Source organism: Mauremys reevesii, linkage group 9 (assembly GCF_016161935.1).
Source record: "Mauremys reevesii isolate NIE-2019 linkage group 9, ASM1616193v1, whole genome shotgun sequence".
In the NCBI taxonomy this organism is placed as follows: domain Eukaryota; kingdom Metazoa; phylum Chordata; order Testudines; family Geoemydidae; genus Mauremys; species Mauremys reevesii.
In genome coordinates, this window is record NC_052631.1 from 22194296 (window position 1) to 22255550 (window position 61255).

Sequence of the window (61255 nt, forward strand, 5' to 3'; positions counted from 1 at the left end):
ATAAAATACTTAGGCACTGCAATATAGACAACCCCTTAAGGGAAAATCTGTATGACAACATCCAAATGGATTCATTTGGTTTGATTTTCTTATAACTGATTGTATCAAAGAAAAATGTGCAAACATCCCAGCCATTTAACTGATGCAAAATATTAATTTACAAACACAAGACTTCAATAGATAAATAACTCATTTATAAACACCCTTTACCTGTATAGGTTCATTAGCTCCCAAACCACTCAAACTCACTGGTTGCTAAAAATTAAAAATACAAAAGTTGGTGGGAAGATAAGTGATTGACTAGCAAAGAAAGGAGCAGATCCTGCAAATACTTATTATCAGGCTTAGTGCTTACTACTTTGAGTGGTACAATGGGACTATTCATGATAGTGTTTTTCAGAATTTGACCCTAAATATTAGTTTCTGTGCAACTTGAGTGCACTTTGTACCAGGATATTCTGTGGTTAAGCAGACAACATCAGAATGAGAGTTGTTAGTTGAAGTGTTTCTATAAAGAGCCACTGAAGAATCTTACTGAACCATTTCAGTCAGCAATCATCATCATGAAGGACTGAAATGTTAAACCATAGTGACAAGATTAGCAGATCTGAAAAAGGCCACATTTCAAATTTGCATGCTCAGACATAGGTGCTAGAAGTAGGGGTGCTGCAGCACCCCTGGCTTGAAGTGGTTTCCATCCTATACAGGGTTTACAGTTTGGTTCAATGGCTCTTAGTACCCCCACTATGCAAATTGTTCCAGCACCTCTGTGCTCAGATTTTCCAGTTTCCAAAAGTCTCCTGAACCTGTCTGTTAACTGTGGTGTCATTGGTTATTTCCACTCAGCAAGAATTGAATCTTTTTTTAAGAACTGAAACTTCTGATGAGATGTGAGGGTCTCTTACCTGCTAGCATCTTCAGGGATGACAGACTCAGTCTTCACTTATAAATCAGTGTGAGACATGACAGACAACTAAACTGTACGTAATTAAGGGAACTCCCGTAGGCTATGTTCAAAAATACCACCTTGTCTTTCCAGCACTGATCTGAAGAGGTGAGTTTCATTCTTTTTAATCTAGACCAGTGGTCCCCAACCTTTTTGTGGCCAGTAGCACATTCATGTTTTCAGAAGAGCGTGGCGGGCGCCAACAATTTTTCAAGGCTTATTTTGTATTTGTACATTAAATAATACAAAAAACATATTTAATATTACATAATATATGAATCCATAAGATAAAAAGGGTCATTTAACATGTAAAAGGTATTAATTACATTATTTGGCAATTGCTCTTTCACCGTACCATGTGAATTTGCTCTTTTTTATCTACCTGTAAGAAAAATTAAGGAGTTTTTACAAAATAAATATCAGTTTTCATCTTATTTTTCTTAAAAAAGTAAAACATTGTTGAACTGCTGGTCCAAATATATTTATTATTCTTACTTCAACATAGAATGAAGCCTGCAGCCCCAGAGTTCTCTGTCCCTGGCAGGCACGGGGCCGCGATTTCTCTCCGGCATAAGCCGTGGCCCCATGCCTGCCGGGGACTGACAACACCGGCGCCTGCAGCCCCAGAGTTCTCTGTCCCCAGCAGGCGCGAGGCCCCGGCTTCTCTCCCCTGCTGGGCACTAGGCGGGCCCCACGCCTGCCGGGGACAGAGAACACCGGCACCTGCAGCCCTGGAGTTCTCTGTCCCCGGCAGAGGTGGGGCTGCGGTTTCTCTCCGGCTTAAGCCGTGGCCCCGCACCTGCCGGGGACCAAGAACACTGGTGCCCACAGACTGCAGCCCCGGAGTTCTCTGTCCCCGGCAGGCGCGGGGCCGCGGCTTTGAAGCCGGAGAGAAGCCGCAACCTGCTGGCCCCGGAGTTCTCTGTCCCTGGCAAGTGCAGGGCTGCAGCTTCTCTCCCCTGCTGGGCACTAGGCGGGCACACGTAAATGCCCTGGCGGGCGTCATGGTGCCCACGGGCACTGCGTTGGGGACCACTGCTCTAGACTATCATCCTCTTCAGTACAGAATCTTAAACTGTACTACCCTGGCTTTAAAACATTCCCTAATATAAGCTCCACATTTTGGGATGGAATGCTGTGCCCAGTATTGTACTCCTATGCCATCTTCAGACCAGTGTTTTGGTTTTTCTAACTTTTCAGTAAAATATATAAGCTACAGGATACATGCTCTGAATTAATTCTGGAGACTACACGCAGCCAGGCAGAATGATTCGTGGACATACTTGCATGTTTCTTCATCACCTCTCTGAGGCCCAGATCCTGCAAAGACTTACTTATACATGCGCTTAATCTTATGCACCGTGAGTAGAATCCAGTTGAAATCAATGAGACTACTCATGGCTGCATAAAGTTAAGCACATACACAAGTCGTTGCAGAACTGCTGCAAAGACAGCTCTTAGGCTGTATGCACTTTCAGCGTGAATCAGCTTGATTTCCATCTAACAGTGGTTTTGGAAGGTTTCTGCCTTTATCTTTGTCAAACGTCCTTTTTTACTTATCTATCACAGGAAAAACCACAATCAAACGGAAGATTGGGTTACATTTTTAGATAACATTATTTCTGATAAAGTGAAGGAAGTAGTCTTTGCACACTCTACTTTGCTACTCTGTGATAACAGCATTATCAGTAATAATTAATTATTATTCAGAGTTGACTCACACTAATTTGGCATTCAGTATAATGAGGAGGGAAGAATCTTCTGTCCAGTGGGCCCTGATCATCACTTCTTCCTGACAGAGATCCACCTGAAAGTCAGCCGAGGAAGAACTCACCTGGTTTCTAGGGCATTGGGAAAGCAGCGACCACGTATGACTGTGCCCTGGGAACAGAATAGATGAAGGCAGACACAAAGTTGAAATTGGTTTCCATGGCCCTTCAGAATAAGCAGCAGAGTCTATGACTGTGTAGGTTAGCAGAAACATTTACAGACTTGCGGGGTCTTTGCAGACTTGAAGCTACAGAGTCTTTGGGTTGGATACAGTCTTTAGTAGTAATATTGTTCTGTAACAAATGCATATACATATTTGTGCTCCCCTGACTGCATTTGGTTTCCATTGCTCAAAGCTGGTACTAAAATAGAACCTATTTTCATAGGAGCTGTGGTGCTACTATTAAGTTTTGCTTTTAATAGATTGAACAAATTGAATGGAGAAAGAACAGCAGAACTTAGTTTTACACTATGCTGGTTTTTAAAGCTGGCTCAGTTGGCACAATTTTGCTTCGAGTAGAAGTGGGGCATAACTAAATTTCTGAAGCACCTAGGGAAACTCAAACATCTTTCTAAAAATATATGCACCAAATTACACCCCTTTCAATTGGTGGTAAAGCTAAGCTAGTTCAAGCTCCTTGTTTTTTAAAAAAAATGGGTCTTATGAACAGTTCTGGGCATTGGTGTTAGTAATGTAGATGGTGCCTTTCTCTGTAATGCTTTGTATCCAAATCTCTTAAAGAGTTAGGTGTGGTAGAGTAGTTATTGTGTAAGCACATAAAACAGCTGTTTATGGATCAGCTCCTGCTGCTATTGAAGGTAATGGGACTCTTTCCATTTCCATTCCTGGGAGCTGGATCAGGCCCTGTGTGCTTATTCGTAGCCTTGGACATTATAAAACTGGTTTTAATAAGAACATGAATAGTTACTAGGGCACTAAGGTTATCCCCTCGTCTTTTCAAGTAGTACCATGCGAGATTGGACAGCCAAAGCAAGGCAAAAGTGACCCCAGACACCACCTCTAATAATGCATCGCTGTCTTATCCCTAATATCACACTGTAGTGCCTACACTGGATACAAGAGAAAGCCACAGCATGGGTTTCCGTGAAATCACCTGAATACTGTATTTAGCAATAATCAGTAAATATTTTAATGATGAGCTTCCTACGCAGCCAGAACAATATGTGCTAAAATACAATCTGAACTTCCCCTTTTATAAAGATCTTGTTTCTCTCACTTCCAGACTATCCCAGGAATTGGACATAAGTACTACCTGCAGTTCACTACAGAAGACTACAAAAGCAGCGTAAGTTTGTAATGTAAGATGGTCCTTCCTACACAAAGTACAATACTTACCCCTAAAAACACAGGTCATTTCAATGCTTTTTTGAGTGGATCCTTCATAGGGTTTATTTTGCTCAAAGCCTGAGGAGGATAATCCTGACCTGGAGCTATATTGTCCCATCAAGCTTTTAAGTCAAACTTCCTACTGATGTCAAAATCAATGGCACAGTATGGCCCTCATTATCCAAATGTATCTCCTGTGGTGTCCATACTCCAAAATCTGAATAAGCACTTGATGAATATGTTGAAATTATAACCCTCACTGCACTTACACTCTACTGGGGATTTATCATTACTGATTTCACCATATGCATCTGGGCTTCCATTACAGGCAGATCTACCACATACAGAATGATTTTTAAAATGAATCTCTATAGCTCTTCTCTGAATAAAGTCCATATTTATTATACATGAAAACTTGTCCAAGAGCCCTCTCTTATCAGTTAATCTCCTGTCCTGAGAGAGACTATCCCAAAGTATCTTTAAGTGAACCATGGACAGCTCTGCTCCCCTGTACTAGAAGACCACCTCTGTTAAGCAACTTAATTTTTGTCTGTTGCTCAGGACGGGTCTGATTGTTATTTTTTCTGAACACTGTATACTTCAAGAGATGCAAAAGCAATAACTCACAAATCATAGGTGTTTGCCCCAATCCTCCTAGCCCTATACAAATCCTATATAGTTTCACATAACGTGCCTCGTATATATGCTGTGCTTCCAAGATTAACACAATGGAGTTTTTTTGTTTTGTTTTTAAAACATAGTGCATGCACACAAAGACATGGAGTGAAATATAATCGCTTTGATATTTATGTTTTTAGCAAAACGTTGGGACCTGCCTTGCTACAGTGCTCTACCTGAAGAGGAAACCTCGACCTTATGTTAATATAAACTGCACATATACCAAAGATCAGAAGCAAACCCGAGAAGATGACTACAGCTTTTACAAAAAATTGAGGCAACAAACCAAACCAATCACTGGAAATGATATTCCTGGTACATTCCCTTTCAGTCATTATTTTAAATTTTGTGCTAAGCAGTTTTTGTAACCACTACAAAACCAAGCAAATATGCACAAACGTCTTTTAAAGATGTTTATTTTGACAATAGCAGCTTTAAAACAAAGAGCTTTAAAAAAGGGGCCAACATTCCTGAAGATTCCTGAAAAAATGTTCTGGGCTTTGCAGGATGAAGACAACATGATGGACTAGAGATATCTGTATGATTAGAGGACAAATAATTCTGTGCAAAATTCTGCAATGAAAGACCCACTCTTTAACTGTTTTTAGGGAAATCATACGGTATTAACAAGTGTCTTTTAGGCCACTGGTGTTCCCTCAACTGAGAGGAGGCACATAGGGGACTGACTAGCAGAATATTTGTATATTGGAAATAGAGTGATAATGTGCCTCAGTCATTCATCCACTCTGGATAGGCTTATAATAACTCTGTCATCATGGAGATTGGGTTTCCCATTTCACTCTTCATTGTGGGGACCCAGTGGATAGTGTTGCTTGCTAAACTCAATTCCATCAGGTCAGCCCATGCTTTGTATTTCTGTAACTACAATAAGCTTATTATCAGTTCATTACCCTCCCCATTCAATATTGCAACATAGACTTTGAGGAAACAGTAATCCAATGTCAGTGCAAAAGTGGTTTCTTGTGTATCTGATGTAAAAGCAGAATTATTTTTACATCACTGTCTTCTGCTTCCCCTTTCAGACAGCTATGGACATATTGAACCAGCCTTGGAGCCCGCATGGGCTTTGGCAGTTGCTGGCAGCAGTTACCTAATGTGGGAAAAGTCAACAGAGAACTTAAGCTATTTCATGGCACAAGTCAAGAATGTGAAGCAGTGGGTAAGTGAAGCTGAAATTAAATCTGCATTATCAGGTTAACACATCATCTCACAATAAGCAACACACAATAAGACAGCAATCAGCAGCTCATAGTCACTGTCAAATATCCTATTCATACAAGATCTCAGTATCCGAAGTGCAAGTATTTCAATCAACAATGACTTATTTTGTCTAAGAATTTATGCAAAAAATGTTAGTACAAAAAAAAGTGAGAGCCAAATCCTGCTTGCCTCACTTACGCAAGTACCTCCACTGATTTCCGTAGGACTAAACATGAGAGTGAAGATTTGACCCCATGTTACTGTAATATACTGACTTTATACCAGGGCCAGGTTTGCAGAAGAAAAGTTTGATATTCAAACTATGGGAAGATGAAAGATCCTTTTCTCAGTGGCACCCTCCAGTAGTTGATGAGGTAGGATTCTTGAACCTGGGGTAAGTCTTCATTGCCCAGTTAACTCAGGTGAACAGCATCCAGCTCTGAGCATTTTGGATTCACCTAGCCCAGGTGTGATCAGCCAAACTGCAAAGCCATATCCAAGTTACTGTGTCCTCACTGGAGCTGCGCTCCCCGTATATATCACTAGGAGTTCTTGGGGCACATCCCATGGTTCTTTGTGCTGAAGTAAGCTGAGCTGCCGTGGTTCTTTCCCAGTGAACTGTGGGAGAAACTGTCATTCCTTCCGGTTACATGGGAGAAATCGTGGGCGTGCACTGGAGGACTATCAGCATTGGAGTGATTTAGCTGATGTCATCATTTCAAAGTGAGGTTCCTAGCTCAAGCAAAAGCAGCATCTGAGCTTTAACCGACAGCCCCAGCAGGGCCAGCTAGCTCATGCTGAAAACACACCATTACACTTGGGTGAGAGGGCTTTGGGTGTGGATGGAGGGGAGTTAGAGGCAAACCCCACGTTAACTCTGTAGTGAAGACATACCCTTCGGCATCTATGGCCATATTTAGCCATTTCAATAAGTGGTATTTGGTGCCTACAGCTCCAGAGGTGATCCTGGCAATTACAGAACAGTAAGCCTAACAGTAAGCTTAACTCCAGTACCAGGCAAATTGGTTGATACTATAGTAAAGAACAGAATTATCAGACACGTTTATTGGGGAGGAGTCAACACAGCTTTTGTAAAGGGAAATCATGCCTCACCAATCTATTAGGATTCTTTGAGAGTGTCAGTAAACATGTGGACAAGAGTGACCCAGTGGATACAGTGTACTTGGACTTTCAGAAAGCCTTTGAGAAGGTCCCTCACAAAAGGCTCTTAAGGTAAGCAGTCACGGGATAAGAGGAAAGGTCCTCTCACACACTGGTAACTGGTTAAAAGTCAGGAAACGAAGGGTAGGAATAAATGGTCAGTTTTCAGAATGGGGAGAGGTAAATAGTAGTGTCCCCCAGAGATCTGAACTGGGTCCAGTGCTGTTCAACATATTCAAAAATGATGTAGAAAAAGGGGAAATAGTGAGGTAGCAAAATTTGCAGAACATACAAAATTACTCATGATAGTTAAATCCAGAGCAGACTGTGAAGAGTTACAAAAGGATCTCACAAGATGGGATCTAAATTAGCTTTTACCATGCAAGAAACAGATCTTGGAATTGTGGATAGTTTTCTGAAAAATCCGCTGAATGTGCAGCAGCAGGCAAAAAAGCTAACCAAATGTTCGGAACCATTAGGAAAAGGATAGATAATAAAACAGAAAATATCATAATGCCATTATATAAATCCATGGTATGCCCACACCTTGAATACTGCATACAGTTCTGATTGCCTCATCTCAAAAGAGATACAGAGAAGGGCAACATAATTATTAAGTGTATGGAATCAAAAAGCTACAGCACGTACTAAATATCCAACTGGCCTTACTAATGGTGCCAGGAAGAATTGCTTCTGAACATTAGTCTAATTTTGATTGACCCTCTTCATTGTCTTTTGTGTGCATCCAGATAACTAAAGATGATTCGATTGACTTTGACTACTTGGTTATACTACATGAAATTCCAACACAGGTACAAAAACACATATTGTCTGAAATCTCTTTTCATCAACAAAAAAAGACAATGTAGAGATAACCTTGATTTTGTCTGCTCTCCAGGAAATGATTTCATGCCACCTCCGTGTCATTTGGACTCCTGGACATCCCCTCAAAGTGAAGTACTTCTGCTTGTCAGAGAATCAGCGGTCAGAATCTGGAGAAGGGTCTGGAACAGAATCTGGGTCTACTAATGGAATTTTCAATGAGGAAGAAGCAAATTTTTAAAAAGATTAATGTTGGCTTTTATATAAAGAGTTGAAATGGAAAAAAAATCTTGCATTAATAGTTCCAATCGGTATTGTGATAACTCTTCTACACAAATTGTATTGCAATGAATTTGAAGCCTTTTAACTAGTCATCTTTCACCAAAAATAAATCTCTGTAGAATTTCTTATATGAAAGAAATCACACATTCTCTATATTTACCTAAAAATGTTCCTATAAAATATATACACACACCCTTGATTTTATGTCACTAAGTTACTTAGCTGTAACTCAGAATGTGAACAAAGTTAATATATGGGATAAAAGTCTTGAGAAAAGTATTAATTTTCCATCTCCATAAGAAAAATATTTGTCTACTAATTTTTTTAAATTTTTGAACAGAAATATATGTTAGCTTTTAACTTATATCAACAGTAAAATAAATACCATTACATTTGGAGGAAATTGTGTTTTATTTTTGCATGACACTGCTGATTCATTCCTTATCCTCAGCAACTCCAAGCAATCTCCATTGTGGGCATTGGTTCCAAAGCCATGGCCATTACAGGCTGCAGACCAGCCTAGGCAGCACTTCTGGAAAGAGCAACAGGCAAGGCAGAGAAAACATTCTCTATCACAAACTAAAATAAACATAAGCTAAGAAGAAAAACCTGGTGTATTCCACTGTTCTGTGACCACAACATTTTTAGTGCACAAGCTACTCGACACAACATTGTGCTCCATTAGCTAAGCTTTCATTTAAAAAAAAAATGTTTCTAGCCCTCATGGCTATGAAGGCAACTGTGAAAATATGGACAGAGCAAAAATTGATGTAGTGTTATCTTCCTCAGCGTTCAGACAGCCTGGAACAATTTGCTAGGAAAAGTACACATTTGTCAGAAGAAAAATGTGGACAAAGACCCGGGATGGTCGTTCCTAGTCTATTTTTGTTTACAGTATGCACAGAGTTCCTGTTATTACCTTGAACAAACATGGATAGAACAGAACAAGCTTTGTATAGATGTAGCCCCACAGCAAGGCTCCAGCAAAACACAGCTGTTTTCAAGTTACCCAGCTAGTACTCCCAGACTCTCTTTCCTACTGCTGCCTTTTTGCCTGATCCGAAACATATTAAAGTCCTTTTGTAAGAACATAGTTTTTTCACTCAAAATTCCTTGCCCTAAGCTATGTGTTCTAGGTTTAGGGCAAGTGGAGTGTCCTCCCACCTCCCACTCTTAAATCTACGCCAATCTAGCTGGGATTGTCGTAAGAGCAAGGAAAACAGCATTTTTACTTATAACAAGTTAAGGGAATGCCTTGCAGTAGGTGAAATACTATGGTCTACATTATTGGCTAAATTCTCCCAGTCAAATGTTTTAATCAGAGTCATCAAGCTCAGGCTGTATGGAGATGGGGGTAAATTAAATAATAGTATTTCAATAAGTAAGCCCAGATTCAACAAAGTATTTGTTTTCAAAGCTTTGCTACTTTGTTAGAATGTTTTGGTCCTTTCTGTTCTTTCTCCCTGAGAGGACAGCTGCCTCACAAACCTATGAACAGCTGAAATTCACCCACCTGATGCAATGGACTATTCATTTACTGAAAGTGTACGTGCACTGCCTCTTTTTCCATAAAAATTGAGATTGGTGACAGATACAAAGCTAGAAGTGACCCCTAAAAATTCCTTGAACAAACTAATGGTTACTATTCAAACAGAAAACAACAGAGCTGTCTGAATGGTTACCTAAACTCCTTACACAGAGCGTGTTACCATGTTACGGATCCAACAAAACCTGTGCAAGACACCATCCTTGTTAGGTAACCTCTTGTCTTAAAAGAAACTTCTCCCACCAAACAACCCAGAAATGTATAGGGTCTGATTCTCATTCACTCATGTAGGTTTATATTGGTGTAAGTCCACTGACTAACATGGAATTTCTCCAATTAACACTAGTGTGAGATCAGAATTAGGACCTAAATTTTGAGTTATTCTAAGGCCACTTATACTGAGCAACCAGCTTTTGTCAGCTTTTGTCAGTCCCTTCAATAAGCACATAACACTGTATCCCTGTAGAAAGATTTTTAGCCTAAATTCTAAATTCAGGAAACACTTGTGACCTTTAGATAGATAAATCTGTGTCTATGTAAGCTATTTGTTAAAAAAAAAGTGATCCTCTGATAAGAGGCCAAAATGAGGGCCACAAATATATGGGGGAAAAGTGACAATCACCCAGTGTTTACTTTCTCAGCTAACCCCCCTCATAAAAGTAATAAGGGTATATCTGTTTGTGGCAAAGGAAGTTCCTGCTAGAACATTTATTTTACTTGATTAAAAAAGAATAAGCAATGTGTGGGGCATTTTTAAAGGCCAAATCCAGTTGATCTTGTTCACAGGTGTACTCCAGGTGAGGATAGCTACATACATGAGCAGGGCAAGCAGGATTTGATCCTATGAGGTTCAGTGTGCATGGAGATAGATGCATCTATTTTGTGTCTATGTGCACCTGGCAAATCCTTGAAATTGTATTTGTTTACAATAGTTATTTTAAAATAACCATCTTCGCTATCTTTTTGTGAATGCTGATGCAAAGCACGTCACCACGGTTCTGTTCTGTGTCTGGACAACTAGAACAAGGTGCCGGGAACGTTGTCCCAAAACGCTTTCTTGATTTTGAGCTTTACACACCATCCCCAACCCATGGCCTGTTAACTGAAAAACTGCAGAGAACTGCAGAAAAAAGTATAGCAGGAGTTGGAGCGGTCAGGGACAAACAAATGTGCATGTGAAAATCAAAGTTATTCTTTTGGCTAGGTAATAAAAACTCTAATTAAAACACATGAACAATATCCTCTCTTGCCGAATTATAATAGCCTGGCTTTTACTCTGTGCAACCACCCGATGGGAACTAATTAATTGATTCTGAGGATCACTGTTGATGCCATTTTCAATGGTGGTGTGGCAGGGCAGGGGTAAAACCCCTTTAAAGCCCTGCCAAAATGCTGGCTACAGCCTGTTCTCTGGCTGGTAGGCCAGGGGTAGAGAGATGCAGGGAGCCCAGCTGCAAGCCCTAACGAGGGCTGGCTCAGACGAACCTGCCGGGCTAAGCCGTGACAGCTGGTCTGAGGCAGGAGAAGGCTGTAAAAGCCTTGGGCAAACCTCAGTGGGGAGGCTAGCCTGGGAGGAGACAGGAGAGCAGTATCTCTGTCTCCTTGCCAGTAAGGAAGCCTCAAGAGCCAGGAGACCCTGGGGAGGGTCTGTGGGGCACTAACTGTTGGGGGATCTGGGCACTGCACAAGCACTGTAAATAAAGACATTGGGGTGATTCAACAAAAGAGGGAGTGAACACTCTTTATTAAACCAGCCTAAACACAGGGTGCAGGCACAAAAGTGGGAGAGCCTGCGACCACCCTGTGACAGGTGGATAAAACGACCTTGAATTTGAGATTTGGGGAAGAATTAGCACTGCTTGTATTTGTTTGTGTCTGTTAGGCAGTCACAAAAAGATCCCATTGGAAAGGGGGCAAGCAAATGAAATAGTAGCTAAATCCATAATACATTTCAGTTTATGAAGGTTATTCACTTTAATTCTATTTAAGGCTGGTACAATCCTAAATCCTGGGCAATTTTTTTCAAATTCACTCTAGTGGGCTCATCTGTCCTGAGCAGTGCTGCTGAGCAGCAAATTGCATTGGCAGATACATTTGGATGGTGGATTATTTATGACTTTGGAAAATCTTAGAATTTTGTTTTGGAATCAGAGTAAAATAAATATCTATGTTCACTTCCTGAAATCACATATTGCTAATGAGTGACTTGCAGAAGCAAAGGGATTGGTTTTGGGAAGAGCCTTCAAGGGCAAATTTCATTCTGTTGGATAAGAATTCATCCACCTGATGCCCATCAAGCTGTGTAAATTTAGTCCTCTGAACTGGGATCCTTGAGGATTCAAAATAGGGCACAATAGTCACAGTATCGTATTTTCCGAAGTAACAAAATAAAATAATTACTACATCATCATTTTAATACAAGTGCTTTAAAACAAAAAATTCAGACAAATTATTATTATAATTTAACATAGATTTTTTTTGCTAAAGAATGGAATATGTATGTGACCTTTTCAGCCGTGATCGCCGGTAACTTCTGAATGTATCATAAAGGAAGGAGCTTTTAATAAAGATTAGGTCCTGATACAGTCTGAATTCGTCTGTTCACCCTGGATGTGTTGAGTCACTGAGGTTACAGAGCTTTGCAGGAGAAAGAGTTTGTCGAAGATTGTGAAAGCTGCTAATTAACACTCAGGAGGAGGCAAGTCAGCTCTTGGCCTTGCCCTTTTTCACGGGAAGCTGTCCTGTTGCTTCTAAGTATTTGTGAATTAGGTCCTCTTGAACACTAGGTAAACATGGCTGGTATCTACTGTATTCCATTGTATATTCACCCTTTCCCTGAAGGGGGAAAAAAAAATCAAAGTTAGGGACACTGTAAACACACACATACATGGCAGCTAGATTGCACAGTGCTCTGCAAAGCAGTATGCAGTAATAACTGCCAGTAAAGCAAGCAGAGCCACACAATGAAGCATACTGTAATGTCAGACCAGATTTATTTCACATACAATATATTTTTCTTGGAAAGGAGCCGAGACAGATAGTTTTATAACAACCAACTGACCATCACTGGGTTATAATTTTGCTTCCTCTTTTTTTGGAAAAGAATGATGCTGCTGTTAATAATGACCCACTCAACGCCTCACAGGTAGACGTATCTACATGTAACAGAGAATGTTGAGCTGCTATTTGTGAGTGATTTATGTACAGAAAATATCTCACTTGGTAAAAAGTAACTCTAGAAATTAAGTCAACATACAGTCTTAAAAATTCATATTGTTAAAGATGGAGATCTTGCTTGCTGAAGTGCTGCTTTCAAAGATCTTCATTACTTGCACAGAAATTTGAAATGGGCAACACAAATTCGACTTGGAAAGTAGCTTCTATGCCCAAGCTTTTTTATTCTGATAGACACTAAGAAGAGTGTTAAATTCATGCATTACATTATCACTTAAGATTAGGGAAGAATTTTTTTTCCCCCAAAGCATGTGAAAATCATTAGTCTGCAATGACAAAGCAAATATTTAGGAGGTATCAGAACTCAGATTCTCATTTTCATTGTAACAATAATTATTTGTCTTTTGTAGAAGACATAAGTGAAAGCCCACCCATCTATAAACACAGTTTACAGACTGTAAAATATGGAGGTGTCCTTCTGTCTAACGTATCTTTCTGCATCCCACCAAACATGGATTTATACAGCAACACCTGCTGGTGGCAATGACGCCAGCTGTGTAGACAATGTAGGTTTCTGCAAAACATACCAGTGCTCTGGGGTTCAAAATAGGCAGAATTCTCAATTCTCACTTGCCCTGCCCTGACAACTGTCTCCCACCCTTTCCCCATATTCCCTCCTCCCAATACCCTGCATCCTGGGCATAGAGTGGAATTGCCCAAGGAGCAATACTTTATTTTAAAAAAACATTTTTAGACCACGCTTAAGCACTTCCAGAATAAGGATGGATTTATGCACATGCATAAATCCCATTGACTTCAATGGAATAGGGATTTTCTTGAACCAGGGCCATACAGAACTTCATTGGGAGAAAAAATGGCAGAATTCTCCAAATTTCAGTCCTGCCAATACTGTTCCATTAACTGTTTATTCCGAGTACTCTTCATTCTTTTCTAAAAGAAAAAAGTGCCCTAGAGAGATTAGGCTCCTCAAGCAGATTGTATGAAATATGTTGCTTTGATTCCTTCAGTACTCTATGGTACCCCCACTTGACTCTCTTCCTCAAAGGAGACAATACCTGTACATTTTCTGTATATTCTAATCAGCTGAAAACTATGGGCCAGAGTCTCAGGTGGTATAAATTACCATAGCTCCACTGACTTCAAAATAACTCTTCTTGTTGTTACATCAGCTGAAGATCTGGCCTTTTATTTCAACCATCCAGCAACACCAACATTTTTTGCTTACAAGAGAGAAATTTCCATCTCCTAGAACTCCAAGAATTTGCAGCTTGAATATCAGCCAATTTGTAAACATTTAAAGTTTCTAAAATCATTAATTATTATTGTTAAAAGAACATAATGCTACAGGAAGTTTACATGCAATGAAACTCTGGCAAGAACATAGGCGCCTTGGACGATAACCATATTAAGTACAAACATATCATACAAGAATCTAGCCTTTCACTCTCCTTTCTAAACTTCACAACAGGCATTGCTTCTAAGAGTTACTGCTACTATTAATTACTGGCATACAATTGCCAGCAGGTTGTATTGTTTTCTGTGGAAACTGCCATGGACCCAGACAGACCAATGGGCACAGGCCTTTCTAAATTTGGTTACTCTGGGGAGGTCTCCCCTTTTAGAAGACCTGGCCTCAGTTGAATCTGGAGCCCATCTCCAGAATGGTGTCAAGTTAGATGATGATATGCCACAGTATACATGATGTGTAACACTTACTGGACCTTCACAGTGAACTGGACACCCAAGGGAACTGGCTGTTTGTATGGCTAAGCCATTCCCCTTATAGCCCGATGCAAGGCAGTGCAATTTGCTTCCATCTCCGTACCTTTTTCCATGAACGAAACTCCCCCCAATTCTATTTTTCTATGCCCCTACCTGTCCTAATTCAAACTACTACTTAAAAGTCCTTCTTCTGTGTTGCCCCAACAGTAATTAAAAAACCCAACTATAACATCAAAATGTACGTGTTCAACTTGAGAACAGCAACTCCTCACTTAACGTCCTCCCGCTTAACGTTGTTTCAAAGTGATGTCGCTGCTCAATTAGGGAACATGCTCATTTAAAGTTATAAGGGAGCATTGCACAATGTCGTTTGGCTGCCTGCTCTGTCCACTGCTTGTAAGGTTCTGTGGAAAAGCAGTGACTTTACAAGAGAGCATTGCACAAGTTCCTCTTCTCTGCCTCCTACCCCTCCCTCCCAGGATTTTACAATTGTACTATGAGAATTAATGTATGATTTGATTTTATCCTGCCAGCCACCCTTTTTGAATAGCAGAAAGGAATGACAGACCAAAACAATCCTTATGACTGATTATGGTCACCCTTTTGTTTTAGGATAAGTTATAATGTCTACTATGGTTTCCTATATGTACTGCAAATTAGGCACTCTAGTTAAATATACATTTCTTTGGTTTAAGGTTTTAGTAAGTAAGAGACAGGATCTTGTATTGTGTCTATTTTAAGGAGATTAGAGGAATGTTGAGGGCCTGAAGCCCCAATGTGAATTGTTTTAGTTATAAGATTTAGCAAGGCTTGATTTATAATGTATTCTGCTGAATATATAATACTGCTATCTATATACCGCTGGAGGTTTCTGTAAGAGACTGTTTCTGTGAATGAGGAATGTGTGCATCAGAAAAAGAAAAGGTGTGAAAGCCATCACAAATGTCCAGATGGTCAAGAAAAAGTGAGAAACTTGGAAAGACCAGGAGACAATCAGAAAACATCCATTGTGTCTGATGCTAAACATGTTAGCAGCATTGACGACCTCAGAGGTGAGGCAGGCACCCCCAAAGGCGAGACAACAAACAGAAGATAATGATGGGAAACCTGACAATAATCATCAAATGATAACACCACTTAAGGACTAATGAGTATCGGATCGCGACTGACAAGAGCCCAGCTCCTCACTCATGCTCAATCTAACTGGCCATTAGATTGACTCGAGCTGCAACAAACTGGTAACTATGAACATCACTGGCAGGACTCTGTGTGTGTGTGTATATATGTGTGTGTGACGAAAAAGCATATGCTAACTGTTGTATTTTCAACAAATGCAGTGTTTTTGTCTTCTCCTTTATAAAGATCCCATGTGCTTTGTATATCATAACATTTTCCCCACTGCCAAAAAGCTGTTGGCGGCGCTTAGGACTTTCTGGGAGTGAGGGGAAGGAGTGGGGAAGCGCTGCGTCTCCACCCCTCCCCCTCCCTCCCAGAAAGTCCTAAATGCCGCCAAACAGCTGTTTGGCGGCACGGAAGCACTGAAAGGGAGGGGGATGAGCAGGGAAACACCATGTCTCTGTTCCTCCCCCATCCTCCCAGAAAGTCCTAAGCGCAAAGCGCTGGGAGGGCAGGGGAGGAGAGGGGAAGCACCATGTCTCCCCTCTCCTCCCCCTCCCGCCCAAAAAATCCTAAGTGCTGCTAAACAGCTGTTTTGTGGCGCTTAGGACTTTCTGGGAGGGAGGGGCAGAAGCAAGGAAGCACTGCCTCCCAGAAAGTCCTAAGTGCCGCCAAACAGCTGTTTGGCGGCACTTAGGACTTTCCGGGGGAGAGGGAAGGGGAGGAGCGGGGATGCGGCATGCTCCAGAGAGGAGGTGGAGTGGGGGTGGGAAGAGGTGGGTCTGGAGTGGAGCGGGGACAGGAAGAGGCAGGCCTGGAGTATTCCTGGCAAAGTCTGCACCTGTTCTTCTCCGGGAAGCTGCCGCTGCTGCTGCGAAGGTGCTTCCTAGCATCCTTGCCTGCAGCGGGTTGTGCTTGTGTGGGGTAAGCCAGGGGCACTTCCCAACCACAGTACAGTACAGTATATAATGCCTTTTGTCTGCCCCCAAAAATTTCCTTGGAACCTAACCCCCCGCATTTACATTAAATCTTATGGGAAAATTGAATTCGTTTAACATCGTTTCACTTAAAGCTGCATTTTTCAGGAACATAAAAACAACGTTAAGTGAGGAGTTACTTTAACTGTAGATCACCATAACCCACGTCTTCCTTTACTCCATCCCCTCCCTACCAATTATTACTCTCACTTACAATTGTTGTGTCTAATATTACATCGCAAATAATTCATCGCATGCATCTTTGGCCCATTTTTGTCCTAAAGTGTCTAACACCTGTACAGCTTCTGACTGCTGTAGAAATTAATAAAGTTGAGTACTCTTGAATAAACTACATTAGCTATGCACATGTTTATATTATAATTCTACTCCCTAATTGGATTCTCTTTTCTATTGTTGCTGTCACCATTGTTTCCCACTGATAAGCACACATCTTCAGATGCTTATTTCTGTAAATCTAATATACTTCAACAAAAAGTATCCAGAGTTATTTGCTGACTTACCTCTGTGAAGGATCTCAATTCTGTGGCGTATCCAAACATATTATTCAGTGGCACCTGAAATCCAATTTAAATTGTATTATACATGTTATTCTTGTGCAAGCAAGGAATTTTTCAATGCAATGTTGAATTAAAGGCTCAAGTCTCCTAATCTTTACTCTGACATCAAAAGAGCCAGTTGGTAACACTTTTAAAATTACGCTTTGTGTTTAGTATTGATTTTCTTATATGGTTTTATAAATGGTGTTTATTTCAAAGCATTAATTTTCATTACGCTCAGCAGGAAAACAAGGACATTTTCAGTTTAAGGACATCTCAGCTAGCTTAATGGCACAACCTCAGTACTCTGTCGTTCCACACAAGAGGTCACCGTTGGCAATATCTCAGGGCTGCAGATTTTAACCACAATTTCTGAAACAGCACTGAAAAAGTTTGTCCTTGGCTGTTCTTGCATTTAAACCATGTTAAGCAGTGATTTGGCTGCACATGTTACTGATACCCACTGTCAGCAATGGATTATTTTTTCTTATGTAGACAAAGCTATAGATGGAGATAAAGCGCTGTCCTGGTGGTTAAAAAATGGTTCTACATATTACTATACAATGACAATGACATTTAACTTCTTCCACCAGGCCACACTTATCCCTTGGATATGGTTTACTTATCAGACTAATATGGGCAAATTTGGAGCTCAGAAAAAGCAGCCACAGACTTAATAATAATGCAGAAGAGGAAACAAGAAATTGCTTCTGTTCTTAACCTAATTGCCTATATATTAAAATAAAGTTTCTTGTAAATCAGCTTTAGGTCTGTCATTGAAAGGGGAAACAGGTTTAGACACACTAAATAGCACATACATCAGCATACAGAGTGAAATAGCCATCTACTCCATCTTGTCCTGTGATCACTCCGTGACGACGATTAACTCCAGCAATCACAGCTCCTTGGAATTCATTCGGTGCTACAATTTCCACAGACATAATGGGCTCGAGTATACACACAGTTGCATTTTCCACAGCTGGATAAAAAGGAAGATGAAGTGGAATAGTCACATCCTTATGCTTCCCTCATCCATGCATATTACACATTCTTCAAAAATTATCTAACTCAGGCGTGCAAAATTCTATTCAACTACTACCCCACAGGACCTGGTCCAAAGCCCATTGAAATCAATGCAAGTTTTTCAAAGTGCTTTGGATAAGGCCAAAAGTGACAGGCAAGTGTGTTCATTTCCCATTATAATCACAATGACAGTAAACGGTGAGAAAACAGATGTTGCACCTGGGCTTGAAGATTTCCATGGCAGTTTTGAAAGGTAACACTTAGCTATGAGTTATACTTTTGCATGGACCATCATAGGAACTAGTGGAGAATCCTGGCTGTGATTACTTGATATTCATAATATTCCGGTGCACAACAATGTCAAGAGCTTTCATGATTAATGTTAAGTGTATTTCTTACATTACTGGAGAAGAATGCCTTGACTTCCAACCTCCCTCAGTGAGTACTTGCACTCTTTATAGCATAGATTTTAAGGCCAGAAGGGGTCATTATGATAATCTCCAGTGGTGCCCAAACTTTTCCTCTCGCGCCTTCCCCTTACCTGTGATGGAATGTGTCCACGCCCCCCTGCCCCGCAGGCCAGGAGCAGAGTCACAGCCAGGGACTGGGAGTGGAGCCCGAGCTGGAGCCAGGGCCAGGGGCTGAGCCGTGGACACTGGCCAGGAGCAGGGCTGTGGCAAGGGGCCGGCAGTGGAAGTGGGGTCACAGTTTCAGCTGGGGCCAGAGTGGGCCTGGAGGCAGAGCAGGGCCGGGTAGTGTTCCCTCCCCACCCTCTGTGGGGGCTGGCTCAGCCCCCCCCCCTCCCCGAACCCCTCCAGACATTTCTCCATGCCTCCTTAGGGGGGCTGGGGACCACTGGTCTAGTCTGCATAATACAGGCCACAGAATGTCCTGCATAATACAGGCCACAAGACTGCACCCAGTTATTATTCCATCATGTCCATAACTTCAACTTGATATATATATATTTAGTTTTTCTTGACTTTGACTTGATTGAGTTACTGTGTCATGTGTCATCATTTTTTTTGAGAAAGAAATAAGAATAAATAAAAAAATAAAAAAAATAGAATCAGAAGAGATGCAAGAAGAAAGAATGTCAGCTAGGGCATAATGTAACTTCATATGATTCAGTGCACATTACAGACCCACAGTGTGAATTTCTCGGCAACTGTTGCTAATAGGAGAGTGCCTTGAAGACAGAGACTGTAGGACAGTCGTACACAATACGACTTACTTTTATTATAGAGGAAAGTGATTAGAAAATGCTGGTGCAGATTCAATGGATTCAATGGTGAGGAATTAATTATTATTTTTTTTTTGGGGTTGGAAATTGCATTAGGAGTGGGGAATTTCCTGAATCCTGAAGATGCCGGGTTACTTTACTTTAGGCTCAGTCAAATACCATCACAGATACGCTTAGAAAAAATTTACTTCCCTGTTTCCTTGGGGAAATAAAAACTCCCTACAGAAGTCTGACACACAAATCATACTTTCTAAGTTTTACTTTGAAGGGGCTTCTATTTGCTGTTTCAGCTTGATAGATTCAGAAAAGATCTGGCAGCATCATTTAGAACTTTTTCAACAAGCATTTGAAACTGTCAGTTTTAGGGATGGAGAGGAGGCATGATCACAATTTGTAGTATAAGAAGCAGAGACATAAACCCATCTTAAAAGAGATCAGTGCAGAGATGTTGTATTTGACTTTGAAATTAAATCTAATCAATTACAATTGCTTGGAACTGAGTGATCAGGGCAGGTTCCTATGACAAGTGTTTTATTATTTCTGCAGAGTTTAAATGCTATGAAAAGTTTCCATCCCTTCTAACCCAAGTGCTATTAGAATCAATAGCTTCTTAGTACTGTTGGAAGACCAGCTTCTAGAAGAAATCCTTTATTGATTTCTCAAAAGTTGCCAAACTCTTACCCTAGCTGGTATGTCATGTGCGTTCACTAATTTGTAACGTTTATACAAGGGAAGATTAAGTTTACCATTACAATATCAGAGTATATGTTCTTTCAAATATGACTGTACAATCTAATTTTGATAGTGATTAATATAAGCCCAGATGGAGCCATTCAGGAAGTATGAATTAGGATGTAAATGTACAAACATTAGGCCAGATTTTGATTTCAGTTTCACTAGTGTAAATAAGATCAGAATCTGGCCCATTGTCTAGGTAGGAGTTTCTGAGTTTTCTGTTCTTCAATTCTGTGAATCATTCTGATAAAGTCTATTATCAAATAGCATTTCTAAAGCATCAATTTTTATACCATTAAAGGAACCAATGTTCCACTGTAGCAGCTACCTACTCTGCATGACATTCCAGGAGAGACTGTTCAAACATAATTTCTCTTACAGGTGTTTATGATTAGGAAAGGGGTGGTTCCCACAAAGATCTATGCAAAACGGGTCCATTGTATCTTTCCTACAGCTTCAAGAGTGAGGTCACATTCCTCAGAATGACTGTTTGGAATTTCTACAAATCTTACACATCTACTACTCAACACAGGTTACATTTGGCCGACTGCCTCTGAATGGGAAATGTGTATGAGTAGGCAAGCAAGCAAGGAGCATAAAAATGAAATCAACAGCTTAATTTGGTTTTAACAAAGATTCAATCACAAGAATGTAAAACAGCACATCTTCAAAGTGGTTGATACCTTGTTTGAGGGCCCCTTCTCCTGCTCGGATGAAAGAGAATTCATTAGAATCCACCATGTGATGTGCACCATCTTCTAGGACAAACCGGACTCCAGAAATCTTGTGACCTATCAGAGGACCCTTTTCACATGCTTCACGGAATCCCTGTGGAGAAGTGTCTCAAAGTTAGCAATTTTCACCCCAAAATACAGCTTTAAAAAAGGATAATGTTAATGGCAGTGTGTAAGGAACAGTAAACTGCCTCCAGAGATTAAGCATTAAGTCTTTTGCTAAGAGAAAAAGCTTCACAGCAAGCATAATCCTAAACTAAGAATTCTAGTCCTATTACTTGACAAGAAGAAAAAACAAGACCCAAAAAACATAATATAGTAAAGGAAAGAATGTTTCTCCCTCAGAAGAGTGTGAAAACTTTTTACTGTCATTTCTTAGACTTTGGTTTGCTGTCACTTTGGAAGAGGGCTCTGGTGAGGAATTCAGGACAAGTTTTACTTAAAAAAAAAAAAAAACTATCTAGGTTTTTATGAGATTGCCCATGATTGTGGTATCTGAAGTATCGTCCTGAAAAGAGAGAGAATGGCTTGACTAGGCTCACCACCAGTAAAGATGTCACCTTCATTTTTGATAGCATACCTTTTTTCTAGGCAGTGGTTGGCCAAAATCCTTCTTTTGTTGTGTGACTGAAGTTAGGGGTGCAAAACGGAAGTGTCCAAGAATGACCTCAGTTTGCATAATTAATAAGAGATTCAGAAATACAGCAACATAAAATGGTACAGCAGTGCTATGATGGAGACATTGACATTAACATGCTAATATTAAAAGTTATATGTACTAAACTATACAGCCACATAAAAAAAGACACACGCAGTGGAGACATTTGGGAAATTATTCAGGGTATTTAACTTAGTTGGAGTTTCCTGCACAAAAAGATCTCATATATGTCACAGACACACTACATTTTTAGAATTTGCTGCTGGTTATACATACCCCAAAGCAGTTACATTCAGGAAAGGGGATGTTAGAAAACCAGTCTCAATGGAAGTAGGATTGTTTTATTATAACATCTGAAAAATAACTTGCATCCGAAGAAGTGGGTATTCACGCACGAAAGCTCATGCTGCAAAACGTCTGTTAGTCTATAAGGTGCCACAGGATTCTTTGCTGCTTCTACAGAACCAGACTAACACGGCTACCCCTCTGATACTTGTTCTTTTTTGTTTGTTTGCTTGTCTTGCACTGAATATCACATGCCAAAAATGAGAAAACTGATCTGTTTACATTGTCTTTAGTAATAGAAATCTTAGGAATTGGGCAAAACACAGCAAAATCACTTGATCCTGCCTGAACTTGAATCAACAGTAAAACTCTCATTCCCTCCAATGGGTCAGGATTGGTCTCCTCAGGGATAACAATAGGAGGAAGGTAAGAACTGTGCAATTGTTATATCACAAATACAAAATATTAGAAAATATTTTTCACCTTTTCAACAGCAGGTATAAACTGCTTTGGGACGTTTGTTCCAATAGTTCTGTCTTCAAACTCCAATTGTGTGTAGTTCTCTGGATCCAGAGGCTGTAGACACCCTATTACTTTACCAAACTGGCCTGCCCCACCAGACTGTCTCTTGTGAGTATAGTCAAACCTAAAAAGACAAAAGACTGTGTTATCTATCATAGAAGCTATGCACTAGTCAGAATTCCAAAGGAATATGTCCCTTTATTGACATTTTGCTTTATCCTATTTAGTTATGCATAACCAAAATGGCTATGCATTTCTATTTATCATTGAAACAATAGCCAAGAATATTCAAGGATGCACATGATGAACAACATGATTCACCATTCTACAAGAGAGTAAAAAAAGGCAGGATACTACTTTATAGGTCACTGCAGTCCAAACGCTCCAAAATACTCTATATTAAAAACCAAAACATAGCCGACAGACACCCTTATGGGATATTAGCATGGAAATCAGAACTCTTTTGCGGCCCCAAATTCATTTTCTTTTGCTGTTGAGTCTCCACTTGAAGTCATAATCCTCAACTGTGACATCAATTTGTGGATGCAAAAACTGGGATGTCAAAAAATGTCTGAGATGTTCAGATAGATAAATAAAACCTTGACAGGATTAACTTGTTAGAAAGTTGTCATGCAAATGACACTTAGTTGTACAGAGAATGAAGAAAAATATAGACAACATTTTTGCAAAACAGAATTTTTTTTTTCATAAAGCATTAGCTGTTTAAGCATGGATGAGCCAGGTAGTCCCTCATACTAACAAGTATGCACTGCTGGGGCTTCTAGTGGCAGAATAAGCTCCCAAAATGAATTTGCATAATAAAATGTATTATTATCAAAGAATGTAACAGCAGAGACTGGATTTATGAAACAGGCACTAAAGGGGAGGCTGGGACAGGGCTGATCACAAACTCGACTAGTCCCACTACTGGAAGCCCCCACTGGCAAGGTTCATTTTAGTGGCAGTATTTGCAAAGGAGAAGGATTGTGACACACACACACACCCTCCCTTCCAGCCTCCCACATCAGCTTGTCCCAGCTGCTTCGGCTCCCCACTCCTCCTCCGCAAAAGCTAAAGTAAAACACAGCTCTTCCTGTTCCACCGAAACAAGGTGACTAACAGGTGACCTGCAGTGCCCAGCAGTGCACACGCATCAGCCGCGCCGCTGGGCACGGAGGCTGTAGCGGCTGCTTCCTGCTTTCGCGGAAGCTGAAAGGATCGTACACTCCCCTTGCGTGATCCTTGCTCCGGCCTCGCCTTTCCCACTTGCGCTAGCAAGTAAAGCACCCTGCTCCATGGAGATCCCCCCGTCCCACTACCCAGCTACGAGAGCAGCCGTCGTAGCTGTGAACTACATCAACTACCAGCATGGCAGCCCCAGTAAGATCTTTATGTTGCAGGAGGTGACCAAAGCCAGCAGGGAGGTGAGTGCGTGCGGAGGGGACAACACTGCGAAGAGGGACTGGCCAGAAACACCCCGCACATGCACTAGAACAAATTAGCCTGGGTCTGGAAAGCTGGACACAGCTGAGGGCATATACGGCGGAGATAGGCTAGTTTCCGTGCTGGCTGATTGCTCGAGCCACTACCTACTCCGCTGCTCAGCGCTGATTTAGGAGAACGCAGAGCCCGGGCAGGTAGAGTCCTGTTTCGCAGCCCCGGGGAGTCTCATTGCAGCGTCACACCCATACCAGAGCTGCTCCTTTGCAGTGCTGTAACTGAGTATTTACCAGCCAGCCAATACTAAGGCCCCCAGGTAGGCTACAAAATAGCCATATTCTAGCCTCCTTTAGTCTTGTGTGTCAGGACATTAAATATATATCTTTAAGTCACATAGACTTAATCTTCTAATGTTAAAATATTGTTCCCACACAAGACCAAGTTTTAACCCAGGAAGATTTAGGCTAAATTATGGTTTTCTGCTATGGCTTAAAAAAAAAAAGTGTCCACACAGGTAAAACTACAGTGTTACTCAGGCTCCTGATTTTATCCTGAGTATTGCTATATTTGGTGTTTTGCCTAAAGCCCCAGTTCCTGGAGTCATACAGTTCTCAGCTTTCATTAAAAAAAATAACATAGCCCTCATGGTTGCAAATAAAAGCCTGGAAACATAAACCACCACCGCCACAACGAGAGAAATAAAAAGAATGCCAAATTTATAATTTAAAATCTCATGGATTTCAGTGGGGTATTTCCAATAATAAATGTGTTACAAATTAATTCTGCTCTTAAATGGCTCCCAGAATTTGTGATGTGGTCTTTGTGTTTTAAAATTCCCCCTGCTCAGTCCTTCATACATCAGAAACAAAGCACATAACTTCACATTAAAAGAGAAACAGAAGATGCTGTGGACACTTGAAGGCTTAGATTCTACAAGGACTTATGCACATGCATGTATGTACATGTCTGCAGGACCAAAGCCTAAAAGTCCATCTACTCAGTGTATGTGCGCATGTAAGATGCCTACATTAGAACTTGACTGTTTTCAGTGACTGGGCGGCCCATTGGGAGTTGTTCAATTTTGCGTACATTTGTTTAAGTTTTGATGAACAAAAGGACTAAAAATCCTAAGTATACATCTAACACTGTGAACTTATTTGACAATTGCACTTTGTTATAATGCTTCATAATCTGCTCATAATAACTGGCATATTAAAAAATTAATAATTTAATAAGAAAATATAAACCCTTACTAACCCCTCTACTATAGTTTTTGCTGAGATGTTTGGTTGGACTACTTATTCATGTGAATTGTAAAAAGATTTGTATTAGTGAGGTGGTGCTGTATTGGGCCGATCGGTATTTTCTTTTGAAGAGAGGAAGGAAAAGGAGGTTTTAACAGTTAAAGTGGGATTTCTTGTTCATCACTTAGCAGGAAAGAACAAAACTGCTTTTACACCTTTCTCTAAAAAGATCTGATTTACCTCTTAGAATTGATCTTTCCCTGTGTCAGGGAAGATTAAAATCCTTTCTCCCCTCCACAGAGACCAGCTCCCCTATCCATTCTACCTGTCACCATAAAACACTGATCAATGACTTAATTATTTGTGGGCATTTTTCAAGAGTTTCTTCCTTCCATACAGGAATTCTGTAACTCTCCTCAATCCAGAAAGGATCATTGTTGATAGTTATTCCAGGTCTGGCTCCACAAGTAACAGAACGTTGGATTTTTTCCAGACTGAAGTGCATTAACCCCTAACCTGCCATACTTCCTCTCATTCTCACTTCAACTCCCCTCTTTAGGAGACTACTATGCATGGATGAAAGTCATGTTTGAGACTGTGCCTTTAGTAACTTGAGTTACAGATTAACTTACATATCAATAACCAAACTGCTGCTTTATACTGCACAAACATCTATTTGATAAGTACGCTGAATTGTCTACTGGATTCAGCACATCAGGAAGCCAGGAGCTCCCGAATTCTAATCCTGACTCTTACCTGATAATGATGTTGCCTTGGACAAGTGACTTGACTAACACTGAAACAATTCTCCACAAGAGTGTAGTGAGGATTAAGTCACTGTTTGTGCATTTTGAAAATGGACCACAATAGAAATGCAAAGTATTAATAAACCTGTTTGTCACAGCTTTGAGCTTTTTCTTCGTTGTTCTTACAGATCAGGGGTAGGTAACCTATGGCACGTGTGCCAAAGGCGGCACGCGAGCTGATTTTCAGTGGCACTCACACTGCCCGGGTCCTGGCCACCGGTCCAGGGGGCTCTGCATTTTAATTTATTTTTAAATGATGCTTCTTAAACATTTAAAAATCCTTACTTACTTTACATACAACAATAGTTTAGTTATATATTATAGACTAATAGAAAGAGACCTTCTAAAAACATTAAAATTACTGGCACGTGAAACCTGAAATCAGAGTGAATAAATGAAGACTCAGCACACAACTTCTGAAAGGTTGCCGACCCGTTACAGATAATAGCTGGGACAGATCTGCTCAAAGGTCCCATGCACCAGTTGCTCAAAGATGTCTTAAGTGGCCTTGCTCCCATTACTGGCACAGTCTGAAGAATAATAATTAGCTTGTGCCCATTTTCTTTTTTGTAGTTCTGAAGTATGGAGATAAAGCTGTTATTACAGCTGCACCGCCCTCTCCTCAGACAATGTCCTTTTATATCAGATCAAAGCAGCAGAGAAAGCATAAATAACCTGGTGGTGGTAACTTCTTGCAAAGACTGTTCTCCGGTTCAACACTTCCTGTACTATACAATCTATTGTGTTGAGATACCTGGTTACAATGTGATTAAAATAGTGTAGGTATGAATGAACTATGTTCCAACGTGTGCAGCAGCCTTGCTAGTGCCCAAGGAGGTAGCACAGTTCAGGAACATAGCTTGATTCCACCTACAATGCTAGTATGAAACATGTTTAGTAGAGTTGGGGAGAGGGAAAGGACTACTGTGTAGTAACTGTGCCCAACACTGCAGCTCCTACTGTACTGATGGGATTTTAGGCTCTGTCTGTATTGGCTGAGGAATCAGTTATCACCTTTCCACCAAGAACGCTGAAAAGATATTGTCATGGTTACTATCAGAACAGCTGGGACTCTCTCAGCACAGAGCAGCTCTTGATTTAAGACTGTACCATGTTCCAGAACGCAGTTAGCTGAGTCGTGAGGATAAGTCTATGCTATTCTATAGTGTTTTCATTTTACAGTTCAAATACTTTAAGACCATATACAATTCTTAATTCCTGGAGGGTGGAAGTCACCCAATGCACATGGTCCACACAAGGCTATTATTATTTGTAATACTGTAGTGCTTAAGAGCAGTAAGGATGGGTTTTATGTGGCAGGTAGGACTCTGCATGTTCCCTCTGCACTGGATGTATTTCACCCAAATGGACTTTAAATAAACTGGACCATGGATAACTAACCAGATGTGACACCAGGAACATTGGTGCTGTGTATTAAATGACTAACCTTTAAGTCTGGTCACATATACACAAAAGATAAGTAAAGAGTTAAATATGTACTGTACAGAGTAGCACTGTGCATGGTCATACTTCACAGGAATAACCTGAACAATCTGAAATAAGGAGGATTAAAGATAGAACAGTTAAACTTTTTAAAAATATTTCCTCACTTTAGGACATTCCTGATGTTGGGCATAAATACCACCTTAAATTTTCACTGGAAGATATCCTCCACAAGGTGAGTTCTGCTTTATATACTTGAATTGTGAATTCTTTAGGGCAAGAATCATCTTTTAATTATACATGTAGACAGCACGTAGCATAAGGGAGCCGTGCTCTCTGTTCAGGCTTGTAGACTGTATCAGTAAATAATCATTTGAAAGTGATCTGGTTGTAAAACTGGAGCACAATACACAAATTTCAGAGCTCCCCTCATTGCTAATCAGGCCATAGGACTGGATTTAACCAAAAGAAGAAACAGCCAGTTTTTGCACCATGAAAGCCCTGAAGTGTCACTTTTTGCTGTACAATACCATGGTATGGCAATTGGTTGAGAAAGGCAATTAGCATATTAAAAACAAGGATGTCTTAGTGTCATCCACTGTGAGTTAGATTACATCTTCAATTTGCAGACCTCATTTGAATATATTTCTCTATCTAAACAACAAGCAGAATATTGTGTCAAATTGATATAAAAGGGAAAGCACCATCACTAAATATATAGCTTCGACATGTTCTATATAAACTACACAGAAAGTTTGTGAATATATTTTAAGGGTAATTAAGATTTTGACCCTGCTTTAATCTTAATGAAATAGTCTGCACATACTCACACACATCAGACTTGCAGAAAAAATGGCTAATACATAAAACAGTAAAATAGATGCATTGTGGAGTTTTCTACGTATTAACTGTCTATTTTACTTTATTAAAATGGATTAAATCCATTTTAAAACTATTTCTGTAACAGGACAATGCCATTAACTGCACTGCTGAAATTCTTTATCTTCTGAGCAACCAACGTACTGCGCCACAAGTGCATTTTACAGTGGAAGGAGAATTTGGGAAGAACACAGATGAAGCAGATAACAAATTTTACAACAGAATCAAGAGCCTTCAAGAACCGTTGGTTGCACAAAATATTCCAGGTATGAAGATGAGGGAAGGGATTTTGGCAGAAACCTTCACCTTCTTCATTCAAACTTTAGTGTCAAGCATAGCAGCAGCAAGCGTTCATTTGTTTTGAATGTGCTGAGATTGACTTTCAATAACTTTTTTTTTAAATTGTTCTTTTCCTGAATACTTATTAGGCTAGTTGCTTTGCTTTAAAAATTTACGGCTCATCACTGTTGTTAGCATTACAGTAGCTACTGGAGGCTCCAACTGAGACCAGGCCCTCATTGTGCAAGGCTCTGTATTTGAACACTGGAATAGATAATCCCTCTTCTGAACAGTTTACCACCTAAATAGAAAAGCCAAACAAAGGGTAGAAACAGACCTTTCCCAAGGTCACACAGCAGGTCTGCCAGGAACAGAACCCAGCTCTCCTGACTCCTAGTCCAGTATCCTACCTACTAGGGTGAGACTGAATGAGTTTCAATTTGTCAGATTTTCACACATTTAATACAGATTATTTGCTTTGGTTCTCAGACAATTATGGCAACACGTCCCCAGAAATGGAGCCCATCAGCCATCTAGCCCGGGTGGCCTGTGGTTATATAATATGGCAGAACTCCACTGAAAACACATTGTACAATTTGGTTCAAATCAGAGATGTCAGGCAGGTGGTAAGTAATGCACCTATCAATGCACTGGGATGATGATAATAATTAGGAATACATTCAGAGAAGCTGCTGTGTAAGGATACTCGAGCTTTTCAAGTTAGTCAAAAGTAACCCATCTGCCACAGCCAAAAGACCCTGTGGCTTTCTTACCAGAAAGAGATGTCAACTTGTCCGAGTATAAGTTTCCTTAGAAAAACCATAGATGGTGTTTAGGCAAGTGGAGATCTGTTGACTCCCTGCTTCTATTGTCTACTTGCCAAGAAGAAATATGGATTTTCTTTTGCAATTACTGTGAGACAACTTAAAATTCAAACATGTTAATCCTGGACACTGGAACACAGAATAGGACCTGACATTCAGAATAACCACAACTGGCATATCATTTAGGATCATGCTGTTGTAGTCTAAACAACTAAGGGGCCATCATACATGTTCAAAGCCCAGTTTTGGACATTCAATATGTGCAATTAACTCAGCTGAGGCTGTGCATGTGAAAGGAACACAGAGTCACAAACTCACTTTGGGTATGAAAAACTGTCACAGACTAATCACCTGAGCATCACCACTTCAGTGGTGTTCGTATCATTCTGGGAACAGAATTTGTTAATTAGCTTTTCTCCCTCTGGTGGCTGACTTGGAGCAGGAGTGGATCATGTGTGGATTTTAACACAACTGTCTGCAACAGATAAATTTTAGAACAGGGAAAAGCAGACACCATATAACACTTAAATTAAATTAAATTTCAGATCTGTGTTGTGTTCCTTTCATACAGAGCTAAGATAAATTATTGGTAACTGGAATTATCAGATTTCATTTATCCTTAGATTTTGGTCTGTTTTTGTGTATTCTGCCATCCACACCCATCTCTTATAACATGTTACCATGGAGAGACTTCCTGCAGTGCCTGGCATGTCTCACCCTATTAACATAATTTCATTTACAAGTTATTTTCCTTGTTAGCACACCTTACAGACTTGAGATCTTGAAATTAGTGGGATCTGTGCTCCTAACTCATTTAGGCACTTTTGAAAAGTCCCATTCTATTCACCGTTATTAGGTGCAAAAACAAAGAAGTAAGAGAGACCAGGGCCTTATTGTCTCTTCTTGCAAGCAGAAGAGATCCTTATTGAATGTGTGGAATGCCAACACGAAAGTATCATTTCCCTCTTCCTTGGAAACCTGCAGAAATGCATGTGCTGTAGGGATTGGATTTAGAGGCTGACGACAGGTCATAGGAGCAGCAAAGAGGGAGTTCCCTTTCTCACAGATCCCTGGAGTTGGGAGGCTACATCCCCCTGCTTCCTCTAAACCAGGGGTGGTCAAACTATGGCCCGAGGGCTGCATCAGGCCCTCCAGATGCATTTGTCTCTCGAGCTCCTGCCTGGGTCGGGGGCTTGCCCCGCTCCATGCGGCTCCCAGAAGCAGCAGCATGTCCCCACTCCAGCTCCTACACGTGAGGGCAGCCAGGGGACGCCGCACGCTGTCCCTGTCCCATGCACAGCCCCCATAGCTCCCAGTGGCCAGGAACCGCGGCCAATGGAAGCTGCAGGGGCGGTGCCTGCAGATGGGGCAGCGCACAGAGCTGCCTGGCTGTGCCTCCACATAGGAACCGGAGTGGGGGGACATGCTGCTGCTTCTGGAAGCTGCCTGAGGTAAGCGCCGCCCAGAGCCTGACTCCCTCCCCCTGCCCCAGCCCTGATCCCCCTCCCGCCCTCCAAACCCCTCGGTCCCAGCCTGGAGCACTCTCCTGTACCCCAACTCCCTCATCCCCAGCCCAGAGCCCACACCCCCCAGCTGGAGCCTTCACCCGCTCCCGCACCCCACCCCCAATTTCATGAGCATTCATGGTCCACCATACAATTTCCATACCCAGGTGTGGTCCTCGGGCCAAAAAGTTTGTCCATCCCTGCTCTAACCTCTTCACCCAAGGGAACAATTTTTTCTTATCTCTACATGGTGAAGTTTAAACACCTATACCCAACATTTATGCAAGAGGATACAATTTCTCTAAATTCCAACACCTTTCAGATTAGATCTGGCCTTGAAATATTCATATATTATGGACATAGTGATTAACTGCCCCAATTGACTGGACAATGGCACATGCAAACATTTGCTACGCTTGAAACAAGAGGTATCGTAATAGTGTTTAGTATCAACAGAAACAGAACTAACTTCTATGGGATTCCATCTGGCAGTGTTCTCCCATCCAAGATTATATAATGACAGTAGTATCAGCTGTTGGAGGACTAATCCAACTGATTGCTGCTGCTAGTTTCCCAAATCAGGTATTTTTGTAGCAAGATTTGCTTTCCCTAAAATATGTACTAGCTTCTGCTGCTGTTTATCATTCCCATGTAACTTTGGATTTTCTTAAATGACCAATTGCTCTCCTCGGCTTCTTTGCCCAAATCCTAAATTATTCACAGTCACAAAAATCTAAACACACAACCAAAGCAAAGAGTCTCTATAGCAACATAAGTAAATGGAAAATGAGTCAACACTAAAAAAGTCAAATTGTTTTGGAAAATAAACCCAGTATTTCCCTTGAAAGAGAACATTACATTAGTCATGCCTGACTTTATAAACAGAGCTGTTTGAGCAATCAGTGTGGAGTTAAACTTTGTGTTCTGTCTTTCAGATGTTATTATGTGATTAAATGAAGTGCAGCATAGAGCAAAACTAAGTTTCATCTGGTTTATTCATTACTCTTTTGTAACATTTCGGACATTTTTATTGCCGCCAAGTACAACTAAATGACTGTTTTTATAAATGAAAAGGTAACTTAAATCTCAGTCCTTATTGTCTTGTCTTTATGTTGGTTCCAGAAAAGAAACGATGATTACTTGGAATTTGACTACACGGTCCTACTTCATGATATTGTTTCACAGGTAAAAGTTTTATTGTCAAGCAAAAGGGAAAATTCGATTACCACCTATGAATTCTCTTTCTAGAACCCTCCACATTAGACAGACTGACGTGTTCCCCCTTCACCCTGGTGCTTGGACCAGTAGACTGGCTGCATGACAGAGCTAGACGACCCCATCCACCTTGCATTCTCCAGAGTACTCTGCCTTCATTTGTATGCAGGTAGCAGATCAAGGGTCTCCACTTATGTGTCAGAGCTTCAGGGATCTTAAATTCTTTGGTTATAATTCTAACTGACTACAAAAACTAAAGAGAAAAGGGTGAAATTCCTGGGCCATTCCTGTGAGGTGGAGGAGGTTCTTTGAGCAGCTGCTCTCAGACCTCTACATCAAGGGGAAATTATTGCTAGGGTGGTCCGTTCCCCTTTCTGGCCACGTCTGAAGGGGACAAGAAGAGGAGCCAAAAAACATCCAGATCTGCTTAAATGCCCTCACAAGGACCAAAATGCTCATGTGTTGGAGAAATTTGGGTACAGAAGATAACCAGAGAGATGGGGAAGGAGGGGGGGGGGTCCATAGCCCAGAAGGAATATAAGCAGTGTACCCAACCAGCAGGAGGGCAAGGTCCACAAAGAACTGTTGGATTAGGCCATGGAGCTGCCCTACACACTGGGCATGGCACTGGCAGCAGCACCTTAGGTTCCCAAAATGGCATCATCTTACTACACTGTGTCTCAGGTAAATCTTTTTTACAAAGAAAATAATTTGCATTTGATTTAAGGAAAAAGTTTTAGACTCAAAGCTTTAGATACTGTTTAGTGTAAAATCATACACAGATAACATGAAATTCCCCTCCCATTACAAATATTACCATTCAGACACCCACTGCATCTTCATTAATATTTGCATCTTGTGAACAACACATACTTTAGCCATCAGTGGGGAGGGAAGCTCCTGAAAGGAATTAGCCAACTAATTGCAGTACAAAGCACAGTTTTTGTTTCTTTTAAAGTCCTGCACTTGTTTTTGTTTCTTAAACAGCAATCAGTATTCTAGTTCAGTATTGTTCTAAGAAAATTTCCAGTCTTCTCCAGTACATTATGTATGTTTTATCCACAGGAAATTATTCCTTGGCAAATGCAAGTTCTTTGGCATCCACAGCATGGAGTTAAAGTAATAAAGAACAGCCGTCAGCCAAAACATGCAGAGCAGGACTAGAAGCATATCCAGTATGGCAATAATAGATGCTCAGAAGCTATGGTGATGGAGAAGTCATATATGCAGACAGGTGTATAGACAGACTAAGTGATAAACAATATCCCCACTCACTCAGTGAAACCCTCTATTCCTTCCATTTGTATTTTACTTCATGCCCAAACAAATCAAAATAAATGTTATGTATTTCTTCTCTGTAGTGTAAATGTTGTGATGAAGATATAATAAAATGTCTCACTGCTTGGCTAATTTGGTGTATTATGCTGGATAGGGAGAATACTTACAGTACAGGTGCTGTTATGCTCTCTCTAAAGGCAACTTTAGGCTTTCCCATGGTACAAAGACAAGCATATTCTCTTTCCATTCGCTGCAGAGAAAGCAGAAAAAATCCAGGACTGCTCCTGTCAGTGACAATGTCTTTGATCACAGTCATTGAAGTAGTTTGAAAAAAACAAACTGCATGTCTCTGTCATTCTGATATAATCCCTGTTTAGGAGCAGTAACTTCTGAACTGGAAGTGCTCCACAATACAGGTAACAGCAACATTCTTATTCAGATTTAAGCTGTACAAGATTTTCTATGTTCTATAAAATGCCAGCTCCATTTAGGGTTACATAAAATTGTTAAAGGGACACTGACATCTTGAAATACCATACATTTTATAAAGTCAAAACTAGTTTTAAGGGAATAACCTCATACAGACTCCAGATCCTCCTGCCAATTAGTTTTACAACCCATTTTCCTTTATAATTTTTAGAGCTTTTTCTCCTCTCTGTTCCTAAACAGGGGAAACTGACTATGGTGACATTCACTGTAAACAAAAGGCTGTCAAATGTACAAAATGAGCAAACAGGGAAGAAAGTACTCTTCTGAAATTTTAATTATAGTAATCTTAGGTGGTGTTTGTACTAATAGGTAAAAAATTTCAGACCAAAGCCTGATTTTGAAGAAAGCCTTCAACTAAAACTATTAATGCCCAGGAAAGATGACTAAAGAAATGTACCAACATCTATATCTAGACATTTATTAAACCACCAACTTAAGCAGCCAATAATTATTTGCATTAATATTTTAGTGCTTTTCATTCTGGAGATCCAAAAATCCTTCATGAACTATGGCCCCAACCCTCCATTGGATCTAAACAAGTGGAATTGTGCACGTTTGCAGAGCACTGCTAGTACAGCTTGTGAGGAATTTTTCGAGGAAATGGTTTTTCATTGGAAATTGACGATTCATCAAAATGGATGTTTTCACAGGAAAAGGTCAGTTCTGATGATACTTTCATCAAGGTTTCTCAAATCCAGGATGGGTGTGATTGTGGCTCAGACCCAGAATGTGGAAAACCTTGGTTCAAATCTCTGCTCTGCCTAATTCACACCATGAACTTGGACTTATGTCCAAGTCATCCCAGGTGACTGCCCCAATTACCAGGCTATTGGCTGCTGACTTTTTTTTTAACAACACATGTCAAAAGATCAGTTTCATCCCAATGTGCAGTGGGAAATTTTTGAAATCTCAAAACAGCTTTCCACCCAAACTCTACCCATTGGCACCACACAAGCATAGTGATTCACAACTGCAGAATCAGGGCCTGTATCTTGTGATCACTTAGCCCACCTACATGAAAGATTGCGGCAGATGTTTTTAAAGTGCACAGCAACACTACACAATATCCTAGGGCAGAAAGTAAAGAGCAATACTTTCTCCAACCAAGACTCAACTGCATAGGTCTCAGATTCAGTTTCTATAATCACCTGAGCATAGATTTCCAAGTGCAGTTCTCCCATTCCAGAAACGATGGTCTCTTTGCTCTCATTGTCAAAGTGGACTCTAAAGGTAGGATCTTCTCTTGTAAACCGGTTCAGGCCTTTTGAAAATTTATCTAAGTCATTCTAAAAAAAAAAAAAAAAAGTACACACATGCAAAATAAATTAACTTTATTCAACATTCTATGAACAGCAGATGATAGAAAGGTCTGAAAAGTTCATCCTAACTAGCTAGCACCGTTCCCTCCCAATAAGAGGTGCATGGATTTGCCATCCCAAACAGATCCATCAGCTTATAATCAGGTTCATTCTCCAAACTCCTGTAAGTGTGCCTGCATGTGCCATACCACAAAGCAAGAACACCCCTAGAGTAGGAAAACAGGTCATGATTAGGTCAGCGTTAGCTAACCCCAATCTATTCCTTAGTGAACGTGCAGGTTAACACCTTTTACCTTGATTTAGCGGATAGCCTTTTCTTAATGTAGATAAATCCCTAAAGTTAATCAGGGCCAGCTAACACATTTAATTCACATGTTAAACAATATGAGTAGCATGTTGATAAATGCATCAGCTAACATGTTTTAAGACACCACTCATTTTCACAGCATAGACAAATCCAGAGTGTTTCCCTCAATAAACTGTAAAATGACAAGAGTAGAATGATAGGGGAGGGAACTCAGACTGAAAGTTTTGTATTATTGGCTATAAATTTGATTGACAGGCTCTTACCTTGTTGGAAGGCTTCATGGCTACTGAAATGACAGGTTCAGGGACATGAATCGATTCCTGTAGTAGTTAAAAAGGAACAGTTGTCAAATAAATACGTTTCAGTACAGCTGGCAATGCGATCATAGCAGAAAACTGAAGTTTTGGTCCCAGAGACTATGGGTTCCAAACAAAGGTGACTATTTTTATTACATGGTCTTGTTCAGATTTACATCTAACATAGTAAAAGTAGGGATGCAAAATACTAAACGGTAAACTGGTAATCATTAGTCTCCCTGGTTAACCGAACCTAAGCGTTAACCCCTGCCCCACCAGCCGGAGCAGCCCCACGCCGGCCCGCCAACCCCAGCCGCCCTAGCTCCCCTCCCTTTAATCATTTAACAGATTAAACGACAATTTTAATCATTTAAACGTTTAACTTTTTAAATGGATATTTATATGTCTAGGTAAAAGTTCAATTAAAATAATGTTATATTCTTACAATCACAAAGCCAGGAAAATTCAGATTTAAGACTGTCACTCTGTCTTTGACCCACTCTCTACTGTGTGTAGTTTGGGCTTGTGTCTTACGGCATTGGGAATGAAGGGTGTGCATGGAAGAGATCTAAATCTATACTAGAATACTACCCTGATCACCACCAACCCTCCTAAGGAAGGAGGGAAGAGTACTAAGGTGGAAGGAAAGGGATAAGAACTTGCCCATTTGCCAAGCTCAAATCTTATGCAATAACTGCTGAAGGACAGTGGGATGAGGTGAGCATGACACATTCATATATACAACGTATTCGATTATTTTGCAAGCATGAGTGAGTGATATTTGTAAACGTTTATATTTCGGGTAATGGGGAGAATTTTTTTTTTATTGAATTATAATACTGGATAAACACTGCCACAAGTGGACATGTATTAGAACCAAGAATCCTTCTGACCTAACATCATTTCAAACATAGTAAAGGAAACTGACTAGTTACAATTCTTTTATGTATATCAAAAAGGTTTTAAAATCGTAAGCTAATGATTTAATGGCTGATCGCTCATCAATGAGGATGCCCCAACAACCAATGCAGTTATGGGAGTGATGATGATAAATGATTTTATATATTGTACATGACAAACCACCAACATATCTGCATTAGTGTTACAGCTCTCTCTCTCTTTAAAGCGCTTTGTCTTATCACATATTTTTAAAGCACGATGGCTCCTTCCCAATTTTCCTACTAAATTCTGTTAGTTCCTCTCAAGACCATGACAAAACTGTACTCTAATACATACAGTAATTATAAGAAAAATATTTCTAATACTATTGCTTGAATGTGAAGTTACCTTTTTTCTGGACTGTGGCTCTTCTAGTTAGTTAAATGGTTTGGCTTCCATGTTTTTAACTCCAAATTTTCTATTTATATTGACAAACACAAAAAACATTTTACCTATTATACCCAACTGACATTATACCTCCCCGAGAGCTGATGTGGTATTGTGTGTGTATAATATCTTATATACATGCCTACATACATACCACAATTTTACATGCTTGTATCATTTTTAAGGAATCTAAACTGGCATCAGAAATGTTTCTAAAAGTTATTTTCAGTTGGATATCCTTTGTCTGAATAAACAGAGCATTTAAATTAAGTAAAGTGGCTTAAGAACTGAAAGAATAAAAACCCGATTAAGTCTCAAGGTGTGATGGATCAGGTCCATGAAAAAAGTAGTACTTACCATGGAAATGTCAGTACTGGTTTTATCAGTGAATGTATCCCCACTAGCACAATCAATTCCAAACAATGCACATATGTCTCCTGCATAAACTTCATCTACATCCTAAGAAGAGAAAGTCAGGTTAGGTATGTACAGGGTATTGAAAGGAAATGGCAAAGCATATCTAATATACACACATAGCTATATTTGGTTTCAAGTGGAAAGAACTATGATAAAAAGGGCTGGGGTGGGATTTGCAAAAGGGGCTTAAGAGTCCAACTACTTTAACATTCCAGCTTTCATAGAATATCAGGGCTGGAAGGGACCTCAGGAGGTTATCTAGTCTGTAATAATTAACAAGGATTGAACAGGACAGGAACTGTGTACAAAGTTATTATGACCTTGCAATCACTAACCAAAATGCAGGCTTTTTTTTCTTAGGATTGAGACAATAAGATAAAGCTTTTTTTTATATAAATAAAAAAAATGTTTTTTTTTTTTTACTATCTATATATTGTTAAATTGTGTCTGTAAAAGGTATAAAAGGCTGCTGTTGATGTTTTTGTTGTGAGAGACAGGACCCTGTGTCCTATGGCACTCTCTCCCTCCATGGTAATTACTGGAGAAATAATAAAGTATTTGATTTTGCTGCATCCAAACAAAAAGTGAGAACTGAGTTTTTCTTCGACAAGTCCAACCTCCTGCTCAAAGCAGGACCAATCCCCAACTATATCAGCTTTGATAAAAATGTGCTGTGAACAGCTGGATACAAACTTGACACAAAGATCTTCAGTGCTAATTCATAAAGGGGTCTCAGTTTCAATATTAGTTAGCCCAAGAGGAAGGGTGCTAAGCATGTCACTTGCTAACTTTCACGCACTCTTGACTTGCCAATAGTATTTAGGTTGCAAGAACTCTAGAAGCAAACCTACTTGCTTTCCACGGTTGCATGTTTTCTGGATGGGGTAGTTTTTGTAGCATTTTGGGAGGTAGTTTTTAGTTTGAGAATTATATTAAAAACCTCACAGCAGAGCTATTTCATTGGGGGAGCTAGGAAATAGCCTTGGAAAAATAGACATGCATAAGGAAGCTGAAAAGGAGAAAATGACATCTAGCCTTCTTCAGCCAGAAGGCCAAGAGCCATGTTGTAACGTGTCAGGGGTGGAGAATAGACATATGTGGAGAATCCTCCAACTCAACTGGGGAAAAAATACAATGGAGCAGACTGTAATTTTCCATTCCACATTTGGAACTCTACTAAAGGAAACAGGGTAACACGTGTCAAGTGACAGAAGAATTTTGCCATGTGTTGCTTTATTTTGAGATGCTGAACAGGCACCTCAACTTTTCAAAAATGCTTCAAGGACAGATAACAGCATCCAAAATTTTTCCTCTATTTCTAGTTCCTACACTTACCTCCATCAAGTCTGCATGCATGCGAACCACTCTCTGCACTCGCACCTTTTTCCCTGTCCTGGTGTTGTAAATGTAGTCACTTTTCTTCAACATCCCCTGATAAACTCGAATGTATGTTAGCTGCCCAAAACGGCCAGCCTGCAAATGGCATTAAAAAATGGAGATAAAGGTTAGAACCACCATGCGAGTCAACAGCACAGCTACTCTATATGCACTTTGCTCTGACTGTTGCTAAAGCATCATTAATTTGGGTTTCTGAGTTTGAAACTATATATCAAAAAGAATTTCATCTACATTTCTAAAACAGTCAAACCTTCTCTCAACTCTGGGGTAGAATTTGGCATCTCCTGACAAGTTTCCTACCTCCTCAACTCACCAGCCCAAAAGCTAGCCCGCTAAAATGTATGCCACAGCATCCTAGCAATCCAGATGGTAATGTTTCATATGACAGAGGCCTCTGTCACTACTCTATAATTAAAGATGCAACCACGTTTTCATTTTAAGCCTTATTTTCCCTCTCACATATGCACAAACCCACCCCCTTTTCCAGCTTTTCACAGAAATATAACATTTCCCTCTGAAACTATTTGTGATAAATCAAAGGAAGGCAAAACTTTTCAGCTACAGTTCCAACCACAGAGAAAGAAGGTAACACCTTTTAACCCAGAAAAAGTGGAAAAATCAAATACTTTTGAAAAAACGTGATGTGTATCAAGAATGCAACCATTTTAAAATTTCTAAATTCACCCATGTTTAGATGCATTCAGACACAGCAGAATGTAAAAAAGTTATTAAAGAAATTTATTGGCAGTCATTATTAACTAGATCTCTGATTGTAAGATCCCCATTTAAAGATTTACTTGTCAGTCTGTGGCAACAAGCACAGACATCAAAGGAGCACTGAGACCAGAGCTCAGCAGCTCCATCAGACTTTGGGAGCCAGGATAGCTGTTGACCCTACAAATATGTTACAACACAGCTATTTTTGGGATTATAAGATGTCATTCTGAGCCAAGATGGAAGAAAGGGGCAAGGAAGGTCACAAACACAGGTATAAAAATGGAGGTAAAAGACAGCACAGAATGGAGTCAAAGAAATGGGCTAAATGAGTTTGTCTGGACTAAAAGAACTGATTAGGGGTTTTCAAGCCTTCCGTTGAAGCTACAAAAAATTTTACAGCAATAAGCCAGAATCATCTTAAGAAGAAGCGATGTCCATAAATGAGCTATCTGGAACAATTAACAATTGTTTAAGGCATTTTTCTGTGGAAAAACTTAACTCGATGGGCAGCAGCATCACCACGTGGGCTATTGTCAGCATCCTCTTCATGGTGATCACCATGTACCAGGACCTGCCATTTACCAATACATCACTATCCCTTTTGCCAGACAGTAAAAAGGTTCTAACTGGACTAAATGAGAGGACACCACCATGCCCTTGGCCTGTCCTAAGAAACAATCAACCTTGCTATTCTCCTCCTAGCATATCAGCTTCATTGTCACTTTATTCCTACCTCCTGATTACATCTCTTATTTTTTGCCTTCTATCTCATAAGATCTACCGGCTCTGGTAAGGTACAGTAGTACACATTAGAGGCCATCCATGTTTTCACCCACAATTAAAATCACAGAAATTTAGGGCTGAGGACCTCAAGTGATCATCTAGTCCATACACCACTCCGATTCTGAGGCAAGATTAATTATACCTGCACCACTTCACCCAATCCTACATCCATTTGTTAATGCTTTTTCCTGGTAATTCATCTTGAGATCAAAGCTATGCTCATGAAATAAAAAGCTGGTTTAAAAAATCAGTCCCCAGAATTCAGTGCATACTGAATGTTAGAGTCAAATTATTTTGCTAGCCAACCAGAGTACATGTGGTGCCTTACGCAGGGTGCCACATACTGTAATAATTAGAAACAGCATTAAAGATCTACCTTGTACAGAATGGAAGAATTCTTATCCCTCTGCCCCTTTTGAGAGATTTGAGCTATAAAAATGATGGCAGATCCCTTTGGTTTCGTTTGCTCTGTTCTCTACCCAGGTCACAAATAATGAATGTGGGTACAGTATGTCTTTAAGGTGATTAACGGAAGCTGTATTCAACACTCTACGTCAATCAGCTGAGATCAGATGTTGGCAGTATGAAAAAGGTAAATGAAAAACTCAGAAACAATTGAAGCAAGTCAGCTGGCTAATGTATGGGCATCCATCTGCTAGAAATCCTTAGCTCAGCCATCTCATGAACATAATAATGAAGTAACAAACGCAACATTTATCAGAAAGCTTTTAAACAAAACTCTAGCATGTTTCATTTACAAAACCAATAACCATCCCTGCATAAGACATTTCCTGGGGATTAATGACAAGCTGCCATTAATGGCCCAGTGCAGATAAACCTTACTGACATCAGTTCTCCCAGGAAATGTCCTGTGCCTCAATTGTTCTTGCTTAACTATAAATTCCTCTCAAATGAAAAAGAAACATTAATAACCCACCTCCAGTTTGAAAGCCAGACCTACAAAAGGCTCAGTCTCATCTCTGACTGAGTTCAGCAGCAGTTTTGTTTTATCCTCAGAATCCCTTAAAAAAAAAAGGGGGGGGGGGGAGAGAATTTAAGTGATGAGACAATACATGGCAGCTTCTTCTGGCTGCGTGCTCCATCCTGCTAGGTGCTAGAGTGCCCTACACTCTCACTGAATTTGTTTGGGAGTAGGATCTGTGCACATTGCAGGACCAGGCCCTCTGGAGACAACTTCAGACAAACTACAGCCATAGCACTGACTTATTTATCACCAGTGTTCACATCATCTCACTAAAATTCAACTGGAAGTGGCTAGCACAACGCTTTATTACACATATTTCATTCTTCATGAAAAGATGCCACATTTAAAGCACTAGGGACAGAATTCCTAGACTGAAATCCTGGCCCCCTTGAAGTCAATGGCAAAACCCCTGTTGACTTCAAAGGGGCCAGGATGTCACCCCTGATCCTCAAAGCAAAAGTATAATTAGAGAGAGGTGTGCGTCAGACACAGAACTGGGAGCCAGAAAGTCTCAAGTACAAATCCAAACTCTAACCGTGACTCCCTTTGTGATCTTGGGCAAAACTGGCTTAACCTCCCAAGTTCTAGTCTCCTCATGTGTAGGATGGAGATAACACTACTGCCTCTTCCAGGTATTTTGAAAATTAGTTAATATTACTGAAGTGTGATTCTACTCTGAAAGGAGACCTAAGGTTTGTCCACACTTAAAATGCTACAGCTGTGCCACACTAGCGCTTTAGTGTAGACACTTCCTACACCAATGGGAAGGACTCTCCCAAAGGCATAGGTAATCCACCTCCCTGAGAGGCGGTAGCTAGATTGATGGAAGAATTCTTCCACTGACCTCGTGCAGTCTACATGGGACTTATATCAGCTTCACTATGCCACTCAGGAGAGTGGATTTTTCACACTCCGACTGGTGTAGTTAAACTGACCTAATTTTCTATAGTAAGAAAGACAGTGCAGAACATTTCTCTTTACACTGGGAAAAAACAAAAGCAAATGTGGCAGAGAGTCTCAGAGCCCAAGTCTACAGACCAGGCTCACACTATGGTGCTAGAAATAGCCATGTAGATGTTCCCACTCAGGCTCTGCTAGGATGGGGTAGTTGAGTTGTGGATTTCAGAGCCTGAGCTCTAGCTCAAGCGGGAACATCTATACAGCTGTTTTTAGTACCGCAGCACGAGTACAAAACCTGGGCTCTAAGACTCACTGCTGCGGGTGTTTTTTTGCAGTGTGGATATGGCCTTTGTGGTCAAGTGTCCCCTCCACATGTCATACTCTTCCTGCACATGCAGCAGAGACGCGTATTTGTAAATGTCAACATAGGGAGTATTCATGAGAACAGAACAGAGAGGGAAAGCACATGAGAACCTCAACTACAGCTGGCAGGTCAAAAATTCAACTTGTCAGTACCAATAAGGGTACAAGAATGGGTTAGCTTGGCTGTTGCACCATATGCTACTATTCAATTCAGGGGCTCTAACCTCAGAGCCTCTGGGTTTGATCTTGCAATTGTGGAATGGAAGTATTATAAAGAAAATATTCCAACCTGGATGCTAGAAGGGCAGAGAGAACCCTCAGTAGCAACTGCTCTCACCAGCTCAGAAGTAACACTGATGGGTCACATAAGAAACTTTATCTAACCTTTCTAACACAGAAGGATGGTCATGATAGGGCAGGGAGCTAAGTAGGGGTGAGAAGTCAACTGAAAAATACTGGTGCTCGGGGGTAGGGAGTGGGGTGGTAAACAACATTTACTAGTATAATTTCTAAGTATGAAGGTTTTACATTGTACCTATCACTGCATTATCTGAGTAACTCAAATACAGGAAGAGAAACTTGATCATCCTTCTAAGATTTATTTCTACATGAGGAGATGTCTGAAAATATGCACATATGTACAGGAGATTACTCAAACCACCATTTATACACAAAAGGATATATGTTAGCATTGAAGATTTGGGTGGGTTTTTTTTGTTTGTTTTTAAACTATGAGGGCATATCTATAGTAAGAGATAGCAAACACTTTTTAAATCATGCCCTGACATTTTTAAACATGTCATATGTCTTAGTCTAGATACAACCTAAGATGTTAATATCATTTTACCCTTACAAAAAAAAGACCTGACCAGATCACTAAATACGTCAGTTTTAATATTTAAGAGGAAGTAAAACAATGCTATACTACAAGTGAAAATAATGCCCCATTGATGAAGGGATTTATCATCTTTTATTTATCACGCAAGCCTACTACACACACTACTATACATGTTTTTTCTTTAAAATGACTAATGAATTGTATTATTCATGCATTTTGTTAAAATTTCTTGCTCCGTTTTTTTTTAACCTGCTTGAAATCCTGATTCTATAAGCACTTTGTACACCCATAAAATAAATCTGTCCTCCCCACCCTCTGCCCTCTGGCACTCACTCCTGGTTGAGAATAGCATAGTTCTGGACTTCAGCTGGATTTGGGAGATAGTCTAAGACAGCATCCAGAAGGGGTTGCACTCCTTTGTTCTTCAAAGCACTTCCCACAAGTACAGGTGTAAAGGACTTTTTCAGTGTTGCTCTTCTGATTGCAAGCTAGAAAAACATTTATGAATTACTTCTAATTTTGTAGCAATTCCAATATTATATACATAGAACCAAAAATAGTTGCCTTTAACACTGTAGCAGTTCAGATTGTCAGCTTTACTGGGCAGGGATTGTCTCTTTACTTATGCCTTACGAGGTGCCAAACGAATGGTTAACAAGAACAAAAAATGATACTCATTCATAAAGGGACAGGGTTGGACCGGAAGCATTGTTATAGCATTAATGATGTATGCAGCACAGTGGTCTCCAACCTTTTTACCCCCAAGATCACTTTTTGAATTTAAGTGCAACCCAGGATCACCACCACTGAAGGCCATTTTGGACTCCATTCACCAAAGGTCAATTATGGAAAATTTAGTCTAGTGATTGACTGCCCAATTTAAAGGGGCCCAATTTTTATAAATTACTGAGCACTCATGTTAAGGCACCCAAAATCACGAGTCAGTTTTGAAAATTTAGACCTGAAGTTTAGGCTTGAGGTTCAAGATCTCTTAAATGAAGGGCTGGAATCAATTTTCACTGAGGTCAGGGCTAAGCATGAGGCATTACAGATACACATGGCACTTCCATGTAATCAGGACTTTTATAAGATATCCTAAAACTCAAACCACTTGCAAAAAAGGGTTGTTGGTGCCTACATTAAATAATTTTACTTGCTTTTTCCATGAGCACAAACTCTTAACCATCTACCTTGCAGTTTATTTTTAAGCTCTCTTGATTGAAATAATATTTTGAAATAGCAAGATGGTTCATAAGGAGGATACTGGAAAAAAAACAGAGTTCTTGAATTGGAAAAAAAAATCTTGCTAGATGCTTTTTTCTTTTTTCAATATTTGAAGATATACCAAAATTCATGCACAAAAATGAGATTCCATTGTCATCTTTTCTGCTTAACTAGTCATTGAGTGTGTGTGTTTTGGAAACCTATTTAATTATGTTAATACCTATTATTCCTGTTTTGCCAGCCTAATGAGACACTGGAAATGTATGGTTCCATTCAATTCTCATCAGCAATAATTTTTTAGAGATACAGAAGTAATTTTATTTCTTTTTTTTGTGAAAATTATTTTCATTCCATTGAGGAGCTGGAGCACATCAGACAGAATTTCTTGTAAATAATGTTTTGGTAGCAGAGAACCAGGTATTTGTTTAAGCACTTGATCCTTAATGAACATTATCCACTAAAACTGTGACCTTCAGGATTGATAGCCAATATGTTTTCCAGGAAAAAATATTTTAAACAAGAACTTGGTTGCCTGCCACTGAAAAAAATTAGTATAAGTAAACCTGCCTTTGCTCTGTCACAGCTATTAAATAACTGTAATTAATTTGCTTTCAGGAGAGGGGATAAGAGCAAGGCCACTCTGAATAGACAAATTTACTTTTGTAACAGACTGCCTTACCAGACATCCCACTAGGTACTACCAGCAACAAACTCTGAGAATCACTCCTCTCTTACAGCAAATCACAACAGGAACACCGAGTGCACAGATTACTGCAACACTCCCTCCTCTGGCTAGAAGAGCTTTGCAGTTCTCTAAGGCCACTATTAAGGACTGTCTTAGTCACTCAGCAGCGGGGGTGCTTTATGAATGGGCCAGTTAGTTTTTCTTGCCTTTACATATCAAATAAAGCACAGTGGACGGGATTTTCAAATGTGCAGAGCACCCAGAATTCCCACTGAAGTCAGTGGGAGCAACAGCTGCTCAGCACCTCTGAAAAATCAGGCTTTTTGCCATCATGACATGTTTTAATAGCATCTTGAGGTATAAGCTTTCTGAGTGCTCCTGTAGCCAGAGCACATGCTGGACAGCAAATTCATGATTAAAACTCCATGGAGCCAAAAATCAATATTCTTTCAATCCTAATCTGCATTACATACATAAAAGGATCAAACAAATCACTTACTCAAATCAAAAGTTAGGAGCCCAGAGCATCCAAATAAAGTTTACAATAGAACCCTCAATGCATCCCTAACTTTGAGTGACTATTGCGCCTCCATAATACACCATTAATAGCAGGCACAAGGGGCTGCTTCCTATGGTGATGCATGCAGTATAAGAACATGAACAGAACAGGAAATCATTACAAAATGGCAATCGCACATTGACTCCCTTGTTATCAGAGTAAAGAGATGCTGACAAAGGTACTTAAATCTAAAGCTATGTTTTAAAGTTACAATTGCCATGATCAAGTCGGAGTTAAATTCAGCCTAGTCTAAGTGGGTTCAATTCAGTGAAATGGTGCCCACTTATCGGCATGGATTTGGCCACTTTCCTGGGATACTGAAAATACACTCAAAGCTGGAACCCTGGTACTCTTGAGGGAATTCTGCACCAAAAAAATTAAAATTCTGCAAAGTTCTGCATATTTTAATTGTCAAAATAACACACAAACAACAATATAATCACACCATTTTCAATTATTTGCTGACAAGTATTTTGAAATAAATTACCAAAATAATTGAAAATGGTGTGACTATATTGTTATTGTGTTTGTGTTATTTTGACAATTAAAATATGCAGAATTTTAAAATATTGTGCACAAAATTAGTAAAATTTTTTGGTGCAGAATATTTAATTTTTTGGTGCAGAATTCCCTCAGGGGTATGTATATATTCACTGCTACCGGATTGCTGTGTGACTTTGAGAAAGTCATAATCTCTATGCCTCAATATCAGTAGGGCCATCAACAGTGATAGACTAATGCTTACAGAACCTGTGTGACTAAATAGATGGCTCAAAGATTCAGAAGGGCATAGAGAATATGTTTTTGCTGAACACTAAACCTAGGGTCTGACTTATGTTTGAGCCCAGACTTCCTTTCTGTCCACAAACAAATCAGCTTGACACAGGTCAGCAAGTACTCAGGACCTAGGTCCTAGGAACCTGCTAGAAGGTGGGTCAGAGCGGGAGTCCTGCTGTAACTCAAGTCCAAGCCCGGTCATTATGCAGTGTGGAAGCACGTCACATAAAGAGACCTGAGTCACAAATTCTGTGTAGTGCAGTATGGTCCCGTTAGCACAGCGGAGACACCTGGGTCCAGGTTTACAATGCAGTGTGGACATTCAAGCACTGGCTTGGAAACACTGACTCCACACGCCTGAGTCCCACAAACCTGGACTTAGTGAGAAGTTTGGACATACTTACAGAGACTATCAGAGTAATGAAGGGCACATAAAAGTTCAAATCCACTCCAGACCTCACAGTCTTTTGGCAGTGTCAGTCCAGTTTTCTGTCCACATTACAAAACCCACCAACACATCTGGCAGCCTTGTTAGCCATCTGAGCTGATGTAGGAAGCGAATGTGCCTCTCACCCAAAGGAGGTGGTGCCTCTAGGTAAAGGCACACTTTACAGAGTAATAGTGGCCCTCCAATATGTAGCACTTGGCGGACTTTGGGTTATATAAAGAACAATTGTAATGGTATTTAGGCACCTGAAATCCTTAGGAGGCTTTGAAAAATCTCACCGCTAATAAATAATACAGGTTCCACAAGAATCATCATTTACCTTTAAATCAGTAACTGTAGGGATCTTCTCTTCCAAAAACAGCTCCCCCAGTTGTTCATCTGAGTTAGCAACACATTCAATCAGTTCCTGGCGTCTTTCTGTAGCCTCTACTCTAAATTCAGCTGGGATTTCATCATATCTAATGATCTCGCTACAAAGGCATAGACAACATGATCAGTTCTGTGGACAGCCATGTGAGTTGAACTTCCAACCATGTGGGCACCACAGTGGCCATGAAATTTTGAGTCAGTTCAACAGCCTCAGCATCGAGGTGGGTAATAAAGTTACTGAGGTCTATCAATTTTGCATCTCCAACACCACAGAGGAACTTCAACAGTTCATGCTAGGCCTTTGCAGTGCAGCGGAACAATCTGTACATCAGCCTCAATTCCACCTTACCTTTAGTTTATCCCAAGACTCACATACCAAATGGACCTCGTTTTAGAGCAGATCTCCTACTGTTTAGGTTGGATGCAACCAGACTGGCCACTAGAGCTAATCCAAACATTTTTGACTACATGAAATTTTGTCAAAATATCCTGTTTTGTCAAAGCCGAAACATTTCGTAGAGACATATTGGTTTTGACAAAGTTCTCACTGGGAAGGTTGAGAGAGACTATGCCATGCTCTCTAGCCTGGTGGTTAGGGCACTTGCCTGGGACGTGGTTCAAGTCACTGCTCTGCCTGATTCAGAGTGGTCCGGGAGGAAAAGCTCTATTCTGAATCAGGCAGAGCAGGGTTTCCCACATCCTAGGCTACAGAGACACACACAGTCTTCTTCCCAAATCAAAAAGTTACATTTTTGGTCTGAAAACTGACATTTCAACCAACTTTTGTTTTGTTTCCAATGGCGACCAAAAATTATTTTCAAAACTTCCCACAAAATAGAATTATTGTCCTCTGGACAGCTGTAATGTCAGACCCCTTTGATTCATGCTGCACGAAGTTTCCGGCAGCTACAACTGCACCCTAATCTGGCCCTACTGGCATCTCAACAGGTTTTGAATAAAGATGCAAAGTTAGGGGTCTCATCCCCTATTAAGTTATGGATGGATGGATATTTTATTCACAGCCAAAATGAAGTGAGGAATGGGATCCTTGCCTATCTACTCCACCCTCATGAGAGACAATGGGTGAAATCCAGGTGCACTGAAGTCAATGGGAGTCTTGCCGCTGTGTTGAACAGAGACAGGATTTCACCCAACAAGCTTAACCAATGGCAAGAAGAATAAAAATCTTGCTCCAGATTTCTGCCAAATATGTGATCTAACACTGTGTTGTCTTCCCACCTTGCCCACAACCACAGAGATTGCAAAGATTTGGGATCCTGAATCGAATTGCATTTCCTATATCCTTAGTGAACAACGGTGCTGTTTTACCTCCTCAGCCACATTCAGGTGGCCATCAAAGGGATGCAGCTACCAAATCTGGGCAATCAAACATGGACCTCCCAGGCAAGTCACTAACTACCCCTCTCGCTACCAAGAGAAAATTTTTTTTTAAACGTCCCTTTTTTTTTTTTTTGGCAACTTGAACAATTTTCTACTCAGTTTCAGCATTCAGTAAACAGGGAGTAGTCTCAGCAAATAATAAATGCCTTCAACCACTTACCCAAAGTCACCATTGAAGTATATGGCCCTTTGCTCAAGGAGATCAATAAGCCCCCTGAAGTTTCCCTCCAGGCCAATGGGAATCTGGATAAAGGCTGCATTGTGATTTAACTTAGATCTGAAAAGTTTAAAAATATAAATTAATTCTCCGTACAAGACAAGGCAGCATTTTAACTCATCTGTCTTACCTGGGTCCTTCAACAGTATCCCCGGGACCAATAAGCAAGCCTTCCCTCACTCAAATGAAAAGCCTCACTGGTTCATGTCATAGCATGAGAGCCCTAGTGAAATTGAAACACTGGCAGACCAATAAGGTTTGCTTTCACCCATGTTAGTTTGTTTTCAATAGTAATTTTAATCCGGGGGGTTACTTCTCCCTCGTGTGCATTAGTACTTTGGAGCCAGCTTATTCTTCTATTACGAATGGAATCTATGCACAGACTTAGAGGATAGAAGAGGATGGGGGAAAAAAGATGAGATACAAGGCTAAAAACAACTGCCTGTCCCACCTTTAGGTCCCTACTCCTTCTCCATGGGATACTGGAACACCACACTGCAGCACTACTATTATCCTAGTGCAGAGGTAATCTTCTTATTAAATCTTTATAAATGACTCCATAAACATCTCCATTATCATAATGAGTCCAAATGAGGCACAGACCCAATTCAGTAGCCATGAAACTGGCTTCTTTTTGGGAAACAAAAGTTTCACAACCTAGGCTGACATTGACAGCTGTTTTATCAATGGGAGAGTTATTTTGGTATCACCTTATGGTGACGTTAAAGAAGAGTTGTTTCTGTTACCTTGCTACCATCTGATGTAACCTGAAGCTATGCATTTTTCTCAGACCACACATGCTAAGCAAGCTCATTAATATCTACTCAGAACATCAAGAAACACCACATGAACAGTTTGGAACTGCACTGCAAACAAGCTAAACACATTAGTTACCTCAATTGTTGCACAGCTCTGGTTGGATTTGAGCCCATTCTGTCCAGTTTATTGATGAATGTTAAACACGGGACATTGTAACGCTTCATTTGTCTGTTCACGGTCATTGTTTGGCACTGGACTCCTCCAACAGCACAGAGCACCAGGACAGCTCCATCAAGAACTCTTAAAGCTCGTTCCACTTCAATTGTGAAGTCCACATGCCCTGAATGAGAAAAACAATTTTCTGCAATGTTTTAAGCTGCAGCAGGGAATTACACTCAATTGGGTTGTTTTCTCTTCTGTATCCACATGAATAAGTCTTTAGCTATACTGAAAGGGACACTGTCAAGTCAAATTTTGTCCAAAAATTAGATTTTGAAAAAAAAAAAATGTTTCTGAGAAATTGTTTTTAAAGGAATTCCATTGGACAGCATTTTGATTTTATCAGATAGAAATCCCCATACAGTGACTACAACTCAAACACTACCACATTATACTAGTGCAAAAAAGCCAGAAATGGAAACTGATTTGAAGCAGACTACTGTATAAACAAAAATGAAACAGACAATCATGATACCACTGCTGATCGTGATGACTAATATTGTCTCACTGTTTTCTTGTGCTCCCCATCTCCCTTTGTATCTGCTGTCTCTTGCCCAACACTTAGATTGTAAGCTGTTGGGGCAGAGGTTGTCTTTTTGTTCTGTGTACAGCACCTAGCACAATGGGGTCCTGGTCCAAGACTAGGGCTCCTAGGTGCTATATTAATACAAATATAATAAGAGTTTATTTTTCATAGACTAAGGTGACAGAAGTACAAGATATAAACATCAGTAAAGAGGGAAACAACAGATCTGATATTTACTATGCTTCCAGTTTCAGCAATTCAAGGTGTTATTAGAAGCATAGGTGAGGGCATTGTACCTTGCCTATTTACCAGATACTGCTTAGGTACCAAAAGTCATCCTTTCTGTCCCAGAAACGTGGTTCATATCTGTTCTGGAGGGATCAATGTTAAAAGTAAATTTTTTTTGCCCATTGCTATTCAGCCTTGGTCTCTCTTTTAACACTGCCAACAAAGAAGCTAATTGTCCACATAGTTAAAATCATCACAGTTGTCTACCAGAAGCCAGGAACCGTCAGTGCATTTCACAGGACACTGAAGAATGGTAAAGACATTAAGCATTTTCAGTCTATACCAAAGGCCCCTAATTCCAATGAGCTTCATGTGGGAGACCCCTGCATTGAGGCTCCTGCCAAGAAGGGGGCCTTGGAGATGAAGTGCTCTGTATCGTAAGCCATTTCAACTGGGACTGAGATAAACATTTGGTCCAGTTGCTCTAATGTTTTCAACCACATTCTACAAGAGATGACTGTCATAAAGAGAATCTAAGTCTGTATGTTTGTCTTACTCAACCCTCAAACAAGACTCTAGTAGAGCAGTGAGTTTTACATGGTTACCCCCAAGTACAGTAGAAACATGCAAAAGTGTCAAAGACTTTTCGGAAAAGGCTGCTGGGAACAGAGCTGTAATACCTTTCCGCCTTTATTATTATGCACTGTTTTGATGGTGCCATAAATGTGCATTTATAGACCAAAAGAAGTCTGTGCCTTGGCCTGAGGAGTTTCAACGTAGTTTGTAAACAAGATGCAAAAAGACTTGGCCTCACCAACTGTGGAATGCAGGTTTATCCACTAATGATTCCCAAAATAATTACACACCGAATTTCCTCTGCTCTGTTGATTTCCACACTGGCAAACAGACAGAAACACATACATGGAAGTCTCTGTTCAGTGCAACATTTTGTGTGATCAGCTCAGATAAACAGCTAGATTACTGTTATCAGATTAGTAACACTGGTGGGGGAGAATCAATGTCTTCTTTGGACACAAGATATTTTGGTTAGGGTAGCACTTACAAAGTTCTCAGAGTTCATGTTACCTGGTGTATCTATGATGTTGATGTTGGTGTCCTTCCACATGGTGTATGTTGCTGCAGACTGAATTGTGATACCGCGCTGTCGTTCCAACTCCATAGAATCCATGACAGCCCCGACTCCATCTTTACCTTTTACCTAAACACAAAAAGCAAAGCATTTACTGCAAGAAAATCTCTCACTGGCTTCAATGAGAATTTTGCCTGAATAAGCACTAACTAAGCATCTTTCACACAGGCAACAAAATTCAGCTGAGTTAGTGGCACAAGTTTACAATCCTAACTAGCTTTGCTCTTTCCTTTGCATATCATTCCAGAAGACGACCTGGTGGTCAAAAAGCCATTGCAAACAATTTCTATTTCACTGTGAATTTAATAAGCCAACATATCTGGAGCTAGTGAGCATATTCTTTATGTTTTCTATTTCAGTTTGTCACATTCACCTTTGACTGCATGGAGAAGTTTTCCATTTATGTTGGTGGGTCTGTTGGGGTTTTTTTGTTTGGGGGGAAAGAGGTGCTGGGGGGTGTATGTGACAGCAAATGTTGTGACTTAAGGGAGGAGTCAGAGAGCACCAGTCAGAGAGCTGTCTCTAGGATTCCCCACTTGGCTTGTATTTCAAACAGGATCAATGGGCCTTTAAGCACAACCTTCTCATTCCATACAGTACTCTTTGTGGTTCAACAATTCTAGACAACTCAATAGCTGAATCATTGCATATAATGTTCAAAAGCCCCTTGCCACCAAAAACAGTGTCATACCAGTAATTCAGAGACAAACCTCATGCATCTGTGATATCCTCCCAGTATAAAAAAGGACTCGTTCTGTTAATGTCGTTTTCCCAGAGTCAATGTGAGCAGAGATTCCAATATTGCGGATCTTTTCATTGGGAATGATTCCTGAAGAACACTGTCTGCAGCCGTTCAAGGGAAACTGAAAAACAAGAGCAGAAGGCAGTTCAGCCCCTTTTGTCCATATCAGAACAACAATGGCTCACCATAAGCATGCCTCAAGGAAGGTAACTTGTGACCAGTAAAGTGATTATTTTCTCTGTTTTACTGTGACAGGAAATAAATCAATTAATCTGAGCTCCCCAAGCATATGCCAGAACCCCCACCCAACTAGGGCAGCAGACAGCCTCCAACCCAAGGCCCAATCAACCCTGCACTTAGCCTGCCACTCCCTTGGGCAAGCAGAGAGAGATGCTGCAATGAGGTTTCAGTGAAACTTGCTCCCTGCACCCTCTTGCTTTCTGGGATACCAGGGAAGATGCTGCACACATTCGAAGACAATGTGTGAAGTAGCAGTCTTATTTTTCCCTACATTTACCAGCTATTAATTCACTCAAGCAACCTCCTAGTTCTCCTGTTGTGAGGAAGGCCATAGTGTGGATTTAAGGGGTCTTTGGACAATGTATGAAAGCCTATGCCTAACGGGAGCAGCAGAGAGACAGTAGGTCACAAGGTGACAGGAGAGATCAGGAACATCTGAAAACGAGCAGACAAGATAGCCATTATTGGTGAGTTCATCCCTAAAAGTGGTGTGTGTGTGAAATTGAGAACTTGGACACTTATAGACTCACCCTGTCTCCTTTCTTTTCTATCCCTTCATTCCACACACTTCTGTATGTCTACCTACTACTTTCCATGCTCTAAGACAGTGCCCTCCATTTAGTTTCCTTTTTTCCATTCATCTCCCCTTAATTTCTAGTCAATGACAGTGTGTCCATAGAAGTGCTCCCACCATTATTGGCATCACTATTACAATAATGGTAAGAGGCTTAAATAAAAAAAATGTAAGCTCTGTGCAGATGAAGTCCCATGCCAGTAACTTGCAGGTGAGAAGCAAAACCTATAGGGAGGGCAGATCAGGGCAAAGCTGAATAAGCATAGAGTAGTTCTGTGCAGAGGCAGGTCAGTAACAAGATGGGACTAGGAATACAATTAACAGCATTTACAGAGCCCTAAGAAATACAAACCACAACTGCAGGAAGAAGGGACCTGTTCCTTAGTTTAGAGCCCTCAACTAAAGTGGAGGGAGTGTGGGTGGGGGTGGGTTAAGCATTATATTCTAACATTGTGTTATAGCAGAAAAGAAGCAACATACTGTATCCAAGTGAGACTGGGGGTACTGAGTTGGTAGAATGCATTTATCAAGGTAATGTTAGGAAGCTTTGTCTGGTGATTAGAGCTGAGGTATAGAAGCCAAAATTCTTTAACTCTGTTTCCAGCTCCATCACTGAGTCTGCATGGCCTTTAAATCAGTCAAGTCATACTCTGATGTCTGTAAAAATGAGATAACATTTACCTGCCTCACAAGGGTATGTGCAAGGTCTACAGGGACACTTTCAGATCACTTCAGACATAAATTTAAGTTTTGTGAACAAAGACAAATATACATTAATGGCATTTTTATTCCAACAAAAGCTTTTATTCTTTGTTCGGATTTAAACATTATCCTGCGGTGTTTGCAACCCAACCATAGCAGGACTATTCTAGTGCTTGAGAGCCACAAAGGACCACTGACTAAACTAGGATGTAATTTGGTCAAGATACAAAAATTAATCCCATACTCTTGCCAAGAGTCCCACAGGTTTAAGGTCTGTCTATGTTGCACACTAAAGCTTGGCTTTGACTCTGGTTTGAGCCCTAACCCCCCTTCCATTCAGACACATCAGTCTAACTCAAGTCAGTGATCACTCAGGACCAGAGTCCTAGGTCTCTACTAGGGGGGTGACTCAGAGCTAGAATCCCACTGTGATTCAGGTCCAAGCCCTGTCATTTTGCAATGTGGACACATCTCAACTGCAGACCTGAGTATGGATGCATTTGCACAGCTGTAAAACCCCAATCTTGCAATTATAAACCCAGGTTTACCATACAGTGTGAATGCTAAATCGTGGACTTGGAAACACCAAGCCCACAAGCTTAAGTCCTACAGACCTGGGTTCACAATGCAGTGTAGCCATACCCTAAGGGACCATGAACTTTTATGAGTTGGGCATAGAACTCTGCAGATGCCTGCTGTTTTGACAGGGCGGCGGGGTGTGTGTGTGTGTGTGTGTGTGTTCAGCACATCTTTTGGGTGGCATATGAGATGGGCTGCTCCACTTTAGACACACTCAAATACACTCCGTTCTGCTCGGAGCCTGGGGTCTGCCTGGAAGTCTGCCAGAACTCTGACGCTTCCCCTAGACTCCATGAATGCCTGCCCATCGCCCACCGCATACCTGGGGGGGGGGGAGGGAAACCAGCCCAGGCTCCCCCCCCGCCAAGGATCACGAACCCTGCCAGACACACGTCAGGCAGGCGAGTCCGGGCTTTACCCTTAGTGGCAGAGGGAGCGTGGTATTCCCTACCACCAGGGCTTTGGAGCGGTGCTCCGGCCCCGCTCCAGCTCCAGGCAAAAACCTGCAGTAAGCCCAGCCTACTGCCCCCGGCCCGGACAGCCCTCGCCCTGACACGACGGCAACAGTACCTAACGCCCCTAACGGCCAACAGCCCCGAGCGGCCGGGCAGCAACTGGCCCTTTGCCGACACTCCCGGGCCGGGGGCTGCCCCACCCAGAAGGACTCCGGCCCCGCGAAACAAGCGAGGCCGCTGGCCTAGCCAGTACCTGCTGCCACAGCAGCGCCGAGCCCTGACGCCGGCAGGGCCCCAGCACCAGCCCGGCTCTGAGCAGCTGCAGCATGGCGCACCGCTCCCCTCAGGCTCTGACCGCCAAGGTCCTGCTGCCCGCGCGCTTCCGGCCCGGCTGGGTATCACTTCCGGGGCACGGAGGGGACCCGCCCGGCTCCTGCCAGCGCCACCTGCAGGGCGGGAGGGGGAGGGGCTCGGCGAGCCCAGGGCGCTGCTCGAGCCACCGGGAGGAGGGGCTGTATGGATGGGAGTCAGGCCCTCCCGCTTCATGTGGCTTCCGTCGGCGCTTCCCAGTGGCGGGCGCAGTCGTCATAATTAATGAACGCCTCGCGCTCTGCCAGCACGCGCCACCAGTGCAGTGCGCAGCGCTTTACAAAGAGGTCAGTATCGTCGGCGTCCTTTTACAGCTGGGGAAACTGAGGCACGGGCGGTGAATTGCCCAGTGGCAGCATAAGGAAAGGTGTCCTCAGGCTTGCCAACCCCAAGCATTCCATAAACCTGGCTTAAAAATCACAAGATTTTTTTGAATAATAATATATTCATTATTATTAGTATTAATATAATAATAATAATAAAGGTTGGATTCTGTGTATTGGCCTTCTGGATTATGAGCCTTAGGGTGCCCGTGAATCACATTTTTCAAGCTTCCTTTTCCTCAACCATGAAGATTAGAAAGTTACAATTTTTTTAAATGAAAGCTGTGATTCTCCTGTAATCACTTGATTCCAGGAGCTGGAGCTTAAGAACTACACCAAATATCATGCAAGTTGTTGACAGTGTGAGCATGGTGAGAAAACTCCCTTCCCTGTCCTACTGTGCTGTCCACCAGCACTTTCCAGGCTAGTGAGGGCTGTGTTTCAGTGGTACTGTAGGTGTATAGTATATTAAGTGTTTTGTATAAAATATATTATTAATACAGTGTCCTTCCCCACCCCAGACACTGTTTGTTGACCTCTTCAAAGAACTCTAATAGATTAGTAAGACACGATTTCCCTTTACAGAAACCATGTTGACTATTGCTCAAGAGTTTATGTTTTTCTATGTGTCTGACAATTTTATTCTTTACTATTGTTTCAACTAATTTGCCCGGTACCGACGTTAGACTTACCGGTCTGTAATTGCCAGGATCACCCCTAGAGCCCTTTTTAAATATTGGCGTTACATTAGCTAACTTCCAGTCACTGGGTACCGAAGCCGATTTAAAGGACAGGTTACAAACCTTGGTTAATAGTTCCGCAACTTCACATTTGAGTTCTTTCAGAACTCTTGGGTGAATGCCATCTGGTCCTGGTGACTTGTTAATGTTGAGTTTATCAATTAATTCCAAAACCTCCTCTAGTGACACTTCAATCTGTGTCACTAAGATTGACACTAAGCTTTACCCTTAGTGGCAGAGGGAGCGTGGTATTCCCTACCACCAGGGCTTTGGAGCGGTGCTCCGGCCCCGCTCCAGCTCCAGGCAAAAACCTGCAGTAAGCCCAGCCTACTGCCCCCGGCCCGGACAGCCCTCGCCCTGACACGACGGCAACAGTACCTAACGCCACTAACGGCCAACAGCCCCGAGCGGCCGGGCAGCAACTGGCCCTTTGCCGACACTCCCCGGGCCGGGGGCTGCTGCCCCACCCAGAAGGACTCCGGCCCCGCGGAAACAAGCGAGGCCGCTGGCCTAGCCCAGTACCTGCTGCCACAGCAGCGCCGAGCCCTGACGCCGGCAGGGCCCCAGCACCAGCCCGGCTCTGAGCAGCTGCAGCATGGCGCACCGCTCCCCTCAGGCTCTGACCGCCAAGGTCCTGCTGCCCGCGCGCTTCCGGCCCGGCTGGGTATCACTTCCGGGGCACGGAGGGGACCCGCCCGGCTCCTGCCAGCGCCACCTGCAGGGCGGGAGGGGGAGGGGCTCGGCGAGCCCAGGGCGCTGCTCGAGCCACCGGGAGGAGGGTCTGTATGGATGGGAGTCAGGCCCTCCCGCTTCATGTGGCTTCCGTCGGCGCTTCCCAGTGGCGGGCGCAGTCGTCATAATTAATGAACGCCTCGCGCTCTGCCAGCACGCGCCACCAGTGCAGTGCGCAGCGCTTTACAAAGAGGTCAGTATCGTCGGCGTCCTTTTACAGCTGGGGAAACTGAGGCACGGGCGGTGAATTGCCCAGTGGCAGCATAAGGAAAGGTGTCCTCAGGCTTGCCAACCCCAAGCATTCCATAAACCTGGCTTAAAAATCACAAGATTTTTTTGAATAATAATATATTCATTATTATTAGTATTAATATAATAATAATAATAAAGGTTGGATTCTGTGTATTGGCCTTCTGGATTATGAGCCTTAGGGTGCCCGTGAATCACATTTTTCAAGCTTCCTTTTCCTCAACCATGAAGATTAGAAAGTTACAATTTTTTTAAATGAAAGCTGTGATTCTCCTGTAATCACTTGATTCCAGGAGCTGGAGCTTAAGAACTACACCAAATATCATGCGAGTTGTTGACAGTGTGAGCATGGTGAGAAAACTCCCTTCCCTGTCCTACTGTGCTGTCCACCAGCACTTTCCAGGCTAGTGAGGGCTGTGTTTCAGTGGTACTGTAGGTGTATAGTATATTAAGTGTTTTGTATAAAATATATTATTAATACAGTGTCCTTCCCCACCCCCAGACACGCTGATTACAATATATAGATTAATCTGGCAAACAATGTCTTAATTCAAATCTAGGCACAGCAATAATGAGATGGAGTGTTTATACTTGTTATTTATATTACAGTACCCCCTTAGAAACCGTATCATGTTGGGCCTCTTTGTGATATAAGTGGAATGGTACAAAAATTAGATAAATAGGACTTTTCTGGAATGTTAAAGACTAGTCAGTGGTGGCAGAGCACTTCTCAGAATGGGAAGAATTCAGTCCCAAAAATGAACAGGATGGAATGACTTAAAGGTATAAGCCAAGTATGAAGACTTAAGACACCCTGGGATCATAAATTCAAATTGCAGCAAATCCCACTTACTGTCTTTCTAAAGTAGGAAAATATCATACCATACCATGCACTATAAATGTGTGTGAAAGGGAGGAGGATGGGGCTTGTGTGTCTTTCTGACAAAATCTTAAAAATTAAAGCTGTGTCAGTTCTTTGTTGACAGTAAAGGTCCATTGCACTGATTAAGAAACACGTATACTTGAGGGTACCTCACTGAATTCCCCTCCTGCAATACTGCAGTGCATGTTATTGTCCACCCACAGGTGGGTGCATTTCAGGGGCACTGTTTTGCAGATCATTTGGGATGAACTGTGCTATAAATATGGAATAGAAGACTTGAAAAAATATACCAAATATCTGCTACCCAGAGCCTGATGTACTAGGGATGGGATGAAGGTGGACACCAGACAGATCCAAGGACAACATCCTGTAAGAAGCCTGCTGCAGCAAAAGGGCTGGAGGGTTCTGAGATTTTTACTAGGGTGCTGGCCCAGAAACTGCTTGTGGCCTTAATCTTCCATATGTCACTGACTGGTATATGTAGCAAATGTTAAGCTTCCTCCTTGTTCTAACTGCTGAAAGGGAAAAGGAACTTCATTATCTGGTCTCTTCCCCGATTGGACTCTTCTCTACTGCAGGTGTGGAGGATCCCACCTATTCTTTTGTACACAGAGTTTCCTGGATGTTATAAGGAGGCAGGATGTCTGTCTCTGATGTTCTCTACCCCTCCCCTAGCCACCTGAGGGTAGAAAGGTCTCCAACTACTACTATCTTTCTCAAGAGCATCCTGCCTGCTGTGAGAGGGCAGTCTCCATTATTCTATTTCTCCCCTCCCCATCTTCTCTGGACTCCTGGCTTTTGTGCAGGGGGAGAGAAGGAGGGCTAGGGAGTGTGGATGGATGAAGGGAAAGATGTCACCACTGCATATCTTTAATTTTAGTAACTCCAAGATCTGCCTCTGCAGCTGCTCAGAACTTGCCCTACAGGAGGAGGATGTTGGACAGAGAGGTGCTCTGTAACTGTGGGGCTTATTTCTGCTCCTCCCTCAGATCACAAATCTGGGCAGAGATCCTCTGGGCTCCTTCGAGGAGCAGTGGGCTCCTGGACTCCTTCGAGGAGCAGTGGGCGCTGTCCAGGGTTCTCTTCTCAGTGTCCTCTTCTGGATCCCTGATTTTGACCCTGTAACCCTCACTTGTTTTCCATTAGTTGTTTCCTGACTTCAGTTGAGACCTGGATTCAGTGGCTCCTCCCCTTAGGCTGGGAGAGGGGCCTTTAGATATGGGCGGGCTTCTGCTCATCCACTCCCCCCCCCCCCTCCTTCCCTGGAACTCAAGAAGTGCTCAGAACTTTGTCTTGCAGTGAAGGAGTAAAACTGAATATTTGTCAGTTTCACTGCTCCATCTTTATGTGTCACTGCTTACACTGAGCAGCAGCAGATGTGCTAGAGCTGGATAGCAGCAGGAAGACAGTCCAGAACTAGTTGACATTCTTATAGCTGTCTTCACAATATATGGAATTATTTTTTTTGTAATGAAAGGATACATTCTGCAGTAATTTATGTCATGCACCCTCCTTCACCAAGAAAAGTTCCCCACTTGCCAATGGTAAATTGATTTTCCAAGCCCTAGTGTAAATTATTAAACCGTTTTCAAAGAGGGCAAGGGAAAATTAAAAGCTAGGCTGTGCTAAATTCTAATAATTATTTTATCGAGGGACACAATTGTCGTGGCTTATTGGCAGCAAGGAAGCAGAAACATTCAGAATGCTTGTGCTGTCACTGCTATACAGTTTTTGATTATACTATGTATTGGTGCATAAGCACAACACATGCATTACATTCTGCTTCATTCTGCCACCTATTATAAGCAGTTATCGCACCCTGAACACAAATCACAAATATGTGCCAAAGTGGAAGATTTAAAACTTTAATTTGGTTTTTAATGCTGTGAAATTCTCCTCAGAGCATACTGGATCTGTACTTCAGCGCAGGGCTTAATAATGGCAAGGAGAAATGTATAAACATTCCTAATGCAGTATGTTGCGCTAGGGCAGGCAGACATGTTTGATGCAATAAGACCAAAATTTGAATATCTAGTGACCTAAATTGCTTAAAACATTGTCACAATAGCTATCCTATAAGTACCATCCCTTAATTCACTGCTATTCACCCCTGCAAAAGGTTATCATATTTGTACTTTTCCTTTTTTTCAGAGTAGTTATCAGCATTATAGCCATCATGGAATTCTGCTAAAATGGATCACTACTTCATATGTAGTTTGTTCCAAACAACCTTAGATCGTTCTAGTAATAACAGCAACTCTACTCACAACTTGAACTTCAGCAAGTTGAACAGTCTTTTTCCATACATATTCAATTATTTTAGTTCAACTTTTAATTCGTTAGTATGTTTGGAGATCAGAGTTATTAAAAGAACCAACTCTGGCCTCTAGCCAAATAATTCATACATTTGTGTATCCACACTTCTCTGTACTGTACTTCTATGTTTGGCATTCCTAAATTGATTGGTAACTTTAGATACGTACAAAATGTATATACCATGGCACATACAACAC

The 61255-nt window shown here is 41.2% G+C and overlaps 3 protein-coding genes across 5 annotated transcripts in view; 2 read left to right on the forward strand and 1 right to left on the reverse strand.

The window, feature by feature from the left end:
• Positions 1–8626, forward strand: part of RARRES1 (retinoic acid receptor responder 1) — a 15077-nt gene extending 6451 nt beyond the window's left edge. Inside the window, exons 2-6 of the mRNA XM_039489996.1 lie at positions 3961–4023; positions 4883–5057; positions 5786–5922; positions 7874–7936; positions 8023–8626. Of these exons, the coding sequence (XP_039345930.1) occupies positions 3961–4023; positions 4883–5057; positions 5786–5922; positions 7874–7936; positions 8023–8187 (603 nt within the window). The 3' untranslated portion in view covers positions 8188–8626. The remainder of the gene's footprint in view (positions 1–3960; positions 4024–4882; positions 5058–5785; positions 5923–7873; positions 7937–8022) is intronic.
• A 3544-nt stretch (positions 8627–12170) lies between these two features.
• Positions 12171–57626, reverse strand: GFM1 (G elongation factor mitochondrial 1). 3 transcript variants are annotated; one of them, XM_039489987.1, is made up of 18 exons: positions 57401–57626; positions 52865–53017; positions 52091–52223; positions 50167–50371; positions 49216–49332; positions 47605–47755; positions 43926–44080; positions 41444–41528; positions 38944–39081; positions 37549–37650; positions 35833–35889; positions 35092–35229; positions 33622–33704; positions 22503–22665; positions 21026–21170; positions 18160–18320; positions 17306–17359; positions 12171–12609 (listed from the first exon to the last, which is right to left on the reverse strand). In XM_039489987.1, the coding sequence occupies exons 1-18, from the start codon at positions 57473–57475 to the stop codon at positions 12478–12480; spliced, it is 2247 nt and encodes a 748-aa protein (XP_039345921.1). In that variant the 5' UTR covers positions 57476–57626; the 3' UTR covers positions 12171–12477. The 3 variants fall into 3 exon arrangements, with proteins under 3 accessions (XP_039345921.1, XP_039345920.1, XP_039345922.1); XM_039489986.1 differs by lacking the exon at positions 57401–57626 and adding an exon at positions 55700–55881; XM_039489988.1 differs by lacking the exon at positions 57401–57626 and adding an exon at positions 54191–54320.
• Positions 23658–33598, forward strand: LXN (latexin). The gene is made up of 6 exons (XM_039489997.1): positions 23658–23965; positions 27647–27709; positions 28442–28619; positions 29122–29258; positions 32084–32146; positions 33242–33598. Exons 1-6 carry the CDS (start codon positions 23837–23839, stop codon positions 33338–33340), a joined length of 669 nt encoding a protein of 222 aa, XP_039345931.1. The 5' UTR covers positions 23658–23836; the 3' UTR covers positions 33341–33598.
• Positions 57627–61255: the final 3629 nt, after the last annotated feature.

Bases quoted from the DNA above. Each gene is read 5' to 3' on its own strand.
- LXN (XM_039489997.1), top strand. From the start codon at position 23,837: ATGGAGATCCCCCCGTCCCACTACCCAGCTACGAGAGCAGCCGTCGTA. The intron at 29,259-32,083 runs GTAAGTAATGCA...TGTTGGTTCCAG, and splicing joins TCAGAGATGTCAGGCAGGTG to AAAAGAAACGATGATTACTT. The intron at 32,147-33,241 runs GTAAAAGTTTTA...TTTTATCCACAG, and splicing joins TTCATGATATTGTTTCACAG to GAAATTATTCCTTGGCAAAT.
- GFM1 (XM_039489987.1), bottom strand. From the start codon at position 57,475: ATGCTGCAGCTGCTCAGAGCCGGGCTGGTGCTGGGGCCCTGCCGGCGT. The intron at 39,082-41,443 runs GTGGGTTATTAA...TGCCATTTGCAG, and splicing joins GTCTGGCTTTCAAACTGGAG to GCTGGCCGTTTTGGGCAGCT. The intron at 18,321-21,025 runs GTATCAACCACT...CTTTTTATCCAG, and splicing joins AGAAGGGGCCCTCAAACAAG to CTGTGGAAAATGCAACTGTG.